The 66,632-nt window shown below is 41.1% G+C and overlaps 2 protein-coding genes and 1 long non-coding RNA gene across 4 annotated transcripts; all 3 read right to left on the reverse strand.

The window, feature by feature from the left end:
• Positions 1 to 42,305: 42,305 nt before the first annotated feature.
• COPRS (coordinator of PRMT5 and differentiation stimulator) lies at positions 42,306 to 44,583 on the reverse strand. Its single transcript, XM_057368799.1, has 3 exons — positions 44,390 to 44,583; positions 43,656 to 43,895; positions 42,306 to 42,982 (listed from the first exon to the last, which is right to left on the reverse strand). The coding sequence occupies exons 1-3, from the start codon at positions 44,472 to 44,474 to the stop codon at positions 42,813 to 42,815; spliced, it is 495 nt and encodes a 164-aa protein (XP_057224782.1). The 5' UTR covers positions 44,475 to 44,583; the 3' UTR covers positions 42,306 to 42,812.
• A 2,088-nt stretch (positions 44,584 to 46,671) lies between these two features.
• Positions 46,672 to 56,776, reverse strand: UTP6 (UTP6 small subunit processome component). Its single transcript, XM_057368825.1, has 19 exons — positions 56,621 to 56,776; positions 56,445 to 56,529; positions 55,774 to 55,815; positions 55,597 to 55,689; positions 55,405 to 55,452; positions 54,540 to 54,603; positions 53,990 to 54,108; positions 53,482 to 53,559; positions 52,985 to 53,066; positions 52,129 to 52,210; positions 51,349 to 51,530; positions 50,662 to 50,741; positions 49,895 to 49,972; positions 49,578 to 49,757; positions 48,821 to 48,901; positions 47,992 to 48,101; positions 47,846 to 47,912; positions 47,489 to 47,561; positions 46,672 to 46,954 (listed from the first exon to the last, which is right to left on the reverse strand). Exons 1-19 carry the CDS (start codon positions 56,710 to 56,712, stop codon positions 46,797 to 46,799), a joined length of 1,794 nt encoding a protein of 597 aa, XP_057224808.1. The 5' UTR covers positions 56,713 to 56,776; the 3' UTR covers positions 46,672 to 46,796.
• A 352-nt stretch (positions 56,777 to 57,128) lies between these two features.
• On the reverse strand, positions 57,129 to 60,022 carry LOC130575120 (uncharacterized). Of its 2 annotated transcripts, none has more exons than XR_008965517.1 (4): positions 59,958 to 60,022; positions 58,629 to 58,691; positions 57,971 to 58,054; positions 57,129 to 57,683 (listed from the first exon to the last, which is right to left on the reverse strand). It is a non-coding gene; the product is annotated as an uncharacterized LOC130575120 (long non-coding RNA). The 2 variants fall into 2 exon arrangements; XR_008965516.1 differs by having other exon boundaries at positions 57,129 to 57,709.
• Positions 60,023 to 66,632: the final 6,610 nt, after the last annotated feature.

The raw sequence follows: 66,632 nt of genomic DNA on the forward strand, positions 1-66,632 counted from the left end.
ATCTGGAACTAGGAACAGAAGTTGCCTAAGAAGGTCGGAGCCAGCTGCTTGTCATTCTGCAGCATGCCCACGAGAACTCAAATCCAGAGAGTAATGACTGTTAGTCTCGAGAGAAAAATCTCACTCTAACAAAATGTATTGGCTTAAGAAGAGTAAAGGATGAAGCTCTACAGCCTGTGCCACACAGGAGCTCAGATAAGATGATATAATGACACAGAGTGACCATAAAATCTATGATCTTATCAGTCCAACTTGCTCAGGTCTCTTAATCGGTAGTAAGTCCAACTTGCACAACTTTCCTTGTTCAAGCACACAGAAAAACAAGGTGGTATGTATTAAGCCTTGCTCATGCCAATAAAAATGTACTACAGGAATGAATGCATTTATTAAATCTCAGCAGTGGTGCCAATGGTTTTGGCTCAACTACAGTTTCCTGGCCTTGGACACAGGGTCACAAATCTCTAAGACTGTTGAATCTTGCCCTGCAGTTAAGTCTGAGCTGGAGCTGGCTGCCACAGGGGAGAGAAAGCAAAGCCTAGGCAGCCCTAAAACATAATATTTTCAGCATTCAAACAGAACAATTTAAACATTTGCAAGAGCAGGGGAAAGGCTGGCTTCAAGATGTTTTGGATCAGCTCTTTGCCCTGACATGCAGTTGGATGCAGAGAAGGGCCAGCCAGAGCCCCCTGCCTGGGAGACCCTGGCACAGCCAGGAAGGGGAGGCTATTCCCAAAAGCACACAGCAGAGCATCTRTGATCCAAGCCCTTGGAGAATGGCAAGTGCAGGATTACCTGCAAGAGAAGAGGAAACCCATTTCTACTGGGCTGGAAACCAAATGCACAAAAGTGAGATTATTTACTGTTTACCAGAACCAGTAATTTCTTGATGTAACTGAAAAAAAAGCTGCAAATACAGTCCTTTCAGTATTTTATTCAGAAAATTACCATGGAAGGATGGCAACAAGTCCTTACTACCTAGAAAACAGCAAATGTGGGCATAAATAGGTATCAYWATCATGCATCATTCCCAGCCATGAYTGTCTCATAACTGTAAAAGTCTTGSCTTCCCCCTGCATGCCTGAGCTCTCCTTTGCCCAGGACAGGATGTATTTCTGCATTTCACTGCATATCCAGTGCCTAGAGAGATGGGAGGCAGATAACTCACTAGAGACTACTCATGCTCAGATYCAACAGAAACACATTTAGCATTTGCCCATGGCCAAACAAGCTGGGTCACGGTCAACCTGAGCATTCTGAATGTGTTCATAGGTGTATCCCACACAATCACAGTGCTGGCACATCTTTGAAAGTGACTCACCCAAGTTCTTAGAAACACTCAGGGAAAGACGATCAAAATTATCTTCCTAAGGTCCAAACACTTTAAATTGTACTTTTAAAAAGTCAATACCTAATGACTCATGTACATGAGACATCTCACTGGGTCATATCCAATGAAACAGGCAGGCACAGAGAGAATGTCCTGGCAAACCTGGCCTGAAGCATCTCCTCTGAAAATGGGTCTAGGTGTCTTAAATCGCTAAGCTGTTACCAAGAAGGAATGCAAATACTTCATTAGATTCTGAGGCAAAAAAGGACTTTATGGCTGAACAATTCRTGAGTTTATGCAGAGGCATTTGGGGAGACACAGCACATGCTYTAAGTATAATTCACCAAATGAGATTTACTGAGGCTCCTGCTCCACTTTYAAACCAATCCTCTTTACTAGCTGAAGTCACTAACCTGATCAGATGGAGCCACCTCATCAGCCAAAGGACAGAATTAGCCAATTTTACTAGAAATCTTTCAGATTCAGGTTTCATTTACACCTCTCTGTTAGTTCAAAATCAGGGGCCTTTCTCGCATCTGAACATACTCTGGCCACAGAAACAACAAGTCTTACATTTCTGCACGAAGCATAACAGCTTTTTCACTTCACAAGAAAAATCCATAGCTATTGAACATTTCTTCGTGTGTTGAAATCCCTGCTGTTACTGCTGGAATTTAACCTATCAGAGTTGGCATTGAAGGAGACCATCAGCAGTCTGTGGTTAAATCCTCAAGGGGAGGCAAGGACCTGAACACCTGTGAAAGCCTGGATTTATACGTTTCAGCACAATCTCTCTCTGCCCATAGTACTATAACATAAACATGAGCTGTGTGGAAAAGCCCTGGATAGCCACCCTGTACTTTTTTCATAACACAGCTTTCTCCTTTTGTCCCCCCTGCCTTCATGGGAGTTTGTCAAGGGAAATTCCAAGCACAGCGCATTATTAGCTGGGGGAAAAGAAAAATCAAAATTAAGAAAAGCACATGTTATTAGGCTAGGATGTGATGTCATTAGTGATATGACGCATCATTAAATATACTTGACCCAGCTAATGAATTGCAGGCTAGTTTTACAGACATGGATAATCTTGACAAAACTAAATGGTTCACAAATCACTGGCATTAATTCTTAGAGCGTCAGTGAGTTTCCACATGAAACAGGGAAAAAAAGATGTTGCAAGAAAATCAGCAGGATGATTTAGGAGCCTKCTGTCTTGATTGATTTTCAAGCAGAGTTTTGCAATTAGGCAAGAGGATGCCCTGTTCCATGCAGACTWAGTGTGCAGACTCAGTGGTTGAGAAATAACACGTCAAAGAAACAGAGGTTCAGCTCACTGTGTGCAGATGGGASAGAGCTCACACTGCTGCTCCCTCCAAGACAAACCAACAACATTCACATCACGCACACGGGGAGCTCCTCCTGTGGTCCTGAGCACTTGCCTGACCCCAATTTCCACAGCATCTAATCCCCACTTTGCCTTGCAATACACTCTAGATGCATTGATCCCCATGATAGTGCTGCTGGGTGGAAAATACTTTCATAGCATTTTGCAGAAATAAAAGGGAGGCATCAAGAGATTAATTAACTCACCAAAAGTCACGGAAGAAACCTGTGGATAGCAGGGAACTGAACAGAGGCTTTTCACACTTCAGATCACTGTCGAGAGTTTGTACTTCGGAGTTATTTCTTGAAAAATGTCTTGGCTATAGCTGTTAAATTCTCTCCTTATCATAACAACTGATTTGTTTGTAGAGAGATGATGCACATGTGTAAAGATGTGCCCATAAACCATGATGAGGTTATTTCATTTTCAAACAGACACTCCAAACATTCCAGAGTTAAAAATAAAAGTAGAGTTTAGCTCTACAGGGCATGTTTTCTGTTCCAGACAAGGTTAGTTCTGCTCTTGTTTTAAGAAAGTAATAATTTATTTTTTTTACCATTCATATACCAGGTGTTTCTTAAGGGTGTGTTTGGCCCCAGATCAGCTCTGGATCAAGCAGCGGCACAACACATCCTTGCTGGCAAATGAATCCCTGCACATTKGGGAGCTGCAGACTGGATGAACCATAAATCTCCTTCAGTGTGAGTGCCTGGACTCTTCTCCAGTTCTGTTACAAAGCAGATAACAAGTGGGGTCACTGAAAAGTACAGAATAAAAGTTTGTATGGGGCTGGAATATGTCAAGCTTTACACTGAGACATTAAGATTTGTTCTTCCAGTGCACTTGGGCTCTTTTCAAAGCATCAGCTAAAAGACAAAGCAAGAAAAAGGCTCAGCAAGTGCCTTCAGGCAGGTAAAGCTGCAAGGCTGGGTGGGCAGAGGGACACAGGATATTCCATGTTATTATTCCATGTTATTATTCCATGTTACAGCCACAAACACCGACAAGCTCCCAGGGCTGTCAGCAGTTGGGCACAACCATTCCCAGCTGTTGTGCGCCCCATCCTCCTCACCAGTGTCTTTTGCACTTCTCAAGGAAGGACCCACACAAGCTCAAAATAATGCGAAAAACAGCTCAGAAAGAAAAGGCAGGAGTGATACTGATGATTCCCAGCTCTACCATCCCACTCTGTTTCAGATCCCGAATAAGGATCCCAAGAACAGACCAGAACCATCTCTAACCCAGGGAGTATTTCAAAACCTCATTGCAATCCACGCAAATCTTCAGAAAAAGAGAAATCTGCTTTACATTGCCATACCTTTTTTAACAAAGCTAGTTGAAACAAACTGGATGCGTTTCTTAGTATGTTATCTGCCCAATGTACCAGTACTATTTATTGCTTTTCAAGGCACRTAGTGGGTATTATATCAAATGCCTCCACAAGGCATTGTGAAAAGAGCTTTTCTTTCCACATCTGAAACTCCCTGCACAGGGCAGGTCTTTGGAAAAGAAAACATCAGTGAGAAGCAAAATACTTGTCAGAGGGAAGAGAATCACACACTCAGACTTTACTAAACCAGCTTTTATCAGAGCAAACTTTTTTCTACAAAGAAATATTCATGGCTCTGGGAAAGGAAACACACTTATCAGATCAGTGCTGTTTGCATAGGAAATGAAAAAGGGTGACTGTTTATAACTTTAAGTGTTTTTAATGAACTTAACTGCTGTATTTTAGTCTGGGAGGAAGAGTAAAAGTGCTTAGGAAAACAAGCAGTACAACCAAGATTATGAGATCAGGTCGCTCCCCTGGAACCACTCTGTGGAGCTGGGATTCTTTCAGCAGCTTTGCCAGTCCTGTTTTGTGGCATGTGGGATAATTGCAGCCTGGCAGAGAAGGAGCATGCCTTTTGCCAAGAGTGTAAGCGAGCTGCTAGTACCTGTGTCAGCTCCCTGTGGGATTCAGTAAAACTCATGACTGAACCACCAAGCACTTGCCACCAGCCTGTTCACTCTGGGGTTTCTCACATGACAATCTCTGAAGATAGCAAAGCATGTTCCCATTTCTGCTTCTGTGGCTAAAACTGGGCTGTGCTGCAGGTAACAGTGCAGATGAATGCAAGTTTGAAACCACTTAAAGACAGCGAGTTAGAACAAGAATCTGGGAGTGTAACAATTTCATTAATCATCTTCATTATCTTGGCACACATCAGGAACTTATTAGCAAAACTTAAGAGCTAAGCAAAGGGGTATGAATACTCAGAAACCTGCAATTAAAAGAGGACAACACACACCCAAAGGAAGATCAAATGAACGCTAATCTGTTAAAAAAGGAAAGAATAATACAGAATATTGGGGAATAGGTCCTTATCAGGTATGCACCACACAGATTCTTCTGCTTCTACAGAGTCCAAACAAGTTTCACTGCATCCCCACAGATACAGGGCTGGMGTGGAATGCTTTGGGAATCAGGTACACAAACAGGCAGTGACTGACCAGACTGACCATAAGGGAGTGTGACCCGGGCAGAATAAACCACAGAGAGAGCAGCTGGGCCCACCTGTAGTGGCCTTGCTGTCAAATCTGGGATTTCAGCAGGTTTCCAGATTGCCAGCAAGTCCTTAAACACTTACTGGCCTCTATAATAAATGCCCTTACAGATCACAAGGGAAGTCCAGCCCCTGCCTCTCCTCAGTGTGACTGACAGCTGGAAATGGGTTCAAGAAACCTCCAACAGGATTTTCTGGAAAGAGGTTCCTAGACGTGTTAGGAAACAGATCTCTCACATATACATAAAATCCTGCAAATTTGGACAAGGTAGAAAAACAACCACTTGGGGACTTCCATCTGKTTTTTTTCAAGATGCAGTTTAAAATACTGTTCTTGCTAAATTTCACAAGTGGAGAAAAAGTCACAGTATAAGCCTGGGTTTAGCACAAGGAAACCAAGGCCTGTCTGGGTTTAYATGGAAAAACTGACACTTGATGGAAGATTGACCCCTGAAGAGTCCCAAGGTATTTCAATGGCAGACACTGAACTCTGGGCAGCCCATTTTGTTGTGAAAACACCAGGCAACAATTTTGGCTGAGCTATGCTGATACAAGCTAYGGAGTCTGGCATTTCTAAACATTGCAAAAACTTCCTCTGAATGCCAAGTGACTGGGATTGCAAGGACTTTTGAAAGCCCATAACAAAAGGACCCCTTTACCTTCCACATGGCAGTACCACTAGAGAATGAAAGGTGCCTCCCCACAACACACTGGAGTAAAAGTAGGATGAGGATATTCCCAGCAACACAAGCTGAGACACAATGCAGTCTCATACTGGGATTTCAAGCACAGRCCATTATCTGTCTTTTGGGAAACAACAGGCAGGGTTCCCATTCAGTTCAAAATGGGGAGAGCAGGCACCCCTMAAAATGTGTTCCTTAACCACAACTGCTGAAAATTGCACTTTGTAGAAAAAACTTCAGGATGCCGATTGGGCTGTTTCTGATTAAGATGGATTCAAACCTCCAGAGTGAAAATAAAATAGCAGAGGACATCTAAATCAGYTYGTACATAAAGACAATTAAAAAGAAMRACAACTCCCATTGTGCCTCCTCCTCCAAGCACCCAACAAGTGAAATGCTTAAACAGTTCAGATCTAACCTCATATTTAAACTCATACCAGTTTATACCACCTTGGGGGTATATAAAATAGCCTAAATATGAGTATAAATAATTATGTGYAATCAAGAATTCAGGCTCCCTTTGCCTGAGGTGGAAAAAAACCCATGCTCATTCCAAATCCAAATTCATTTTGGAAATGAATTTTCATGACTGATCAACGTATCTGCTAATCAACATATCTACAGTCTAGCCTCATAGCATGAATGCCAAGAACAGACGGTACTGATGACAAAAGATGATACAMTTTGCATGTTCGTTGAATTTATCAGAGTATGACGGATACCCTGTGCCCTGGGCAGATAACTAAATGTGATTGATTTGGGTTGGAATGGACCAAGCTGAAATCCATTTCAGCAATGTTTTTTCCGCAAAGGAATAGCCGAGAGCAGTGACCAAGCCCCTAATACAATCTTTTCATTCACTGCAGAGTTTCAAGGTGGTTCTGCTCAGTCAGAGAGCCACAGGACCACCTGCTCTGCCTGCAAACAGCAAGTCATGACTGTGATGTGAACTCTGAAGATGCAGTTGCAGCACATCCTTTGGTGATGATCACAAACCCTCTCACCACTGGCTCTGACCTCTGACAGACCCTGCCATGACAAGGCCACCTGACATACTTCAGTCTCAGCTCCTGGAATCTCTTTGCCTCCCATGYTGGAATAAAACTGGGGTTGTTTCAGAACCCAGACCTTCACTGCAGCACTAGCCCTGATTTCCCTCAATCCCAGATCTTAGCTTTATGCAGCCTCACTGAAGAAAAAAAAAATTAAAATCCAAACACAAAACAACATATCAAGAGTGACCTAYTTAGTTACTGTAGGTTTGGATCCTTCACATTCTTGGCACTCAGCATTCACAACTGCATACATGAAAACCAGCTCACAGAAACAGGGATTATTTTTCCCATGGCGCTTCAAAATAAGATAAAGACTGAATACAGCCTGGAAATTCTGGATGAACCCATCTACCCACAGTCTTGAGGCTGTAAACAGCACTGTTGCTACCAAAGAGGAAAATTATTGTTTAAAGGGGAGAAAGAGCCCAAGCGTGGTGATCTGCTCTGTGTGACTGTATCTGCATCCAGTACAAGATTGCAGAAGTAAATGAACACCTACTAATTATTTAAATCTAGAAATGGAAAGGCAGCATCTACTGGCCTAATTCCCATGTCTGTCCATTCCCTGGAAATACTATACTGTGAACTTCAGCACCAGTAACTCTCRCAGCAAACTGAATGCTAAGGTACATGATCTGTAACGGGTGCTCAAATTTGGCTCTGRCCACTTGGCTTGTTATGGCAAGTACTGAGACGTGACAAACCTYCTTTTCTGGCCCTTCATTCCCATCCACTGACCTCAGATCTTGTAACACATTTGCTATGTAAAGTCACCTGTTATTCAGCAGCAAGGATTAATGGCTGCAGCAAAAACCTGTGGGCCCCAATGTCAGACCTGAGAGCAGAGGCACCAAGCTGGGAAACTAAAAATTTCTACTTCAGTTTACAATAGAGATAATTTAAACAATCACCCTGGATTTGAAAATCCCCAGTGGACAGGAGGAACAAGCTCAGCACATCCACCACCACACCAAACTGCTGGCCACTAGCAGCACATCAAGGCAGCTGCAYACACGCCCATTAAACTGGTAATTCTGAGAAAGAAAAGCTCTCTCARACAATCCTGGCTCTGCACAGAATCTGCCGTTGGCTTCTCTAGCTGAGCACGCTGCTGCATATCCACTTGGCACAGCCAAAGGAAAGTGCACTTTATCCTGCATCCGTCAGCATCGGTGACAAGCAGATTCCACATAAGGGCATGAAACAGCACATATCAGGGACAAGGTACTCCTAAGAAATGTGAGAGATTTAAACAAGAATTTCCATCTTTGTGCTTCAGCCCTGGGAGAATGGACTTGAGGCGCTGCTCAGGAAGAGGAAAGAGTTTTCCAGAACTGTCAAAGAAACTTCTACAGAGGGGCAGCAAGCTTTCCTCTCTTTGCACAGTTTCYAACACACTTTGAGCTGCTGTGAGCAGTGTTGGGCCTTCTGCAGCTCATCTGAGCTCTCATTCACATCAGAAATCCCTGCAAAGAAATGCAAGCTGACCTTTACCCAAAGGAAGAATCTCAAATAAAACAGCAGACCTCAAGCTGAAGAGGAAGTTTTCAGAAGTCAAGGTCATGTACAGATTGAGCAAACTGGACAGCAAGGGCCTGGGTTCTGGGACAGTGCTWGGGTTGTGCTCCTGAGCCCTGCTGCCAAAATGTAGGGTCTGAAGCAGCCCAGCCTGGGAAAAAGGTCTCCCAACACTGCTCTGAGAATCAAATCCATGTTGCTGTGAAGTCCTTAATTATGTCATACAGAAATCTCTTCTCTTTGAAACAGCAGATAATTACTAAAATAGTACAGAAGTCAATAGCTACTTTTCCATGGCTCACTTTTCCCTTTACATGATAGGCAAAAAAAAAAAAACAAACAAACCCAACCAACCAAAAAAAAAACCCCAAAACAAAAAAAAAAAAACCACAAAACCCTTACTGACTAAATTCACATATTTGCAAAGGCATGTGTGTTTGTGCACATACATGAAAGCTGCTGCCTGCTTTTCCTTTCAATTCCCAGGCAATTCCACAAGTTCTTAAATCCCCTTTGGCTAATCAGTTCAGACTATATATGGGCAGCCCATTTCTGGAGTAACAGATGCTCCTAATTTAACCCTCAACATCACGCCTAGAAATTGTCCCGTTTGGATGCCAGAGTCCCTAATTTGGAGTGGTGCCTGTCGGAACAGGACTGGTCACGGAGTGAGCTTTAGAGTCGCTCTGCCATTCAGAACAATGGGAACTATTAAAAAGGAAAAATAAAAYAATCAAGCCAGAATCAGTGCTCAGTAACACACGCTGCAGGGAGAGGGCAAAGCTGCAACAACTCAGCAAGAGCTGAAATTCAGGCAGGGGAGAAGAATTGAAAATAGTTTATTAGTGAATCAGAGACGTAGAAGGAGAGACTGTGAGCAATGGAACAGCACGTGAGGGAGGAGCTCTGCTGGAAAATAAATGCACACATTATCACGGACAGAAAATAGAAGAAGTCTGAAATAGGACTAGTCCAAAACAAATATTTCTGTGAATAGAAACATTTTTAAATCATTTTCTTCCTACTGAGTCCACAGGGTTCTTTTTGTATTTGCACTATGTGACAGTTCTAGCAAATAATGTTGTAAGTAGGAATGTTGTAAACAAGAGCATATTAATCATATGTTGGCATATACGCAAAGAATTCACATACAAAAGCATTTTCACTGAAATCCTARACTTTCCCTCATCCAATCCAAAAACAGAAACAAAATCACATGTGTAAAGTGAAACGGCAGATTATTTGAATTTTAAATACAGCATTGCCAACTCCAGCCATTCAGATGCCATCCAGGAAAACCTCTGCTTTCTAYTTTTCTCATAGAAGATGATACTGATGAATTGAAAGAGCACACTCACTAAACAGTGAGGCACAGACAAATGTGGTCAAAAACTTTTCTTTTTCCAGAAATTATTTTCCAGTTTCTCCCAACAAAACCTTCTGCCACCCCAGCAAGGTAGGTGGAGAAAAGAAAAATTAATTTGCCTAAAAAGAYACGCTATAAATGTGATTTTAAAAAGGCAAATGAGTTTACAACAGCTGGAGCCCAGTTACTGGAAAGCAAATGAAAATCTAGTATGAGATATTCCTTGAGACACGAAGAAAATGTTTTTGAAGCAATTTGCTGGTTATTCTACACAGCAATTGAAATGAAAACATTMATTTGCTTTACAAGGAATCACTGAATTATGCACTAGTTTCCAGATATCAAGGTGCAGTAATTAAAGATTTTACACCTGCAGCAATTCCAWCTTGGAAAGGTTCACTTCAACTGAGAGCGGGTGCATTTCTCAGCTTATTCTAAAACAAAATCTGATCCAGAGGAGGCCTTTTTCAGGACAAAGTCTRATTAACAAAGACACAAAACCCAGCAATGTTCTGTCTAAACCTTTACTCAGATGTGGCTCTTTTTGGAGTTCTCTGTCACTCAGGTCCAGTCCCAGCTGAGGCTCTCTGCAGTCACCCTGATCTCTTTGGGATACACAAACTAAGAGAAGCTAAATACAGCTGGACCTCCCCTGTGCAGACTGCTTTTGAAACCCCTTGAAAAGGAGCAATTTTAATGTATTTATTAATTTATTAATTAAGTGTGTTTTGATTTCCTCCAATGATTTGGTTCCACATTTAACAGAAGTAATGGAGACTTGAAAATATTAAGTGAGTCATACACTGCAGGTTTTATTTGCTTCTGCATTTTTATATATAAATAGTAAAAAAAGCAATTTTTAGTATTTATTTCTCAACACAGATAAGGGGGGTTACCATGGCTACCAGTCTCCAGTAACATGGTTTAAAAGGACAAAAAAAAGGAAACCAGACTGGAGCTTGAAATAATCAGGTTGCTCTGCCCAATGCGCACACCATGCGTGTTATGATAGGAACAGGGGACTGAAATCAGACAGGCTGGAAAAACACAACACKGAAAACAAAAACAAGGAAAAGGAGTCAAAAAGGTATGCGAGCCATGCACGCAACTTCAGATTCAATATATTTTCAAGTGCACAGAACAACTCAGTAAGRCGTAAGCAGCTCTGGTTTGAAGTAAACACAGTAAAGCCTCTGAAATAAATTTAAAGAAAACTGCTTCCTAAGGAGGTTAATGCAGCTCTATGGGCAGTCCAGCCCCTGGGATGAATGACCATTTCAATGTCCAGGTACAAAAATCAAACACTGCCCAGCTCCTGAGCTACCACAGACCTGCTGTGAGTGATACGGAAAACTTCTCATCATGTCTGTGCCCTTCTTTTTCCCCTTCCAAGGAAAAACATGGATAAACCCCACTTCCCACTGCTGTAAGCAAATGCTGGAAGTTCTCGCTATTGCTGTGCAATGAAGACCACAAGCATGACTCKGTTCTTCCAGAGTTTTTTCACCCTTCTGTTTTTATTACAGGGAAYAGTTTAACAGTCTTCAGAAATGGAAATCTGACACTTCACACACTTGAGTTTCTGGTGTACTGAAGACTTCAGACAGATGTTTGAACTGTTTTATTGATACAGTACAAAGGACTCTTTGCATACCASACTTTCACCAAGAACAGGCAAAGATGTATTCTTATATTTCAAAAGCTGAGCAAAGGACGTGTTAAATAAAGGCCTGAAAAGAATGTGTGAGGGTGATTCATTTTATATTGACACAYACGCTGTTCACAAAACTGTAGATTCATCTAAACAGTGTCATATATTTGGAGGAGGAAAAAGTTACTTGGCTGCACAGGATGATGCACTTTCCAGTTCACTGTCATATGAACAAGCTGAGTGTAGCAATAATTTGTTGAGAAAAAGAGGTAATTTATGGTGATACGACTGGGACTTTAAATCGTAAATATAGCTGTGGGACTTAGATTTTTCAAAATTATCTTTCTTCCTCTCCSTCTCTCAGCTCCACTAATACCATCCTTATATTCCCTTACTAGTGATGTCAAGCACTGAGAACACATTGGCCCATCCAGAAATAGGCCCCATTCAGTTTGTCTGAACACTGCTCAGTGGCAGTGAGGAAGGCCCAGTCCTTTCACAAGATCCGCCTCCTAATTTGTCCCATTCTGAATTTTCTCATTACTTTAAATCACATGAACAAAAAACAAGATGCCCCCTTGGCAATGCCAGCAGCATCAGCAAATTTTAACAATAGTTTGTYTGTGTGCTTTTCAACCTCCTTATGGCCTCTGGGTGTTTGACTCAAGAGTTTGATATTTGTTGGAAATTCTGTCGTGCCAGAATAATATTCTTTATGGAAGGGTTAGAAGTACAAACTRTTTCCAAAAGCAACACAAAAATATCTCTCTGAAGGTGAGGAGACAGGTTTTTTCAAATATTTAAATTTTAAATGGTCCTAATTATACAAGCAAAATATATTTTTCTGTCCYTCACTATTTTATCCCCACATGCCCCTCAGGCACAGCCCAGTGAACTGCAGCAGCATTGCAGCCTATGCAATGAAGCAATTTTTCCTCCTGCTCCTGAAGCAGTGCCTTGTGCAGCAATGTGACAGTTCAAAGTGTGCATGGTATTTGAATGAAATATCATGATAGCTCGTTAAAGAGGATGGCAGCGGAACTGTGGATTCTCTCCTGTTCCCGAGTTATGTATACAAATGAATGCTCACTTTCCTTTGCAAGGTACAAGCAGAGTTCAGCTGAGACAGATGTCTGCTGCATCAATTGTGCTAACAACCACCTCTGACAGGCAGCCCCAGGATGAGGCTCTGATTACCACAGCTAGACCCAGCTTATGGGTCACCRGGGAATTATGATTAGACCATATACATTTTTCTTAGAGGGCAGGAAAACAGGATAGGATGAGTAAGTTCTGGCTCACTTGAAGCTTTTTTTTTCTTTACTCAGGATGGAGATGCTCAAGTTCCTAATGAGTAATACTTTGTGAATGGCTTAATATGGATGGAAGAAGGGGGAGGGGGAAAAACCAGCAAACAAGAAAAGCAGGTAATGCAGACTCACAGACTGCATTCTGCAAAGCTTTCAGGAAAACAGCATGGGGATTGGCTTTGGCAGAATGAGACACACAGACAAAGCACCTGAACAGCCCACAACTCAACCAGAAAGGATGCAGAGATGTGCAAAYACTCCACATGAAAGTTTTCAGAATCCAAGTCCTGGTAGTTGGCAACCCTGTTCTTCCAGTTCCCTGTGCTGCTCTGGAGAGCTTTTCCAAGAAGGGCACTTGCAGAAACAAGAACTTGGATTGCCCGRGCTGCAAGACTGAGCTCACAGGGAACCACCCTCCTAACTGCTGTTTCTCTGCAGATCTGCAGCGAGGCTCATGAACAGTGCACAGTGAGGGACTCTGCTCCTCTGCAGTGTCAGTCAGTACCTGGGTACTTTTGGCCTCACTCCTRATGAGCCACCCAAACTCAGGAATAAACTCCAAAGTCAGAAGTGACAGATAAAGACCTTCACTTCTKGAGTCTGCTTAAAAAGGRGGACACAATCCCTGYTGCAGTCCTCTCAGGCACTTCTCTRCCTARAAAGGACTTTGAGACTTTCCTTAGCTGAAGAAACYGCAGAGTTCAATTATCATCTTGTAAGCATCATAGGGGGCTCAAAAGGACAAACATATGCTTTGGTTTATTCCTTGCTGTACTAACAGCTTCATGTGGGACCTTAGCAACTCACCAGCCTTGCCTGGGCCTCACTGCCCAACTCACATTTTAAAAAGTCTGTGATATCTACACAGACAGGCAAGATCAAATGATCCAGAAYTTTGCCATTTTAAAGTTCCCCAACTCTGTTTCATATCAACAAAAGAATTTGGTTCAGCATTTCTACTGGAATAAATAGTTCATTGTTGTTTCAAACAAAATAGTGGAAAAAGAGAGAAAAATTAAGAGAGTAAGACGACCCTTAATTTAAATATGAGATGTACAAATGCTAAAATCTGGCACAAGRGACAGGATTTAACCCTTTGCCCAAGGAGGTAGGAAAAGCCTTCATAACCTAAAGAAAGTGGCCTGACAGGAGACAATACCAGCAAAGGTGCCTGAGGCCAGTTGTGTCTTTTAGAAGCCCCTTGGTCATCTATTCTTCCATCCCCAACAAAGGAAAAACTTGAAGGGGAAAGTTCAGTTATTCACCAGATTTACTGAAACAGATGTAACCAAACTGAAGATAAATCACCACTGTCCTTATCACACAGATCAAAAAAAAGGCATTTGACAGCCTGGAGGGGTTTACTGTGGGATACCTTGAAGCACTCTGCCCTGCCAAGGAGAAACAGGAATATTCTCCAGGCTTTCTGTAGAGGTGCAGCTCATGCAGTTCCACCAGGCTGGAGCACTGCTGAGGCGATCTCATGCCAGCCTGGCACTGCCCCATGGCTCCCCAAGAGACAAACAGCTGGCACCACACACCTGCCCTGCTCTGCTGGGCTCTTCCATTCCTTACAGGACAGTTCTAGACCTTGCCCATGTACTAATCTAGTACTTCATTTGCTCATTCAGCTTGCTRAATTTGTGCTAACCATCCCATTGATGTCGTAGGACTTAAAATAGATTTAATGCAGTGGCATTATTAAAAAAAAAAGTAGCAAGACTAGCATTTCATAGCCATTCAGCTTCTCTTTAAATCAACCCAATGAGTCAATTAAATTAATAATAAAGAGTAAAGGAGAGTTTGATATACCACACTACTCTGCAGAACACACTTAGCTGCAAACAGAATAGAAACGATCATAGAAAATAATGCAGAGAACATGCAGGAAGGGAAAGAGCAAAGGAAGGGATGAGAGGTGTAMATTTTCAGGGTTTTGGTTTTTATAACCTGCCATTTTTCAGTCAGGCCACACTAGGATGAAGAGTGCTCCAATCACCCACTTCGTGTGCAATCCAATCATTTGTGGAATAATCACTTTCTGGCTTTATTTGGACTGAACTTTCCTGATGCATATCCTCACTACTATCCTCATCCTTCACTTTCCTGCTGAGTCTGTCCCCTCCTCTGAGGCACCTGTGACCGTTGGCTTCTAGAGCCCACATCAGAAAACAGAAAAACCTCCACAAACTTTTGCACAATACTTGATGAACACTAGAAAAAAGTCTTGATTCACTGAATTCTCAAAAGTTGTCAACATTTTGCTTAGAAATTACATGCTTTAGAATATAGCYAACTGTTTTTCTGGGCATAAATTTTTAAAAAATGAAGTATAGTTCAGTCTAATACAGCTCACCTTACAAGCTGAATTTAAGACTGAAAATAAATAGTTGTTTGGAATAGCCTGAATAAAGTTATGACTTTTTTTTGTATAATAGGATTTTTCTAAATTAAATATTAATAACAATATGGTTAACCAGTTCAAAAAAAGAAATGAAAGCCACTAAAAATTTCTTCTTATTAGGATTTATGGCTTTCCCAATTTTTATCCTAATTATTGTAGAATCTCACATTCATATTGGGGCTTTATTACTAAATGTTACCAAATTCAAAAATATATTCCCTGTTAAAACCTGTACTTCAATACAGTACCACAAAAAGCCACCAGTACAATGAGAAGGGACACCACCAATATTAACAATCTTCTCCTCTCCCAAGTTCATTCATTTCCAGTGTTACTGAGGAGCAATTCCTGAGAGCATCCTTCTGGGTTAAGGTATACAGTTCACTGATTTATGTRTAAACTCATTTAAAAGAAATTGAACCTACCTACATAAAAAAAGGTTATAAAATAGCAATTCCCAAAGACTTTTTATTCTGTTAATCCAATAATGCATTTTCCTTTTATTTTTTTGCTTTACTTGATGTTTCTTCCACCCATATTTTAAGGCAATTTCATGACAAGTAAATCCAGGCAATAAATTTTTCTGCTGGGTCCRATCTGTGAATTATCAAATCTAATGACACACTGACACAGCGCGTTCTTCCTGCCACGAAAAATTTATCACATGCAACTCGAGCACCTCCRAGCAGGAAGAGTCCACCACTCCTGATTTATGCGGCTCGAAAGGAAACGGACACATTTTCAAGTTGCAAAGCTGCGATTCCATTTTGTCTTTTGCTGGGCGTGTTTGATCAGATCAGAGCTTGCAAACCAAGCTCTCTATTGCGGTCTACATCTGAGAGGGGAGAGAGTTGTTTTTGTGGGAATGATCTAGCTCGGGAAAAATGCCGAGGTTAGCACACCCTTGTGTAAAACACATTGCCGGCATTACTTGGCACCGCTGCCTGCAGGTCAAGCTTCTGCTCATGTCAGCAGTCTTGGCTCTTTTGGWGGAAGCTTGGCAGGATGACGGAAAAAAAAAAAAAATCATACATCCCTACTCAATGAGTCCTCCCCTCTTCTCCTCACCCTCTGCACACTGGCAGAAGCACCAGTAAAGTTGGATGGTTCTGCTCACCTGGGCTAGGGGGTGATCTAATGATCATCAGCCCAATTTAATCATGGTTTTCCTCCTAGGAATAAAAGATGTATTCCAAGTTTCCTTGACCTCTTTCAAAAAGTTGTAAGGAATGGGAGAGAATTAAATAACTAAAGTCCTACTTATCACAGGAAAAACAAGGACAGAGGGAGACCCATTAAAATGACTTGGTTAAGTGGCTGATTAGATTTGAAAATAAATCCTATTAATACGCTGTGACCACACACAAATCTGCTTGGATACACTGGTACACATCAGTGCAAATTCAGCACACCTGAACAGTGACATATGCACAGGTTGTGACATCACCTCTTCCAAACAATGCTCACTATCCCACCAGCTGGAGAAACTGCATCCCAGAAGGAAAGGCTGACGGGTGGGACCAGGCACCATGTCCCACCTCAGGGGACACAGGAAAGGAAAGAAAAACCAACATAGGAGCAAGATTCAGGAAAGGAGACAGCTCCAGCAAACCACAAAATTGTCCTGAGGTTTCAGACTGCAGTGAAGAAGTGTTTGACGCCACAGAAAACAAGGATTCACATTCTCCTGTCCCATAAACCAGACTCCTGACTGAAAACAACATTCCCAGCATAGGCAGAGCTGGGACCGGGCACAGAGCTGAGTTCTCCTTCTACCCACGGGAGGGCAGGGCTGCTCTCACACAGTACACATATGACACAAGCATATTTTAAACTCAAGAAGTCTGTAACTTCAGTACCAAATACCCCTTACATAGTTTCAAACAGCTTTAGTTAGAGGAAACAAAGCTTGTCTCTTTACAGAGATGTCAGACAGCTGGAGGAAGAAAAACACAACACGGTTCTGAAAAGAGAGCTGCGAAAGAGAATTCAGTTGAGCTCTATAAACTGCAGCTGCAGTCCCATAGCCAGGACCAGGAAATTCCAAAACCAGATGACTGAGGTGGCAATGAGATGGCAGGAAGAGCATTTACCCAGGAGAGGAAGAAAAAACTATTTACACAGTGGTGCTAGGATTCTTCTTCAGCACAATCAGAAGGGCTTTAGTAAAAAGAAAGAACAAGTACAGAATTCCCCAAGTCAGGATGATACACAGCAAACAGAATTGCAGAAAATGCAATTTATCTTTGCTGTAAAAGGAATGAAGTGACTGATACTTGTTTGCATAAAGATAGAACTATGAATCCTTGCACACAAACCTTCAAAATAATGATCGAACATAGATGAAGTATTTATTTTCATTCTTCACTAGGTGCGCATGTTGCTACTTTAAAGGAATCAGAGCCTAAAYGGAGGTCTCAGTAACCACACTGATTTCATATTACTCCTGTCACTGATGAAACGGAGACTTTAACTACAAACCACGTGTACACTGCTTCTCATCTTTACAAATAAAATGTGCTATCTCTTTTGACTTAAAGATTTTACCATTTTTTACTMCACATAGAATAAAAATGTTAACCTATTTATTCACATTATCAGATCCAGCAATTCCAACCCAGACAAGAAAAYAAAATGAAAGGCACCATGCAGGCCAGTGCACAAATACAGAGCATGAATCTTCCTCCCTCAAAAAAAGAATGTCCTTTTTATAGGGCCGTTACATTTGTTTATATTATTTTCATAGAGCAGATCCAAGTTCTGCATTTGGCACACATTACTCAGCAGCCAACAGAAGAATTAAATCAATCAATACAGCTGGCAGTGTGGAGGCCCAAACAGCTGGCCAGAGCAGTTGTGTGTGCAAGCATCTACTGCGTGCTCTGTTAAACCATGCACACACGCAAATGCACATACAGTAGGAAGGTTTAAATTAAACCATGTCAGTTTAAAATACCTCAGGTACTAAACTGCACCCAATACTCCAGTGTGGAGCATTTCAAGGAAGCAAAATAGTTATTTGGCAGCTCTAGATTTTGTTCTTTGGGACTTTCCACCTGCCAGGCCATAAGGGTAGCTCTGAGYGCCACCTACACGCTGCATGGGAATGAATGGAAAGTTGCTCACTTCACACCTCTGCCACCGTTTTGGAAAAGCAGACCAGAGCTGCCAACTGCTATGCTGGGAATTAAAACGAAATAGGAAAGAGTTGAAGGAATTAAGAGCCAGTTTGCACTGACACTGAGTGTGCTGCTCTGGGACCATTTTGATAACCTCAGCCAGGTTTTCCTCAGGTCCCTGATGCTGCTGAAATGGTCACTGCTAATTTCAGGCCATCAGAGATGGATGGCACCTTGTTATCCCATGTACCAACTCTCTGTCTTGTCAGCATGATGGTTCAGGACACCATAAAAAAGAAGAAGTAATGTTTAAGCAAGCCCCTTTCCCCTCCAAGCCCACTGGACAAGACACCACCCAGAGACCAATGAAGTCAGTGACAGGCAATGCTAAACCACTCCTGGAGAAAACTGAGCTTGAGCCAATACCCACAGAGGACATGGTGAAACCTTCTTCTTCAGTAGGTGTTGGATGAGAGTTATCACTCGTCACTCATTACTACATTAAATGGAGAGGGATAARCATTCCAGAACTGTGGCCCTTGGGGATATGATGCTTTACATGGAGTCAGAAGGTTTAACATTAGAGCCCTGATTTAACACTGTTTTCACAGACAGGTGCTAACCAGGAGCAAACCTATTGAAGTCAGTGAACTTCCTGCAGTGTAAAACCTGCACAACTGAGAGAGGAGACAAGGTCAGCACCAAATGGGGATAGCAGAGGCAGGGATTCTRAAAACTGCCTGTGGAAATATATTCACACATATTTTGCACACATCATTGCTAGGATTAATTTCTTGTGCATGCATGAAGTTCTCAAGATGTGAGCTTGAACTTGCTAAGTCCAGCAGTGTAAGAACAGACTCAGAGAGCAGATCTTCAGCTGGAGTAAATCAACATAACCCTATTGAAACCAAAAGAACTACATTGATTTGTAGCACCAAAATATCTGGCCTGGACATTCAAAAACTGTATATGGAAAACAAACCCATCAAAAAACAAAACCAAGAGGAAAAACGCTGCAGGGAATGAGCTTCTCTATCCTACAAGGCAACTTTGGTTTTTATTTCCCTGAAGATGTACTTACTCATCCCAGTCCTCTGGGAGTTGCTCACAAAGCTTTCTTACATTGCTGTCCATTTAGTGTCAGGTTTCACTCCCACCAGCCATTCAGTTTAGGGGCTCCCTTGCTGATTAAGTGACCTAGAGTAATTCTGTAATAGTCCAGATGCTAGACACTGCCTCTCTAGGCAACTATTTGAGGCCTRGTAATTTGAAACCTTTTATTTAAATCCCCATCATCTACCAAAACATAACATTTGAGATCTAACTTACTGTGCTTTCAAATTACTGAAAGCAGCAGGTGGGCTCTAAGGAAGCAATTTTTTATAAACATGATGTTGCCAAAATAATGGTGGCTGTTTAATCCTGTGGTGGTTAATGGCCAGTGTGCTGGAGAAGAGCACAGGACTATTTATGAATTCCCAATATGGTTTTTCTAACAGAATTCTGRCCTCCAAGAAGAGTAACGTGATATATGGAGCAGGCGACGCCGATTATGCCCCAACTCTTCTTGTAAAGCCTGAAGGAAAGATTTGAGGCTATTCATAACCCAGRGCTGTTTAACAGCCTAATCTTCAGATTGGAAACACCTTGAATCCCTGGGGTCAATTCARCTTTTCATCCTTTCAGCKTACAATAGGGGCATTGAGATTGGGAAGCATTTGTGAGGATGAAAGCTGCAAACAGCACAGGAAGCTGTGGACCAGAGGATACAAATCAAGAAGCTTTATGTACAGATACCCACAGCCTGGGGCACATATGGGTGTTGTCCCAAACCCTGACACCTGTCCTAAAATATTCTGAGAACTGTTTTCTGTTAATGTATTTGAACCTTCAGCTTCTTTCCTGCAGTCTCTATATGTGATGCTGGGCAGCTCTGTATGTGCTGCTCCTCTCCAAACTGAAGATTTTTGACCTCACTAGTGATTCTGAGAGTCCCCCTGCAAAGACACTGGGGACTGACCAGCACTCACTAAAAGAACTGTGACATATTTAAGAAGTTTCAGGCCTCAGTGAACATTTCTAACATTCTCACATTATAATAATAATGCTAAATGCAACATGCAGTAGCCAAAAACTCAYCAACACTTCCATCCCTAACACTTTTGGACAGGTAGGAAAAGAAAACAGACCGTATCTCTGTGTCTCTGTTCTGCAACTGAAAATGGAAATGTAACCAAAAAAACAGTAATGGATGTTGATTCATACAGCAAATCAAATCAAATCAATAGCATTGGCTATTTATTACTGGGAAGGTTCTGTTTTGGGGGGTTTCAGTGAATATCAGAGCAACAAGTCTGAGCTGATAATCAGTACAAATCTGTACTGATAATGTCCAGGGGACAGCATAGGCCCTGTTTAGGAATCCTGGATTCAGGACTGACCCAGTACCTCCTAGTGTGCATAGCAAAAAACCCAAATGTGCACAAGAGGAAACCCCACAAAGAGAACAAGAAAAAGCTTGAAAGTGATGTCCCTTCTAAATGAACTGGAAAGAAAATGCACTTACCKCTTTGACAGCAAATCACAAGGTAATTGTTTCTTCCCACAGACATTATTGTAACATAGACAAAAATTGGTCACCATTAAACAAAGTTTACTCAGTGGCATTTTTACTGTTCTGCTGATGGGCCAGTTAAGAAAACACTGAATAAATTATGAAACAATAGAAGGAAGATGGCTCTTTATAAGCTGCGTTCGATATAACAATTTTAAAAGGCTATAACACAAGCTTATTGAATTTGGCAGGGCTTGTAAATCCTAACTTCCATTACTGTGCTGCAACTTTAAAGAAGTATTCTTCACTTTGTCATTGGAAATTTTAAGTGGTCCAATGCAAAATGATTACTCACTCACATGCTTGAGTGTTTCCATGCACAGACCACAGGTCAAACATCTGGTTAAATGCAGCACTCAGTACCACAACCTGTCCTGTTCATGCATGTGTGTGACACTGGTTTCAGTTGTACCAGGTATAGATATCTATATACATATAGCTTTGTATAACTTCAGAAAGCACAAACTGTGTTTTCACTGTGACTGATAAATGACAAAGATAGGGACAAGGATGAGGAATCTATTTTTAAATCTATAYAAAGCTTTCCAGAGTTCTGTAGTTCAGATCTACCTTGAACAAAATATAAAAAGAGGCCCCATTTAAAAAGAGGAAACAGAATATCCAAAAAACAGTCAAACCTGTTTCTCCAGAGACAAAAAYAGTTAAACTAAAAACCTGAAGCTCAACACTCGTGCTTGTGTGAGAGCACACTAAGTCAACTGACACTGAAGGTTTGCAGCAGATCAGTGATGTTGTGATGACTCCTGGGCTGGACTGGCTTCTGAACACCAGCCTYCAGTTAAGAGCTTTCTTTCAATACACGCACTAATATTTGGACAGCTCCAATAGAGCAGGATTTACTGCTCAGCTCCTACAGCCCCCTCCCTCTCTAGGATGAGTGCTTTCGAAATACTGATGATTTTATAAGCCTCCTTTTCTTGGTGAGGCACAGAGAGAGTAACAGCTTTGCTCAAAGTCAAGTGAAGTGAGAGAAAGTGATATTCTTCCAGGTCACACTGAAAAATCAAGACAGCCTAAGAGCTGCATTCAGACCATGAATCTCAGCTCTGATCCAGGAGTGTTGAAGMTGATGCAAGGCTCTCTGCTGACTTTAATGGGCAACAGACCAGGGCTCTTTGGCCTTAACCCACGGGTTAATCCTTGGCACAAGCCTGAAGATAAGTAATTGCAGAGCAACCACACTTCTTACAAAGCAGCACATCACGACAACAGCCAAATTTGCTTCACGTGGACTGCGAACGTGCAGTGCACAGAAAAGAACAATTCTCATTGTTATCACATCATTTTAACCCTTATAAGTTTGACATTGCAGTCTGCTGCTTTGAAAAACACACCCTGTCACACCCTTTGGTATTTTAGGGTCAGATCTGCCCAGGATCCATAAGCTCTGTTGTTGCTCGGGTTTAATAGACAAGACCAAACGAAGGACACTTGGTCCCTATCACTTTGTTCACATAAATGTACTGAAACAYTTTTGAAACTCAGGTAGAGCAACGAGGACTGCAAGTTTTTACATGAAACCAGAGTAAATGAAGGGAAAAACTGTAAAAAGGGAGATTTTGCTCTAAGCTTTCATTTTGTTTATTTCAAAACAAATATTCCCTATGAAGAGCACTGAATTCCTACACATTTGAAAGTCCAGCTGTATTTTGGTTTAAGGTAATCACATTAGCCCAGACACTGACTGGATCCTAACAAAACCTTTTTTTTTTAAATGTGCTCTAAATAACGTATTTTGAAATGTTGTTAGACTAAATGCAAACAGAACTTGAGCCCTGACGCGCTCCACACATTTTAAAAAAAAAGGATTCCTAGAAGTTGCACTTTATGGGACATATCACACACTGCTGACGTCCTTGGATGCTCTGCCAGAGCCAAGATTAACAGCCCATTTGAAAGCCTGAAAATGTTTAAAAACTGAAAGGCTCGTGCTGATGGCTGAGCTCCCTCATGTTCCACTGAGATCAATGAATTTGAAAGCATTTGGCATCTTACATGATGGGTGAGCTCTGCTCTAGCTACCAAATCTTGATTAGTCCAAAATAGAAGAACTTTGAACACGGTCTTGGAAGAACACAGAGGAAAATGTGAGCTGTCATGGAAGAGCAGTAAATCTCCTCCCTGTCAGCCACAGTGAATCTTTTTCTCTCTCATCAGCTTTCCCTTCCCCCCATGACCCCAAGGAGAAAAAAAAGGTAAAAATAAAAAAAAAAGAAAATCGATTTTAATGGACAAGCCTGGACCACCTGACAGTGTGTTTCTGCCCAACTATGTCCAACCTCCTGGGAATTTCAACAAACATCATAAACAAAACCAGGTGGGAAACTGGTTTCATTTATTTTCATTTTACAAAGAAGTTCAGACTGAAATTGAGTTGTTTACAAAATTACAGGACCTTTAGGGGCTAGAAGAAAAAACTATGTCAATCTGAGATCCACAGTCCACATCTCACTAAAAGCAAGAGTATATTTATGTAACGTGCCCAGAATTAGCAATAAATAAAGAAACTCTGTTAAGATGCAGAGGCAAAAATCCTAGTTTACACAGCTGCACCMAGCCAAAGCATTTTATAATACTATGCAGTATCTGAAAAAGCTGAATTGCAGCCTCCTGTGAGGGTGAGTTTTGCAGCATTTTACAGCAGGATGTGAGGGTCAACAATACACAGTTGTAACTGCAAAATCATTTAGGAAGAGGYGGAAGTAAGAAGGTGGAGTTTAGCCTGAATAGAGGGAAACTTTGAACATCAGTTCAAGTGATTTGAAATAAATGTTTCATCTCAGTGCAAAGATGGAGAGTAGCATTTGCATTATGTGAAGSAGGGCTTCARCTGAAAACAGGAACATCAGCTACCYGGSCAGCCTAAGTATTCCTCAGAAATCTCTCTCCAAAGAACGTCTTGAAATAACGAAACTCTGGGTAGGAGATACAGGATGCAAACTTCCATGTCAGAGGTTGAGCTCCATCTGTGGCAGCTCAGCACCAACACCAGCTGCTGGGTCAGAGCACACCCGAGCACAGGCAGGRCTCCAGGAGCTTCACGTGAGGCTCCACAACCACCCCAAGTTCTTTGCTTATAAATGAGCGAATCCTGAACTGTAGAGCCCTTAACCACAGGGCAGAGACATCAGTGGGTTTCCATTTTCTTGACATGACAGTAAGTGCATGTCAAAGAGAAAATGGCAACACTTCCTTCATCAAAGCGAGCAGCAAGTTTTCACCAGCCGAAAACACAGATTAAGACTTAACTCTGATGAAGCTGCTGTCAGACCAGCATGATTGAAAAAAGATTCACATCCTTGCAGAAGTAGACTAGAAAATGTCATTTGAGAGGAAAAATAGTTTKCCGGCACAAGCTCATCTGTGTGCAGCTCCTCTGCCATTTTTCATGCAGATTCAGAAAATGCAATTTCATAAGAAAAGGAAAAATTACCACTTCRTAAGAGCTGAAAATTCAAAACAGCCCCTTTGCATCATTTAGCTGAGCAAAGGAGCTTAAAAATACATTAAATTTAAATTTACTTTAATATCCTGTCAGATTGCTGGGGTGGTACAGACAGTCTTCCACGCAATTCAGAATCAAATCACACTGCAAGTTGCAGAGAGTCCTGAATACCCTATTTTATTAGCACAGAGAAAAGCAACACTCAATACCAAATAGCTTTCCCCTGAGCTCTTCAGACAGCRATGTGTTAGTGCAGATCCTATGCAGCTGCACATATTCACCAATGTCTTTGTGCTGTTCCATTTTCAGGAGATAATGGACAGACTGGGCAGAAAATGGACAGATTTCCAAAGTCAAAAAGCGACCACTGCACCCAAGAGTACAGGTGTTGATGGATTGAGGTAATGTTGGGYTCTGTGTTGCCCCATATCAGGCAACTCAGGGATAAAAGGGGCAATATTTGTCTGAACAGCTCCACCCCCCACTCCCTACTGCACTACTCCCTGCACAACTCCAGTGTTATTTCTCCTTTCATGGCAATGAATTAATCTCAGAGTTTCAGTCACAGGAAACATTCTCCATAAAGACAGCACGAGTGTATCAATTCCAAATGTTTGCAGGTCACATAATGGAGATAAAAGCAGAAAAGAAGAAAGATTGGAGTAAGAGTCAAGAAGAAAGTGCAGTGAGTGGCTCAAGGTGTCACCGGCGTGTGTGAGCACTAAAAGCCTTCCCCCAGCACTGCCAGGCTCTGACTGGTTCCTCCAGGGTCAGCTTGGTGGCCATGCAGCCACCAGAGCAAGAGGAATTTTAAATGTAAAAGCAGCACTGCATTAAGAAGTGACCTTGGCCCCCTGCCACAGCCCCAGCTTTGCCAGAAGCTGCCTTCCTCAATCACGTAGCACCTCTCAGCCAGATTACCTGCAGGCAGCTGTGACTGCTCCCTCCCACAAAGCTGGAAACAGACCTAAGACACAGGAAGCTGACAGAAAATAATAATATAAAAAAACCCAGCCCATTTGCACCAATATCACCAGGAATAGGTAGCACCAAATAAATTACTTTGTTCTGTAYGCTTTGAAAGATGAGGAAAGGGACAAGAGCAGTAGACTGAGGGCTGTGTTGGAAGAAAGGCAGATGGACTGTTCTGTCTTAATACACAAAATATTTTCAGTTGATCTCTGCTTTGGTGKGAATGTTCTGAAATGAGACATAAAATAAACTTCACAAAGATTACCTGGTTTCCCTGGGCCTCAGTTCTCTGCCTACAGCTCCCTAAGCAGCAGGGTATGATACACATGCTGAAAGTCACAATGCATTTCTAGCCAAACATACAGGGCCTTCATAACTCCCAGAGAAACTACACTCAGCAGCTCCTCCCTCTGAGATTTTTAATAGATATGCCAAGGGTTCATGCAGATCCCAGGAAGTACTCTGATAATTTTCATCAATGATAATTTTCAGCTCTGATAATTTTCAGCCAGTTATTTCCTGTGAAGTATTCTGGGTACATGCTTAGATTTTAACTTGAAAAGGAAGAGATTTTTCACACAGTGGTTTGTAACAATTTATGCCAGTTGAATTTCTAATCCTGGATACTGCCTCCTTTTTTTATTATTTTGGTTTTARGAGTATGCATGTTCTAACTAAARAAAACCCCAAAMCCCAAACAAAATAAAAACCCACCAAAACCAAATCCACTCYCATCCCCATAATCTCCAGGCAAACAAATTGAAAGAAGAAAACAGACACCACCCCAGGTGTGTGTTTAAGGCCTCAGTCTGCAAGTCTTCAATAAATCTGTCCWCAAAGTTCTGGCAGCAAGTTATCTCACACCAGAGGTGTTATGAGGGAAGGAGCATAGCTTCAAAAAATAAATCATTAAGGAGTTGGGGTGGATTGTTATACAACTGAAGAGCACATGATGTATCTGGCATCCAGTGACACCTTAGAATGAGATTGCAGAGATATTTGCTACTGCAATAAAAAACCACCACTTATTCAATAGAGGCTCCTTCTGCCATCTTTTCACATTTCTGGCCTTTTTCTTTTTTTTTTTTTTTTTTAAATATATTTTGAGTGGGGCATTTGCATGCAGAGAATGTCCAGATGTCACCCATGCAAGTTCCCATCACGCTAACACTCCTCTTGGATCCTGGTGTTTATTTACATCTTCAGAGAACAAAAAGTTAATTTATAAACAGTTTCAAAGCTATATCTCCAGAGTGCTGCTTATTTTTGTCTGCAGTTTTGACAGTGRTCTGAAGACCAAGTTGGTCAATGCCATTAACGGGAATAATCAGTGATTTAAGATCCAAGGATCTCATGGTACTTTACAGAAAATAGTAAAATGGATAACATCCATAAGAGATAAGTGTCAATATTATAGCCTTTTTTTACAGTGGGGTAGAAATTAACATTGGATAATAGAATTACCGAAAACATCACCAGAGCAAGGCAGGAATAAAATGAAAATTTGATCCTCATTTCCCAGCAGTGTTTGAGCAGTGCTGCTTCCCCTGCTGTGCAATTACTGCAGAATCCTGCTCATCTTCACTGTTGCAGAAACTGAGGAGAGCTGCTCAGAAGCAGAGCTCATAAGAGATAAATAGGMAGGCATTTCTGGTGAAAATTCAAAATGCCAACAAACAAAAAAAAAAGGCCCTTTGGCAGAAGAGATATTTTCATTTGAAAACACTGTGGTGTAAAGGGAGCTGTRGGCTGGGCCCATGGAAGCTGACCATCTGCTGCTGAATGGCTGCATTCTTACCCTGCCACAGCTTTTCTTGCTTGAGCTTGCAGGACCAGAGTCTTCAGAAATGGGAGACAGCACAAAAATAGGCATTCTGGGGAGTCCAGACACAGAACATAACATGTAATATCTTGGGAGCAATATGACATTTCATAAAGGAAGCACACTCTGTTTCTGAAAGAAGTACTTCAGATCTCAGAAATAAGGATTTTATTTAAAAAAAAAGCGTTTTGCAGAAAGCAAAATTTTTTACCCCCCAAAAAGATGATGATTGYGAGGAAATATAACTTTATTTCCCTGAGAGTATTGTTTTCACCTTTTAAGCATCATTCTGAGTATTTAAGCTGATGCTTGGGAACAAAAATGAAACCTCTACACYTTTAAAAAGCCATCATTTTTATGTAACATATAAGGATAACAGAGTTCACTGTTTTTCTCATGAATTCTATTCCTTTTTCTCCCCCAGCCTTTCCAGCACCCGGGGTCCCTTTGACTGTTGTGTCCATGTCCTGCAATGTTTCACGTCTAAACTAAACCCTGGGCACAATGACAGCACAATGAAGCCTTGATCAAGCACTCTGAGCCCTACTGTAAATACATGAGATGGGAAGATCTCATCCTATCTGCCCTCTATAAGCTCTGGATCAAGTCCAGGACAAAGAGAAGTTTATTAATGCACACACATTCCTACTGGCCTTTGAGCTCTTTGGCAAAAATTGTTTTAAACAGGCCCCTGTAGAGACCGAATGAACAGTATTCAAATATTTACATCGAACAACAGAGTTAATTACACTTCAAGACATTAGTAAGATTCACTCTGCTGCAACCTCAGCAACATACTCCAGCAGAGCAGCAACATAAACCATTTTCYGCAATCGAGGCGGGCAGCTTTCCATCTGGGTTTCAGCTAAGGCAGGAATGTTTCTGTCGACAATAGAACCTCACTAATCAGCACTTCACTAATCCACACATTTTATTAACTTCGCCAAAAAACTCACAGCCTCTCCCTGCCCCTCAGCAAAGATTTAATAGCAGAGACCTCAAGCAAAGTCTTCTGTTCCCAAAACACATTTTTTAGGCAAATGTTACGTGCATTTGAGTCAGACATTACAAAGCAGTTTGATAAATAATTTGAGCAAAACTAGTTATCACAGACAGAGCCAAATCTTATGCATATCTGGAGAAGAAAACCCAAGGCAACTTGAAGTTGAATCTACACAAGAACATTTTATCAGAAACRCTTAATCCTTAGTATCTCTCAGGATTTGGCCTTCTGTGAACAAAAATAACATGCTCAAATGAAATTTACTTCCTTCTAAGTTAACACTGCATTTGCCCACTTATTTACTGGCTCACAAATTCAGTAACTTTCAAAGAAGTCTCCCTCCAGCCACTTCTGACACTTCATTCCTCCTTTCACAGAGCGGTCTGCATCCTATAGACGTGAGCCAACAGGAACAGCAAAGCCAACACAAACATTAAGYGATACTCTGGAATGAAAAGCTCTGTCCATCCCAGTGTCTTACCTCTGTGTTTGGATCTCTTTGTACCTCTCTGCCCCCACCATTAGCACTGAAAATCTGCAGCTATGGCAGCTTCATTTTTCAAGCCTACCAGAGATTATCCACATGCCACCTTAAAAATCAAACTGACAGCACAACATTTGTTATCCTTCCACTTCCGAGGGCATTGTTAAACAARTGTGGAGATAACCAAATAGACTAACTTGCTGTGTTTTTTTTTCTTCCTCATCAATTATCCTTGTTATTGATAAAGAATATGAATAACACAATGTATAAATTATGTACATGCATGTAGAGTGGAAAATAWGGGAAATTTATATACAGAAAAACAGTAAATTGGATGGCATTTATACTGATCCATTCCTACAATTTTGTATGGAATATCTAACAACACACAGAAAAGAAYGTAATTTAAATTCTACAAATGTTATTTCCTTTGTTGTGATTTCTGACAGAAAGGGAAGCCTCAGCTAACAGTGGACTCTACTCAGAGGAGCGGAGGAAGCTGTGGTCTCACATGTTCAGTCCAAAAGCTACAGAAATCCCTGCTCTGTGAAACATCCTCTGTACTGCCCCAACATAGAGCAGCTCCTACACGAGCTCCCTTAGAGAGCACAGCTTTGATTAGCACTGGTGGTCAAAGAGAAGATGCAGGTAGATGCAGCCAGAGAAGGAACCATTAGTTTGACCATCCCCATCTGGCTCTGGGCTCCTCAAAATCTTATTTMCTCAGCCTAGCAAAGCTTGGATGGATACATGAAAAGCATGGTTCCCACACAGCCCTGAGCCCTGGCAGCATTCCTAGTTGAAGATGAATTCTGCTGGATTTACAGTGAATAGTGCTACAAACCTCAGGAATATAATAGTTTATGTCTGTTAATGATCTRAAGAGTTTATTATATAGATCTAAATTAAATCACACTCTTAGAGTAAAGAAGTATAGAAGAAACTGTGATAAGCCATAACTCTGAGACCAATAAAATAACCAATGTACCAAGCAGTAGCACTGTTGTCTGACTGCACATCCACTCACTATCATCATCTATACTCCAAGTCAGGATTTCTGTTCAATCCTTGTGATTAGCTCAGTAGGTCAAAATTGGAAAATACCACATTGCATTTGAAGAGTTTMATGTCCTTGAGAGTTAAAGCGATGTTGGGATGTTTAGACTTTCAGCCTCTGCTTGAATGACACTGGAAAGACAGGCTCTGTGCATCACTAGAGGCAAGATCCACACACCCACCTGTATGTCATTCTCAGCTTCCCACTGATGTTTACAGGAGGGTATTTTGATTTATTCAGAGATGCCCTGCAAAACACCCACCTCATCAGAACAGGGATGATACTGCAGCAGGCACTGATTCTGCACATCTTTATCAGTTACCCCTAAACCTTGTGTTGTCTTTATTTTGGAAAACTGCTCTGCTCATTGCCTCTTCATATGAACTGTATATAATAATAGCATCCATTTTGACCTTTTGTAGCATATACTACCCACAAATGAAAAATCAGACATACACAACTCTCACATGAGATGAAAATTTTGTCAGTATTCCAGTGAAATTAATTGTCCCATACACACAAAGCACTTGGCATAATGAGGAACTGAACAGAGAACAAATTCTCCTGCCTAATCCCAAGTATTCCTTTCGGAAGGCAAATCCTTCAAAGGCAGACAAGGAACAGAGGTACTTGATAACAACCCTTCTCAAATTTTTTGACGCAGCAAGAAATAGAAATCCCTCTTAAAATTTTGCTTAAACAGCTCCTAAGTTCAGGTATCTGATCTTACCCTGATATGTGGGCTCTTCTTCTATGCTCCTTACTGGGTAAAACTCCACTTTGCTGCCTTGAATCTACACTGTCACAAATAACCTCATTAGGTAAATTCTCTGTTTTAAGAACCACAGAAACTTTGATCAGAGCAATCTGAGATCAGTAAATCTCACCATGATCAGCTGAAATCACACGGCTTTGCCAAAGTGTAACCTTAGCTGAAAATGAGGAATAGATGTGACAAAGTCTTCTCTCCTAAGGCAACCTGCCTGGCATCCAATGTAACAGGAAATCTACCCTGAACTATTGTATATTGTATAACTGGGAATCCATCACTGGCATGACTCTTTCATTCAACTTCAGTGTACACAGCGTGATGCATATGGCAGAAACTCCCTCTATTACASAGTACTAACAGCCCAGTGTAAATTATATTGAGGAGAAGATTTAAATAAAAATACATCTACAGATGACTTGAAATAGTCACCCARCATTTGAGAAATTTGCAAACTCCCTTTTCGCTCTGAAAAGCTAATGAAACCATATTTCCCACTTTATTATTRAAGTCCATTTGCCCTCACTACTCCAAAGTACATTGTAAATTTTCAGGTAAGTTTAGGCAGAGGCAAGCCGCCAAAGGCATATTCTGTGTGCAGTCAAACATGCTCTAAGCACACAAACACCCACCTGTAAACATGCACTGGGTTTATATAAACACACATACACATATAAATTCACTTTATAAACACAGGCAGACCACACCTCAATCTTCCAGYCTGCACAGAGCTCCAACTCCCACACCACTGGGAATCTCAAGATATGTTCAAACTTGAAGTCAGTCCTGGGCGTGCTTTGACCTCTGAATTTTTGGGCCTAAGACAGAGCTGAACCTACACAGAAAGGTTTCACAGATCAATCCCCAAATCACCTCCTATATTTGAAAGAACCAATTTCAATTTACCAATAATAGCAGGCAAAATAATTACAGCATTAATGTGAATATAAATTAACAAATTTTGGAATAAAATTGTTTCATAGTTGTTACTTTTATAAAGGGATTTAATAAAACCAAAAATCAGGAGAGCCCAAGCATAACTAATAAAATCAGTGTGAGCAGACCATGATAAAATTCATGAGGTCTTTGTCTCCACCTACTGTATGGAGGAATAATAATTGTAACTCCCAGAAGGATACAGAGGAAGTTAATTGATACCTTTCTCCATATAAAATCCCAACATCTATTCCCACAGATCACAGGACTTCAACCTTTACCAGTTTTTACAACAGCTGCTGCTACAAATCTAACATGGAGAGACAATCAGGATGACTTATTTTATTTAGAACTGAGATGCCCATAATTACTGTTTTGGTTTTATGGTTCACTCTTCCTTTAGAACAATAAGTTTTAAAATATAAGAAACTGTTTAAAATAACTTATGTAAGCRTAAGAGGGGATCTGGGAACTTCCTGAACAGGAATGAAAATTAAAAGCCTTCATAACATTTACTTCAATCTTTTTTAATGACCAACAATTATATTTAAAAAAAAAAAAACAAACCTGCAGAATTGCAGTCCAAACCTGCACAGGCCTGTGAACACTCTCAGGTGTAAAGGCAAAATGAATTAAACAAAACATTCTTAATTAAAACTGTCAATCTGTCAAAATCTGGAAAAGATTACAGAGGACTCTGATCTCTGGTTGCCCTATACTTTGCACTTCCTAATTTGACAAAATAAAATGTAGGTTATGAATTTTTTCTAAAGACAGCTCTTTCCTGCTATTCTGGCACTAATCCAACCAGTTTTTTTCTTTCCCACTGTCACTAAATTTCTGTACAATCAAAAGCTAAAATAAAGCTTTTCATTGCTATGGACTTGGGGAGACTCGTGCCAGACTCTGCTTGAACAGAAACTGGGGGAGCCCCAGGAGTCCATTAAAAACTTGATTGAAAATGTCAGGCTGATGGCAGAGAAACAGCCAGCCTGCACAGCAAGGGGCACAGATGCACCCCAGGCAATTTGGTGTTTTTATTTATACAATCCACATGATGTTTCCAACCCTCAGAATGTGTTCAGAAGCAGATTCAAAAGTGCCAGAAAATTGAACTTTCAAACATATTGGTATTGGTGAACAAGCTCTTTCAGAAATACACCCTGGATGGACCAATGTATGTACTTGGAAAGGTGCATATTATGGGAAGCATTTTGTTTTTGCAACAATCTATCTAGAGTGCATGCTGTTGATCTGTGAGAGCTTTCAGCTATTTTCAAAWCTGCTTGCAGAATTTAAATAAGCAGTACCCTGCTCATTTAATACAAAAAAGAGGATACGGCTACTGTGGTAATTTCAAAAATTAATCCCTTTCTTCTCTGTGCACAAMATTATACAGTTTTCTTGCTCCAACTTAAGAGTATGCAAAGTGAATCTAGCCTCTTACAGAGCAGATGGACCTAAGAACAGCAAAGGGTTAAAACAAGTATCTTCCATTCAACTCCTAAACCTTGGGAAGGTTGGTACAGCAACCAMCCAGATATTTCACCTGTAATAAATAAGTAGTTTGATATAAGGACTAGAAGATCTAATGGACATATCAGAACTGAACCAGAAGTCATAGTCAGTGTTACTTCATCCTTTGGTTTTCACTTTCACTTCAGGCACTCCTCAATCCTGCTCAAATCAAAATAAATCAGGCCATGAGTGCTACATTAGAGACCCACACTCTTCTCCTCCTCCTCTGTGGATGCAGCACTGCACATCCCTCCAGCTGGATCAGCCACATCTGAGAGGGCACACAGGAAGGGAATGGGGAATCGTGTCACCAGAAATGCYGTAACTTACCCAGATGTGCACACTCCCAGCAAACTGAATGCTTTCATGTATCCTGACAGATTGTTTTCCTGAGGGACAAAGCTTTGCAGCTCTAAAGCAAACAGACTTAATTCAGCACATAGTTTCCCTCCATTACTTATTTACACAGACTCAAATGTACACATTAAAGCCATAAGCAGAAGTTCCACGTGGGATAAAAAATGTTTGGCAATATGCAGAAAATGTATGGCCACAACAAGAGAGTCAACTTTACATAATAACCATAGAGGGCACGATGGAAACGCCTCAACACAGGCTCTTTTGTCCTGCATATAAAGGGAACAATCCCTGACAGAAGTAAGCAGTGTCAGAAGCACTTGATCTCTGACCTTGGCTGGGCAGATGTGCTGTTGGCATGGGGCAGATTCCAGGACAACAGAGCAAAAAAATCCCTCTGTTTTATTTCCCTTACTTCACTCTGTATTGTTTTTACAACCTTRCTAATATTATCATTTACTGAGTTCCATGAGGAAAGCTGCACAGGTATTGTCTAACAGGATCKCACCACGGGGCTTATGTCCATCCCTCCACATTACACGTAACAGGTTGCATTTTCCAAAAACCCCTGTATTGGCCACAATGACGTGGTGGCAGCACCTGCAGCTTTAGAGGAAATGAGCCTTTATGGGACAATRATGGCAGAGCTTGACCATAAAATTCATTCCTCCCTTACCTTTCTCATTCACTACTCAAAGAAGTACTTTACAGCAAAAATATTCAAAAGTGCAAAACCCATTTCAAGAAAAACTGGGCATCAGCCACTCATATAAACACACACAAGACACCCACAATAGCATTTGTTAGAGTTTTACCCACATTCAGTGGGCTGCTGTGAGTCCCAGTGTCCTCCCAGCCAAGGGATGGTCACTTCTGCTCTACAGTGCAGAACCAAAGAATATGATTTAATGAGATTTAATTCAAAGATACGARTATATTTTTTGGGAACAGCTGTATTTCTGGGTTTTTGATTCTTTGTGGCAACAAGTTTCACCAACTAATGCATGCAAATTAAAAGCACTTCTGAAAGTTCTATTTGATTATACTTAAAGAAGGGGGRAAAAGGGATTCTTCTTTGAAGTGAAATGCACTGCAGCCCTGGAAMTAAGGAAGTTTTGGTAACCATGGCAACAGTGTAATTTTTTTTTTCAATACACATTTTAATAGATATTTAATTTGTCAAGTTGCAGACTKGCATTCAAACCAYTATTTTCCAGCAGACCTATGCTTTTCAATACATGAAGCTATTCACWTTTACTAGCAGTGGCCTCTCAGGTGCTTTACAACACAGCTCTCTTTCAAATATAATTTTCRTATCAGTCTTGACAAAAAAAAATTGCTAAGTGGTTTCTACTTCTGCTGTTATTGTCCTTGACAACTTCATTTTTTTATAAACCAAGTGAAGTGTTTGCAAATGTTCATTTTTTTTAGAAGACAGAACAGGCAATGTTCTGTGGTGACTAACTCATAAGTTGTTAAGAGCAGCTAAAATACTTCGTCTTCCAGATACTGTTCAAAATCCAAGTTATTTTAGAAGTATGCACCTGTATGGATAAAAAGTTAATGAATAAACCTGGCACTGAGCTATGGTACAATGTTATAGCAGAATGAAATCCACCTGCAAAATGCTTTCTTAAATTCACTTCTGAAGATAAGACTGCTAAGCAAGAAAAACAYGCTATTTATTACGAGTGAATTTGATGAAGCACTTAGGTAGTAGAATAAGTTTCCAGGCCTAAGAATAAACTGCATTCTTCTGTGGTATACTGCAGACTGTAAAAAGCTTGAAAGCAAGCAACTATTTCACAAATCCAGAACTTTCTCCAGGTTAATTATGATCAATCTTAAATATGACAGAGTCCACTGAAAACCACATCTCTGACAGATCTTAAAAATCAGCATAGAGAACACAAAGTCAGAAGGAATTTGGGATATGTGCCATCACAGTTCTGGGCTCTCATGGTATGCCAAAACTGCTACAATTTACATGATTTTTCCTACTTTTCTAGTGGAGTAATGGTTCAGGCTACCCTACTTCGGGAGGGACCATGGACATGAGGGCACACCATTGCCAGTAGTGCAGGTACCACATTTTGTCACTTAATATCACTGAGAGACCTCCTGAAAAATGAGACAATTGTTGTAGCATCAATTTTGTGACAGTAAACAGGCAACCAAACGGATGAGAGAAAATATGTAGGAAAAAAATTCACAAAATAAGAATCTGTAAACARTATCATTAAAACACAGTTAATAGAAGTGTTAATGAAAACAGAAATTAGTCTAATTAAACAATCCCTACAGCATCTGATAGCAAAGCAGATTGGTATACTCATCATTTTACCAAAGCAACAAGACAACCGTTAAAACTACTGAGCTGTTAAAAATATTAGCCCTGCCATCCTAAGTGTGAAAACAGAATCCAGATAAAATGGATGTTAAATCCTCAATCATACTTATTTGCTTAAAGCAGAATCTACCTCGCTACCCACAAGTACCTATTCCTAGATTGCAGTCCCCATGAAAAGATGCAATGATATCCCTTGGGTGGAAATTCAGAATAGCCAAGAATAAAGAAATTTCTTTGTTATTATTAGAACATGGAGGATATTTGATAAGACATGGAGAAAGCAGCTGTTGCCTACATCATTAAAATAGCATTGAACCGTCAAGCAGAACCTGCATGGATTAATCATGGGAAGAWGGGCTAAAAATAAATATTCCTCTCACATCAGTGCCATGTCGAAGGTAAAATGGCAAATAAAGAAAAAAAGACACACAGTACTCTGAACTAGAGAAGGGAAAGCTCCCAGCTCAATTAGGCGAGGCTTCAATTAAAGAGGAAGCAATCAAGTGAAACTTGAAGCACACTCCCACAGTACAAATGAGCAGTTACTGCACCCTCTGTGTTCTCCCGTATTTACCTCCTCTCAGCGTCCTCCCACACTCCCTGCTGATACAGTCCTCGAGCTGTTACACAGGGTGGACGCTGCCTAACAGAGAACATTTTTCCTTCCTTTACCTGGTACCAGTTGCTGKATTTTAGTACTACAGCTAGAAACAGAAGCAGAAGCAGACACTAAAAAATGATGGTACAAAAGCAGGTACAAAAATGGGTAAAAAATTAAAAGAATCCTTCCAAAATGGAAAATTCAAGCAGATAGTGAAACACAAACCATAGAGATAAACCCTGAAACCAGAGAAATCCTATTGCCAAGCCTGGAGGACAGAACTGTGGTGGAAGCTAGCATTAAAGCCACCGAAATATCCAATAGCAAGGTAAACTGAATGGGAATAACTAACCCAAACTTGACAGGATATGTAGCAGAAGAGGCCATTTCCCAAATACCTGGAGTCTCCATTATGGAACACTTAAGTCCATTAGCAGGACACTGAACTTTGCCCTTTTGTCTGGAAGCAGTCACAATCACAAAGGCTGGGTGTTACCAATTTCCCCAGTCCTCTAACACTGACCAGCCACTCTGCTACATGCTGGACAAATGTTCACATCTACCCCCTTGCTKRGGGAGAAAAATTATATTAAAGRTAAATGACAGTAAYGTAARCTGTGACAGACATGGCTCATTTGARGAGTCAGWATCTCCTTTAATCAGAGTTRCACACTGTGGASGGAYRGAAGRTGCCTTGTGCAGCCTGAGAAACRYTTCCTGAGAAACCCTTCTCCTTGCTGCAGGTATCAGGTGCCAGTTTTAGGCAGTCACTCCTCTGCACAACAGAAACCCTACTGCACTTAATGGGACAGATGATGAAACTCCCCGTTCTTTCATCTGAAAATTTACCTCTGTACATAATTAGAAGCACAATCATTAGAGCTCCAAATTGCTGTCAGGAACCAGACACACAAAGTATTCCTACAGGGCTACAAGGCACTTCACAGACCACATCAGAAAGCCTGTCCTTAAACCRAATCCAAGATCTGTCTGAAGAATAGTTTACCCGCTTCTTTCCAAAGGACCAAATTAAACTAATCCACTTACAAACACAAGTRCAGATAATAGAACTAAATGTAGTTCTTATCTAGCAGACAGGCAGTCTCAGCCTGAGAAATATTTATCTGTCTTGATATTGTCTGACCAATCCCACTGAAAAGACCAGACGTCTGGCAAGCTGCAGAGTTAGAGGACCAATCAAACAAATCAAGCYTGAATGATGCAGATAAGCTACAACTAAACAAAACAGAAGGTAAAAGGTGTTTCAACCTGGAAAATAATGACCTGTTTGAAGAACATGGAACTGAAGGTACTGATAAAAATAACACTGAGAGCAAGGAGGGTCTGGTATTCCCACCAGACCAAATCCAGTAGGGTCAGTACACAAGACAGTGCTGATTGCTGAGTCAGCATGTGGCTATTTGCAGGCTCTACCTCAGTGCATTCATTTCAGATTACTTGTCCTGCYTCAGTTTTTGATATAAGGAGTTAAYCACAGCTGAAACAGAACTTGCACRCTTCCCTTACATGTCCTTCCTGTACTAAGGAGCATGCAGCAACTGAGATTCCTGTACCAAATCATTTTGATTTGTTGCCCATGCTTCTGGCAAAACTATCAGTTTCTTGTCTCACCTTGCTATTCTAATTCTACCACACTACTGTCAGCCACACTGTGAAGACCTGCTCAGCCAGAAGACTTTTCCTTGCTATCTGGATCTCCAGTTGCATAGTAGGAGGTTGTAATGTCTGCTGTGGGGTATAGGTYCTGTTCCATCTCMCTGTCACACCWGTTTACTTCGCCAGAAACATCTGARCATGTAACATGGGAYAGGGAGTTACACAATTCCCAACCAACTGTAGCCAGMCAGGACTATATTACAATGTGGCATATTTACTCTGGTGTCTGGATGAAGATTACAGGTGAAATTATATTACTTTATCTGAGATAAAATAATTTTCGTATTTTCCAGATTGTGTTAAGCAACTGAAGGAACTCCTCAATGAGAACRGGAAGGTTTTGGAGTAGTCCTGAGGTAGATGTAGAAATACTAAATAACTTGTTTACTGCTGGAACAGGAGGCAAAGTAGCTACACTGATTAAAATTGCAAAGCAGCACAATGAGAACTTGGCATCCTGTGCTACCCCACATGTCACAGAAAATGTGTTCCTCAATATAAGTTTTACAAAGGACCAATAGCTCAGAAAGGACTGAGAAATATTTCCCTTTGAGGGAAATACAACAATAAATTGAGACTTCAGGCTCACAAATATATACAATTTATGTATACAACTCACTCGTAAATTCCTGCACCAAACAATGAAAAGTGTTTCCAGGTCTTAAATGCATTAAGTTGCAGGAGGATCAGAAAAAGTTTGATTAAAAAAATTCAGGCCAAAGAATCAAGACTTGCTGAGTCACCAAAGTTAACTTTCCAAGGCAAATTTCAGCTACATGTCCTGAAACTAGCCATCACCAATGTGGAAAAAAAACACACCCAAAACAACCTRCTAAAAAATAAACAGACACTGAGCCACATTCACTGGTTTTGCTCTGTGAAAATCAATAGAGCTAAAGTGAATGTAAAGACAGTCCATTGTATTAAGAGCTAAATTCCAYAGCAATAATGAAACACTGAACCTGGGTTTGATTGAGAGATGACACATTGCATTGCACAGGGGGACATACAGGGACAGAGGTTCTGCCTGGGTAATGAGCTGCCAAAGTTTGTACCAGCTGAAGATCTATTCCAAATGTTTAAAGGAAGTGGTTTCATTACTAAATCCAATTATTGGGATTGTGTGCTTTGCAGCTTTTTTCACTAGGTTCCAGTTTCTCCTGCCAAGCTAGGAAGCTATGTTATGAGCAGCTGGTACTCCAGGACTAACAACTCCACCACAAATTTATCCTCTAATACTCAGGCTTCCGATGTCTCTGTTTGCAATACAGAACCACAAGTTCCTGGCCCATGCCTACAGAGACTTACCCAGCTTCACAAAACAAGCTTTGTTACAAAAGGATTTACATTGGTGTCCTTGGAAGCAACAGATGGTCAGGATGAGTTGCTGCCATCAGCATTTTTCCTTGAGTCTGAAATTATTTGCATAGTCCCCCCAACAGCAGAGGCGTTTTCTCAGTTTAAAAATGAAAGCACATCAGTTAAAAGATGGCACAAAACAAGTGAAGCAGGAGTGTCTTTTAAAGACACTAAAATGGGCTGGATTTTGTGCTTATATAAAAGCAAAAAATACTATCTCAATCTGATGTATGAATTAAGTGTTCTACCTTATCAACAGGAAATATGAACACATTTCCTACAATTATTTCCTCTTGCAAATCACTCCCTGTAGGTCTCAAAGGAAACAACAGATGCACCCAAAACAAGTTTTCCTTTCTTTGCTGACYGTTCAAAGAAAATGCAAAACTTGTTTTTGTTTCTTAGCACCTCACTATCTAGACAAAACTTCTTGCTCAGCAAATCTGAAGTACTTTACTGGATGCAGTCATTATCTTTACCTATCAAGTGGGGTATTGAGAAGAAAAGCAAGGACAGCTTCAAAGTTGTACCCGGGCCTTGTAAGGCACTGCTAAGCCACCCCCACAACACAAACCCAGCAAACCTATTAACCTGAAACAGGGTCTCAGTACTTTGAATGGCATCTTACACCATGGGTATAGAAAGGGGAAATTTTGTTAAAGATGTATGAGCGTTTAACTGAGAAAGCATTCGCACTTGTGGAAAGTTTTCCATCTGATTCAGGTACTGCCATTTATGTTTCTTGTGTAYGTCCAAGATCCATGATCTTGGTCCTGTGATAGGCACTCGGTTCCCTCCAACAATTTGAGCTGAAGGGTTGGCTGTTGGTATGCATTGCTGGCTCATGTGTTACCTTATGTTGTTTTTAATTGCAACTATTCCTGCCTAGAATGACATGCTTGTATCAACACAAAACAGGCTTGGTGCAAGACTCACAATGGAATTTGAAACACTCTGTAGCGCAAAAACATTGGAATACATGAGCTTGGTTTCAAATCCTTCCAGGCAGATGCTTTCTGAGAAGCCTGCATCTGGTTTTCTAATCCCCCTGAAGTCTGAGTGTTCAGATCAAGCTTTACATCAAGTCCCTGCCCTAACAAGCAGGGCCAAGTTGAACAAAGTTGTATTTGCCAACATATCCCCACAGAGAATGGTGCACGTCTGCTGCAAAAKGCTGGTTTTCCAAAGCTGGAGGGGGTAGTGTCAATTTTAATCTTAAATGGAAGCTGAAAACAAATCTTTAAGGTTTACAGTCATTTAAAATACAAACAGCTTTGCAAGGCAGCCATTCAGTACAATTTCTCCTCAAATAATAAGGCCTTTGAGACAGAAAAGACTAATTGCAATTAAAGGTACAGGGCAAAAAAGCACTTTGATTTATAAAGTGCATGGAAAATGGCTTGAAGATTCAGGACTGATGGAATTTTAGAACTGTACAGGAAGAAAAATCATCCTAATCGGTGTTATAAAGACTTTTTGGTTACCCTTTTAGAACAATTCCACAAAAGATGGGTTTGCTTCCACAGAATTCTATTAGTTTCATCTTTATTGAATACGGTGGGATATCTCCCACAAGCATAGTAAAAAAAAATATATTAAGCCTGAAGTCAAGTGATGTTCTTGTCTCAGCCATGGGAGAAATTTTTCAGTCCAGTAAGTATAACTTCAGAGTGAAATAAAAAAAAATGAGAAACTAATCAGGGCCATGAATCAGCCTCACTGGGGAACGGGGCTATGCAGAACTCTGATCTAAATTGCTATCAGCGTTAGAAATCCAGCCCGGGGAGTTCACAGCGCTGAGCACACGCCAAGCAGGGCAGACAATTTTCTGCTGCCCTCTGCAGGGAAGCTGTGGGTCTTGTTACCCACAGCTGGACCTGCACAGGGATGAACTCACCGAAGAACCGGGTAGTTTTCAGAGGAATTTTTACAATTTACTGGTTTATTGTTACTTGAACAGTAATCTGCACTCAAATTATATTTCTAAATAGTGTATTTATAAATGCAAATCAACCCTTTTACTCGAGATGATGAGCCAGTTATTAGCATAACTGAGCAAGTTTTGATGRAAATATTAATCTGTAGATTACTCTATCATATGGGAATAAAAGACCAGACCCTCTCTGCAAACTCAACACTAGTCTTCCACCCTGCTTTGACTGCTAGGTACCAAACATAACCAGGAATTGAAAGAAAAGCAAAGAAAAGCTCTTGTCTTCCAAGCTCTTGTCCTCCCRTGCTCTCTAGGAAAATATTAAGGAAATATTACTGTGTCATTCACTTCCGCCTTCTAAATTAGTGCATGAATTATTTTGGTCTCATACACTGGATGACTGAAGAAAAAAAAAAACCAAAAATCACCCCCTTGTACTGTGCTCCAGTTCAGTCAGTGTCTAAAGCCATTAAAACTTTTTCAGATAAAAATGATTAATGAAACATGAGCATTTTGAAGACTATCATTACTCAGGTSACCAGCCACTCAATCTACTTATATRCTTCATTTGARGAAAATTTCCTTTAACTTCAGAGCAATGGTGAGAAGGATATGATTCTAGTTCCAGCTATTCTCTTAGGGACTCCGGGCACGTATTTTGTGCTCCCATCTCCTCATTTGCCACCACACAAACAGCAGAGCAGTATCAGGAGCCTTAATTCACTACTGTCTGCAGGACACAGATTATCTACTGCAATATATGTAAGCAGAGATATTTTCTTTGTCATTACACATCTGATGTTGCATGAGAATGTAATAAAGACAACTGTGGGACTGCAGGGTAATATGCCCACATACAAATTGGTCTGATGTGGAGAAATCTTTGTTGGGAGGCAGCCTTAAGCCTGGATGGAGCAGGCCCCACTATATATCAACACATATTTACAAAATGTATGTTACGTATTTGTAATTCCTTTATACTGAAATATGTAAAAATAAACACAAAACAACTCGTTCTGTACTTGCCACAGCTAATTTTGTTAAATAGCAGTATCAGAATCACAAACASACATTATAACTACATGGAAATACAACAGAGAAGCTTCAAGAAAGAGTTATTAAAGCTATCCAGACTAATCTGACAGCATCAAATGGAAAGGAAAAAAAACTACAAGTTACACAGAAACACAGGGATCAGCATGTCAAAACTGACAAAGCCTGGCAAACAAACTGAAGTTCAGAAATTAAATACTTCTCAATCAATTAGTAACATAGATTTATACAATACAAACAAAAGCTCCAGAAATGCACTGACTCCTKACACCCAGCACCTGCACTCTTGTCTCCAGGGCAAGGGTGATCAGTTTATGAACAGCTCAGAAACAGTCTAAGCAAAACTTCGGAGATGGTGTTGCATTTCTGGCCTCAGGCCCAACTCTGCAAAAAAGCCACGGGACTTGACACAGCTCAATCAGTGAAGAATATAATCCAACWCAGAAGCCAAACTTATTTCTGACCAGGGTCAACCTCAGTCATCAGCATCATCAAACTGGCCCTTCTCAACTGTTCTAACTCGTGGTGGAAAAACAACACAAGGTGTGTGGCGACACATTGGGTTGTAAAACCAATCCTCTTCCCACACATATGAGCCCAAAAGATTATTTTCCTCAAAGCTTCCACAGCAGAAATCATCAGCATCTAAAGAAGATAAAATAAAAGGTTTAAACCRTGGGAGATACTTAGAAAAGTAGTGGTATAGTGAAGTTTATTATGGAAGTCTTTATGTAGCACATTATTATGGAGACTACTTTTGTCCATGGGACTGATCATGTGCACTACCATTTAGGAGGATCAAGCTTCAAAGAGCCCAAACAACGTCAAACAAACAAAAAAAGCCACCCAAAAAAACTACAGTAAAAGCAACAAACCATACTCAGAGACTAATTCTCCGTTCCAAGAATTCCATGCTCTAGAGAGGGATTACAGTGAACAATCTTGAATTTTCTTGAAGAATTTTTACACAAAAAAAGTTACATTCCTGCACTCCATGTACCTTCCTCTTTTGCTTCAGAATAACAAAGATACACCACTGGGAACTTGCTTCACCAGAAAAACTCAATATAAACAGAATTCTCCTCTTTACCATGCCAATCCCTAAGAATTGTATTGCTCAAGCAAGAGTTTCATCTTAACTCCAACCACCACCTTTGAATTCTGTATTTGACAACAAAATTGTTCACATACCCATGAGGTCAACACAACACATTGCTTCCCAAAATAGAACATGGAGTTATTTAAACACATTCTCCTGCAAAAGGGCAGCCATCTACTATCCAAAATTCAAATGAAACACATGTAAATGTGTACTCACCATAAGGACTACGTGTAGACTCCTCCAATTCTTTATCCCAGTCCTCCGCCTCATACCCAGAAGCATCTTGCTGCCCTGGAGACTCAGAGACTTCATCCCACAAATCCATGACACCGTATGTATTGCACCAGTCATCATCAGGAGAGCCACTGACATCCCCTTCATTGGGAGAAGTAGAGGCAGATTCATGTGCTTCAGACTTGCCATCAGGAACATTGGGAATACTCTTCGGTGAGCATTCTAAACCCAACAGAAAGCACCAACAGATACACTCAGAAATTAAACCAGAACCATTAAATGCTCAGCAAACACTAATTCAGAGAGGTACACAAATGTACTTTGTGATGATTAATCTTATTAAAATATATGCCGTTTCCTATATATGTAATATCACTACAGAGCGGCTTCACATTTTACATGCTGGGGATGAGGGGACCATAACACCAGCCCAAATCAGGATTTTCCACAGACTGGTGTTGGAAAATCACTCTTTAAACTAGGGCAAAGGACCCAGCAATCTTGTTTCACCATATTCACCCACAGGTATTAAAAAATAAAATAAAATAAAATAAAAAGGTAAGTTCTGGTTTAAAAAAATTCAAGTACACCTAGGCATACACCAATAAACTACATTATTAAAGAGGCATTTCCCATATAACACCAAAAGGTTTTAAGTATAGTWCTCAAGTAAAGCACAAGTTTCAATATTCACCGTCTGCTTTGTTTKGTCCTACCTTCTGTGGGCTGCGAGCTTATAGCTTCTTCCTCATTTATAAGCTCTTTCCCCTCAGAGGTTGCGGCCTTATTGGCAACAGCCATCACCTGCGAGGCAATTTWAAATAATTAGTAACACCTGTCATTGGTCACGAAACCTCTACCATMTTTGAGTGCTCCCGAGCGCCTCCTTTTGTTCCCTTGATGAATTACAGGTTTAGAAACAAACAGGCTTTTCAGTTCTGAAGGCAAATAGAGAGGGATGGCCAAATCTGGTGCTGCCATCGGTCACCCCTGGCATTATCAAACACAGAATAGCTCAGCTCTTCACTCACCCCCCACAAACGCGGCCCAAATGTGCCCCTCTGAGATAAGCGGCAGGGGTAATGAACACAAAAGGAGTGGAAAAGGTACTAAAGCTGAATCAACCGTTCCACAAGCCGAGGAGAAAGGAGCGGGCCGGACCCTCCAGCTGCCCTGAGGGGCTGCACCAAGATGGACGGAGAGCAGAAAGAAACCCTCAGCTGCTCTGAGGGGCGCACAGGGAGAGGGAAGGCGAATTCTCCTCACGCTTCCACTGGAACGAGAAGGAACCGGCGGCGGCCGCGGTCGGTGACCGAGGGCAGGGCGCGGACTCCGGACGAGCCCTCACGGCGGCCCCGCCGCTCCCCGGGACCCCCGAACCTCCGGAGCCGAGCGCGGGCCTGGCCTGAGGGCACCACCGACAGCCCCGGGCAGTGTCAGCCGGCCGGGCTGTGCCCAAGGACTGGGTGTGACACCGGGGTCAGGGGCTGGTAAAGACTGGGGACTTGCTCCCGCTCCAAGCTCCGTGCCCGCAACGCGCCCGCCCACAGCGCCCACCGTGCACAGCCCCGGAATCACCGCACCCATTSGGCGGGAAAGACCTCCGACATCATGAGCCAACACTGCCATGCGGYGCAGACTGCACCCGGGAGAAATGCAGGCGTAAGAGCGCTGACAAAGCACATTTTCACTCATGAAGTTGTAAAGTATCAATACCTCTCAAGGCTGGGTGGAGCTTTCCCCTCGACAAAACTTAATTTCCTTCCGGCCTCGTGGTAGCAGCATGCTCAGAGCATGAGGAGACAGGAAGCACCTTGGCTGTGGTAGGTGTCGAGCCTATGTGCTCTCAGAAAATGTTTATTCCTCGAGAGAATGGAAAAGTTCTGCGAGGAACCAGAACAGCTGAAGGAAAAGGGGCCACTTTCTGAAATAGTAGAGTTACTAGCTTTGTTGGACGTTAAAAATTCCAAACTTTGTACTTAAAAGCCTTTAATTGTGCAATGGAAGAAGGAAGAAGTGATTCAGGGGAGGGACTAACAGCAGGGAAGGAGGGTGTAAGTGATAACCAGTAAGGAAATCTCTGTCAGAGAACTAGTGGGGATATAGAAGATGGCCTGGCTAAAAGCTTGGGAAACAAAAAAAAGCAAGATGTACTTCAGATCTGGTCACAGGAGCAATCTTGCCATGCTGCTGCTCCAAACTTTGTTTCCTGCTAGTTAAGTTACTGGAATTGATTGCTTGAGAGGAGCAGCAGTTTCTGAGTGCAAAATCAAGAAACATTGCCCAGTTTGTTATTTTGTCACCCTGCAATTACTGGGAAATGGCACAAAAGAACATTTGCTGCATATTCCTGTATCTTCCCTGTATTTCTGTTGGTCCAAGGGTGGCATTTATGTTGATTGCTCAGGTTTGTGTTGATTGCTCAGGTTTGTGGCTCTGTGAACAGCCAAGGACACCACTCTTTCAAAAAACATTACCCGCTTTTTAGGCATGGTGGACAAGAAGTTGAAGTGTAGATCAGAACTTTCTGCTCCCCCCTCAGGGACATTGCTAACAGATCTCAGCTTCCCTCTACCCTTCCCCGCTCTCAGGATGCARACACCAATGCAAGGGGGCTGCAGAGGCTGTTTCTTTTTTTGTTCTGAGGATTATGGATGATTGCAAGGCCAGGAAACAACAAATTCTGCATTTTTACTGATTTTTGATTGCCTGATGAAAACTGTCCAACTTTCCATTATTTAACTTCCTAAAATAAAAAGATCACCCACAGGTGTAGTTTCCAGGGGTTTAGTTTGGTTTTTTTTACATTCAGGTGCTGTAATATTAGCTTTCAAGAGTGTAAAAACAYCCTTCATGTTGCACTGGATCTAACTGAATGTTTAAGCCAGATGGAGTTTGCTCTCAGAAGTCTTTATGGAAACACCCTCAGAGATTTATTTTCTCTGACTGTGCACTTGAACCTGCCCCTGGCAGAATCAACACTAGAAATGACTGCAACGGAGATGATTTTTTTTGTCACATAAAATGTGAAGAAGGTAAATTTTAATAAAATCCAGGAATATATTTACCTTTGTACAAAGAATTTAAAAAATGCAGAGTTATGTTCTAATTATGTATAGTTTTTCATAAATGTCCAGTTTGCAATAAAGTGTATTTAGAAATAAAATCTTCCACCAGGTCTCCCTGCAACATCTTCATAGCTCGCCAGTGAATGCTCCCACAGTTTTCTGGTTTGCCTTGGGGATGATTTAGCTCCTCCTTGATATAATCCAGCCAGAGGTCTTTAAAATAAAAATGGAAGTTATGGTTAGATTTTGGTTAGGTATTACTTAACAAACATACAAGCCTAACTAGAAATTCTCTTGTTAATGGAGCAAGGTTTACTTTGTGAAATCTGATGTGAGGAGCAAAACCCTAGGTTCTGTTCCCAGCTGGAACAGTGATGTCTTCAGAAATAATGCAACAGTAATTGTACTTTCTTGAAGGGAATATTTCAGAAATCTGGATTATAAATATATAGCTCCATACTGTTCATAAATCCAAATTAAAAGTGATACACATCTCTTAGGCCAGCCAGTGTCAGAACCTGAYTTGCTCCCAGTTGTGCTGAAGCCATTCCACTGCCAATGACCCTGGGCTGAMAGGGGAGGGTCCCTGCAGTGTCCTGCACTTAATGGCACAGAAGAAATAAGCTCCACTCTGCATGACAGCAAGCACAAGGGCAGAACAAACAGCTACCTTTTGAAATGGATGGAAATAAAAGAGGCAGCACTGAATGAATGAATAAATAAAAAAAATTACTGGAATCCCCTTACCAGTATTTGTTGAACCAAATTCCCTCAAGGCACGTTCATAGTATTCTCTCAGATGAAGCATTTTGCAGGATTCCTAACAAAGGAAGGTATTAAAAGGCCATTTATTTTGTACAGAAGTGAATCTGCAGCGTGATTAGATTCTGACAAAGGAAGAGAGTCATGGCAATTACATGCACACACTGCTGAAGATTAGTTACCATGGAACTTGGGTTTGTATCACATCCTGTGAATCAACTRCAGAGGACAAACATGAACTGATCAGACTAACACCACTATTCTGTTTCCTTCCTATTTAAATYCCGAGTTAGAACTGTATTTTACAAATACAAGGCACTACTTGGATAGTCAACAACTTACTTGCTCCTTTTCTATTTGGATCATTTTCCTGAAGAAGTCCAGTGAAAATGGACGATTTTCACACAGGCTGAAATAAAATAGGTAATTTTAAATTTCAGGATTTTTAACACATACCCTAGAACAATCAGGTTTGAAGGYTTTGTTACCTGGTAAAGAGTTTTTTAACTTTCTTGTAACCACCRTTTCTGTAAGTCCAGTCAAGATACATTTCTTTCATAGTCACAGATTCAGCAGGAGTTGTGGCATGTAAGGATCTCTGCAAGTTTAAAAGGGAAAAAAATCCAAAACAAAAAATGAACCCATCACATAACCTACAATTAAATGGTCCAATAAATGCTTCTCCCCAGTCAAGCATTTGACAACAAGATCTCCTAGGTCTAAAATACTTTTCTCCTATGATATACCATATAGCTGGAACTGGCACTTCCATAAAATCCTCCATGCAGAGGATTTCACAATGCTTTACAAACACCTGGATTCAACCTTCTACCTGAAATAYGTGTTTTATGTTGTAAATGGGAGGRAAAAAACACAACACAACATGCCAGGCAAACAGRAAATGTTTTGCCCTATGCTGTTGAGGAAATTCATAGCGAGATTGAAGTCCCYATTCTGATCTTGAGTTTTCTGTAACAAGACTGATATTTTCACACAGATAGGAAAATTCTCTTTTCCATGTTCAGATAGCTRTCTGAAAACAGAGCAAAAATTCTAGACCAGAAAGTAGGAGTCCATCATTTGTGCTTACAAATATCCATATGCCTTAGAAGTACTGGGAATGACATTTGTGCCTGTAAGTCTATGTCCAAATGGTTTTGACACAATTTTAAGTTTTTAAGTTTTGCTTAAAATTCGTTGATATCAACACCTCCACAAAGGAATTGCAGTGTAAAGCATTTGTTGCATGTTCCATGAACACACATTGTTCCATTTTATTTACACAGACATAAAAGCAGATTTTGATTAGCCAAGTACCTGGTAAAGAGCTTCTGTGTCTTCCTTGCTGTTTGTSCCCTCACTCCATTCCACCCAGAGGGTCCACAATGGCAAAGTGCCCTGCAAGGTCAGCAAACACATCAAATGGTTGAAATACAGTGACTGATTTACAGAAAGCAGCACAACCATCAGGTTTCCTGCCACAAAAAATACCCTTTGGACACAGCTCTTGCAAAGACAGCTTTGAACTGCATACTGAAATCACTTCTCATTTCACTTCTCACTTACAGGACAAATTATCCTTAGCTGGACAGYTGTGTTGCCAAGGATGAGAAGTAAGTTCTGCATCACTGAGCACTGCAGTGCACAAAGGTGACTTCCAAGAAGAAGGAAAGGAACAGACATCATCCTGTTTCCTCCCTCCTTGTGCCAAGGGTTTGAAATGGAAAGGAGTAGGAGAGCACACAGCTAATTCAAGGCTTGAAATACCACAAAGGCAAATGGTGTATTGSGACAGTGAAGAAAGGGAAACCCATTTTTCAGTTGAGACACAAATATCAGCAGAAAAATATGCAGAATGTCACCTGTAAGCATTCAGACTTTAAACGTGCAAATTTTAAGTGAATTTACAATTCCCTAATACTTGGTAATTCAATTTGCATGTGAAATGTCAAGTCCTTATTTTTGACCTTAAAAATATTAGGGACTTGAAATGCCCTCTAAAAACAAACAAAAAAAAAAACCAAAAGAACCAAGCATCAGAAGCTTCTGRCCCAAGATGAAAGCATGCACAAACCTTAGATTTCACATGTTTAATGGCTTCTTCAAAACATGGAGTGACATCGTCCCTCTCCAGCTGGATCAGCACCTGCAGCCTCATCTGCCACRTTTCCACGGACTGGCTGAAGTGCCTGGTAGCAGCTTCTGCCACCTCCACAGCCTTCTCAGAGAGGCTGGAGTCCAGCAACAGCTGAACCTAAAACCCAGCAGATATAACTTTGTTAAAAAGCAGGGCTTTGAACCAATRTTGTCCATCTTTGTGTCAAAATGGCAAGGACAGGCATACAAACCATGCAGGAAAGCCTCAGGATTTATTTCCTCATCAATTCTTACCCACTGCTGATAGAGAGCTTCTGGCAGCATACTTGTCTCATGGGCTTTGCTGAACACACTCAGTGTCCTCTCCAGCCTCTAGAACCAACAGAGAAGGAAAAAGAAAACAAGCATTATTCCTGTATGTACCAGATCTCAGGATTTCAAGAAGCCCASTGGATTGTGTATCAACATGTCAGTGAATATCTAATTGCACATTACGTGTCTAAAGCTTTGGGTACCTGCAAATGTTCCAAGATAAAGTGGAAATCTGAGCAAAGAACAACACTGCAATGTTCTTTTAGTGTAGTGCAAGGGAACCAAACTGCACAGGATAATCAGTTAATTCACCAAGTCATACCCAAGCAGAGATGCATACTTAAACTGCCCACGTGCCAGAGTGATTTGCAGGATTAATTTTAATTCATACTTTCTTTGAACAAGCACAAGTTTAAAGGACTCCTCAGTGAACTTTAAAGATTCCCTCCAACSCAAACCATTCTATGACTCCATGATTAACTCCATGATTCCAGTTTTAGCTTCCATCCAAAAAGGTCCCTGTAGTTTACTGACAAGGCTGGTTTATGCCCAGGTTAATCATGTTCAGGCAGGCTACGTGTGAGCCTGGCAGTAAAAGTGATCCCCCAGATGGAGACTAAATTATTTTTAATGATTGCCACAAGTAAGTGTTTTTGATAAAATTCAAAATATTTTTGCTTATCTGAGGAATTACAGAAGTTAATAAAATAGGAATGATTTGTTCGTATGATTTCCTAATAAGCTTTTACCTTTTGCTTTAATTCTTCACTGTTGGTTTTTCTGTTGTATCTCTCTAAGCAGCAAGTGATGTAACATTTCCACATGTCCTCTGTAGAAGCAAAGGCATTTCCACATTTTACAGGACACAACAGTAAGCACAARTATTTGTCTTTATGAAATACAAAGATACAAATAACACAAAATGTTAATGCCAACTTTGTTTTAAAATGTTCTATTACAAAAGAGGCCCTAGATTTATACCATTAACATTTTTACATGGCTCCCCAGTCCAAGCTGCAGGCAGTAATTCTTTGTAAAAGAGCATCAAGCTCTTAATTCAGCTGAGGCTTTTAAAGATCCCTTCTAACCCAAACTATTTTATGGCTTTAAAGGCTACAGCAGTTTGAGACCACTCCACAAACAGCTGCTAAACAACCTCCTTTCAGAGGAAGGACAATGCCAGATGTTGAAGCTAGATCCACTCCACTGGCAACTCAAGACCATTGCTCACTCCCAGCTAACCAGCAATACAGTCACTCTTTCAATTAAGCAGCAGAAAATAACCCAAATAACACATAAAATAGATCCCAAAATGTCGCATCTAAAAACTGCTTGCCTTCTCTTACTTATGGTAGAGCCTGCCTTCAACTTCTTCAAGACTTTTACAGACTGCTTAGGTACCAGAAAAAACTTRAAATGCAGGCAGAACATTTCACCTGTTGGGACTGCTCTGACAGCTTCATCAAAGACTGCACAGCACCGTTCCTCTCTCTGGGCCATTTCAGATACTTTCTTCTGTTTTGTGGTGTTTTCTGTGGGCTGCAGGGACCCCAGCTCCAGCTCCCGCCGGGCCATGTAATCCCATGTCAGGGGATCATCAGCGTATTTGGTCTGCAAACTAAACACAACATGTTTGTAACAGCCCACAACCACCACTCTTCATCTGCAGGTGTGTTTAAGAGGGTTGTTAAATTGGTATAGAAATGTACTTTATTGCTAAGTAAATACCAGAGAAAAAATCATTTTCCTTTCCACAAGAGGAAGAAAAAACATTCGCTTGAAAAAAAAAATTATTCTCCAGAAATAACATGACCCAGACAGGCAACTGTCAAAAGAGATCCTTCTCATGAGAGGAACAACTGGAGAAACAAAAGATGCAAAAAGCCCACAAAAGTATGCAAGGAAAATCCACAGTTCCCTCAGTGAATTTACAGAAACTAACTGCAGTAGTTATCACTGACAACTGTATTTTATCTACATCTTCTTAGCTTTTTCAAACCCTTTCTGAAGTCAGATACAATTATTCTTTTCTCAAGATCATGCTTGCCTCGTCTTTAGTTTTTCTTAAAGGACTTCACATAAGCCTTAACACTACTTCCCTAGAGGAACAGCCTTTAGTTCTTAAAATCCAGTAATCCACTATAAATCAGAGAAATAATGTTTCTTAAAAAACAAACCAAAATAAAATAAAAATACAATACAAAGCCACAACTCACCTTTCAAGAATTTCCTTTTGCAAATCTTGGGTAAAATCAAAGAGCTTTGCAATAGAGAGCACAGCCAGCTGGAACTCAACACCTACATTTCAWGAGGAGAAAAAACTATCAAGTGGAGTATTTGCTAAAGAATTCCTCAACATATTATATCAATTGCACACTTTGCATTTCTGTAGCTTGGTTCCACACTTGCAAATTTAATCAGMACCTCCTCTCCTCCCTCACTTGACTGCACCATGCAAACATAAAATGCTCCACACTCAGGACAGATCTCTCTCCAAAGCTCCACAAAATAGAGGTCCAGGAATTGTGTCCATCTTGTATCTCCACAACTTACTTTGGAAAATGCCACATGCCATGATTTGACMTGTTTCCCAAAGACATCTGCTACTAGTTTGCAGTTATTTTACCCAATTCTCTCAATAAAATGCTTTTTTTTAACCAAGCCTGCCTAGTTTAGAATGGTTTGTTATCAGTCTGAATTCTTACTTCTTTGCCACTAGTGGTAGCTGATTAGTTGTTATCTAATGTTCAGCAAAATAAAAAAGGTGTGTAACTCTGAGCTGTCCTTCATTTTTCTTTTTTAAACAATYAAGTTTTGAGACTGTACCCAGCACTGGGCCTCTTCAGCCCTAAAGTTGGAAGATGTGTTGGCCTGCAGGAAAGATGTGAAATCAGAACTATCAGCACCATTAATTGACATTCTGGCATTATTTAGRTTCTACTGAAGAAATGGGGCATTTGAAAATGGATCTTTGTGTGTGCATGGAAGTGAGGTCTATCAGCAGTACCTACTGCAGAAATTGTTAAAGCTGACAATTTTCCTAATGAGTAAGTACAAGAAATATTCACTCACCTTTAATTTTCTGAGAAGCYTCCCTGTAGACGATGCGAGCCATTTCCCCATTGAGAATTTCTTCAGAGTAATTGAATTCCCCCTGAAATATCAAGCATATTGTTGAAGAAATTATAGTCCTTTCTCAGCTATCATTTTTGCCAACAGGGAAAAGAAAATCAGAATATATTAATGTTTTTCTTCATGAAAGTCTATTTTTATGTAGTTTGCACAACTACAAAAAAATACCATAGGAAGGTCAACGATTCCTTTCTGGAAATTACTATTAATTTTCAGACTGGGGAATGTAATAAAAGATTTACAAATGCAGAGAAAACATAAATGTATGAAATATTTAAGCTGAGTATCAGCAAACACTTGAAAAGCTCCCCACGTGCAGGACATGAACAAATACTTTCTCTAAGCCATGGTCAAATAAATTATTAATCCAAAACTGTGAATTTCAACATGGAATACACAAGTAGGCAGTATCTCTTAAGTAAGTTTAGCTGACCTACCAAATCCATCTTWGCTTGTTCAAATTCTTTCTTCTCTTTCCTCTGTTTTTCAGCATGCATAAGCTCCATTCTGAAATACTGCAAGAGTGACAACAAAATGAAATTACTGCAGGGATAAATCATAAAAATGTAAGTCCACAAACAGAGTAAAACAAGCTCTCAGGAGCTACAAATCAGGATTTTGCCACATCACACATATGTCCTACAGCCTTGGTTTTCAAAGGTTTGTGCAACTACCTCTACTGCCCAGTGCCCAGAAATTTCCCACARGTAGCAGTGATCTTTTTTCAGTCATTCTTTAAACCTTAACTTGCCCTCAAAGAAAACCAAGCTCCTCAACAAAGATTGGGGATGCCAGACTAACTATGTCCTAGCAGACCTTAACAGTACTTTAGAAAGGAGTTTTGGAGTTGTTTTCCTGCTAATGAAAAAACAAGATCTGGGAAATGTGCTGAACTGATTTGCTCTAATGGATCAAATAAGTCATAGAAGAAAAACAGGAACTCACTTCTTGATAAAGTTTAGGGCACTCTGGATGGAAGCGCAAAGCACGAAGGAACAAGTGCCTGGCACTTTCTGATGACAGTCGTGTCTCCATTTCCCACTTTGCTGCCATAATCCATAGTGCTGCAACAGGTGACACAAATACATTTATTTAACCTCTCAACATGAGCTCAGCATTGGAATAAGACTGATTATCTCCTATGTAAAACCATAAAGCAGCCGGGCAGACCCAGCAGGTTTAATCTGGTTTAGCTACAGATCTRATGATGTCTTCAGAGCCCACAGCAATCACAAGCGTTCAACATCTCACTTCTGATACATCTATGTAGTCCCCTGTCTGCCTGGGAACTGGTCATTCTGACCTACTTCACATCCCCTTACCACTGCTCAGCACAACCCCTGTTAGAGCCCTTCTCTCTGAAGCAGCAGCAAGGCAAAAAACAGAGTAGGAATTTTTACCCCAACAGCTTGAACGGAGATCCACAAGAATTTAAACCAACACCATTCAATCTGTGCTGAGGCATTTATGCAGCACTCACCRTTGTGTTATTTACCTGGTTTATTGGAATGAATGGCCAACATGGTAGAGAACACCTTGCTGAGTTGATGTTTTGAATTCTGTAAAACAAGTAGTTTTGTTTCACCCACTCTAGTACTGAATTCAACCCCCGGCATCAACATTTCATTAAAATAGACTAGAAGTTGTGGTATAATTGCTCTGGAAAGGATGCTTCTCTGCTACTTTAGCTTCAGTACAAAATGTATTTGCTCAATAGTGACCAGCATTTAAATGTCACCAGATTAGAGTAGCATGGCTAACTCAAATTTTCTGAACCACACAGCCAACACAAACGTTACCCAAGTCCCAAACTCATGCCCTCTTTTGAGGTAGAGACTGTATTTTCCTTTGGYCACCTCCACTACCATGCAAAGTCACCTTATTCAGTACAGAAATGATAATACCTGAATGCTGGTAATTATGTGAAGCCTTGCACAGATAAATTTACCAAGTACAGAACTGCCACAATTAGACTTTTCACCATAGCATTTGAAGTCCAAATGCACCAAGAAATATTTGGAACAAAATCACAATTCACAGACAGGTGAGGCATTCACTCTAGAGAAGGTATAACCGATATTCTGGCTCTCACAAACCTACTGGTACTCCAGATTTAATGCAGTCAGCCTTATCTTTGCCCCTGTGAGCAYCAGATTTTATACTAATTCATTCTGAGTCAAACTCTACACTTACATACASTGAAAATCCCAAGCAGCTCCAACAATATGATCAAAATTATTTCRGTGTTATAGCATGTGGCAGTAAAGTGTGTACCCCTGACTTTAAATCGAGTTTCAGGTYTGTGAATAAGCACCTATGCAGTATCTCAGCCTGGGTAAGATCAKGTTTTGAAAACTTACCCACTGCTTGCAAAATGCAACATGAGAAAGCCAGAGCTGGACATCATCCTGTTGGAAATGAAAAGAGGAAGAGAATCAACCTCACAATGTACAAAATCAYTTGTACTCTGACAATCAACCAACACACTCTGGGTACAATGACCTGGCATGCAGAAAAAAAAGTATTCTGAATCTCAGTACAAATAAACTTACTTTCCATTTTCCTGTAGCTCGGTTGAACAGGCTGTGGACTCTTTGCAGAATAGAGTGTTCAATTTCATCCTTCTTAAATGAGTATCCAATGCGCTACGAAGGAAAAAAACATTCAGTTTATTGCAACAGAAAATTTGGCACCAAGTATTTTGCACTCTTAATAACTGTCAAACTTACTGCTCTTCTYTTCTTGATCAGTTCCAGCAGATTAACTTCATACTAGAATGGGAAGAAAAAAAAACATTTAAAAGCAAGTGATGAGGCACATAAAAATAAGGCAAGAAAGTACGGATCAAGTTTGTTATAGATGATCAGGTGGACTAGAAACATTACAGGTAAGAACCATAAGCAGTAATTTTTGGTTGAGTCTAAGATTCCTAGCCCTGCACAACACCCAAAATCTCACCCTGTGCTTTAGAGCATTGTCCAAACACTCCTTGAGCTCTGTCAGGCTCCAGGCTGTGACCATTCCCTGGGAAGCCGGTTCAGTGCCCAATCACTCTTTTAGGAACTTTTTCATAATACCCAACTTATTAATTCCACCTAACTACAATTTGCACAGCACATCAGGGAGCTGGGAGCTCTACATCCCTGGAGAGACAAGAAACTACAGAAAATGGTCACAACACGAGAAAAGTCTGTCTGATCCCAAACTCAAACACCAACTCCTGGCCACGCTTCATGCTCTGGTACCAACAACAGCTCACAGGAGAACACCAGGGACCAGATGGGGAGGGGTCTCCGTTTTCTGAATTGTTTCTAACGTGGGTCACTACAAAACTCCTTGGGTCTGACTGAGCTGGATCTGCATCGAGAAATGCCTTGTTCTGCTGCTCGATAAAGCCTACCTGGATGTAATTAATGAAATCCTCCTTCCGTAGCGCTCTCCGCTGGATTTTGTACTCCAGAGCCGAGGYTTTCCTCAGGACGGCCCTGCGGGAACGGGAGATCAGCACCCGGAGCGCTCCCGGCCGCACCACGTGCGCTCACCGCCCGCCCCGGCCCCGGCCCCGGCCCCGCTCACCGGATCTCTTTGCGTGTGAAGAGCCCGACCCGCTCCAGCTGCTCGAGCTCCGGGATGCGATCCTCCAGCCGCTGCTCGATGCGCTCCGCCATGGCCCCCGGGGCTCCGCTGTGCCCGGCCCGATCTGACCCGGCACCGCCGCCGCTTCCGCCCGCTGCCCGCGCCTTTCCGCGGCCGCCGCGCCGCTCTGCCGCCCCCTGCCCGCCTGGCGGGCTCAGAACCGCACCGTCTGAACCGAATCGTTCGGGYTGGAAGGGAGCTGGAGATSGCCCAGTCCGCCCCCTGCCCGCCTGGCGGGCTCAGAACCGCACCGTCTGAACCGAATCGTTCGGGTTGGAAGGGAGCTGGAGATGGCCCAGTCCGCCCCCTGCCCGCCTGGCGGGCTCAGAACCGCACCGTCTGAACCGAATCGTTCGGGYTGGAAGGGAGCTGGAGATSGCCCAGTCCGCCCCCTGCCCGCCTGGCGGGCTCAGAACCGCACCGTCTGAACSGAATCRYTCGGGYTGGAAGGGAGCTGGAGATSGCCCAGTCCGCCCCCTGCCCAGGCAGGGTCACCTGGAGCAGGGAACACACGGGTGGGTTTGGGATGTCTCCAGAGAGGGAGACTCCACGACTTTCCTGGGCGGCTGTTCGAGGGCTCTGCCACTCTCCATGGAAAGACSTTCTTCCTCATGTCGAGATGGAACTTTTCGTGTTTTAGTTTATGGCGATTGCTCCTCATCCTGTCAAAAAGAGTTTGGCACCATCTTCTTGGCACCAGCCTTGGAGAAAAACACAATAGTGTCGACCAGGCTGAGTGATCGGACAGCAGCCTAGAGCCTACTCCAGCACTTTGCTTCCTSATGGGATTCCTCCAGGACAAGTAGCATCTCTCACATGGCACCTTCCTTCTTTACAYCTTCCAAATTTCTAAGAAAAAATCCTCTACTGTGTGGGTGGTGAGGCCCGGCACTGATTGCCCAGAGAAGATGTGGATTCCTCATGCTTGGAAGTGTTCAAAGCCAATTGAACGGGGTTTGGAGTAACCTGGGATAGTGGAAGGTGTCCCTGCCATCGCTCCTCCCTGGGGGAAAAGGCAGGAGTTTGTCTCTGAATAAAATGGTAGAAGGGGAAGAGGCAGTAGTAGCATTGACACACTGAATTGCTGAGCAAGAGTGTGATTGGATTTACTGCACTGGATTGTTTCATTTCATTTGAATATTTTTGCATCTGAGTGCATGATTTTATACTATAAAAGCATTCTGTACTTGGATCAAATCTGTCATGGTGCACATAAATCCCAACATGTAAATGAGAACACCACATGCAGTGTAGGAGTTATGAATTGAAAAGGTAAATGTCAGCCATTACCTGGAAACTTCTGGAAAATTCTATCTTCTTGCTSTCCTCTCTCTTTAACCATTCAGCTCCTCTTTGGCTGCAAACCAGCAATAACTGCGATAGAGAACACCAACATAAACAACTGAGTCTTCTGAAACTTTGTTTCATTGYTCTGTCAATTGAAAATTGTTCTGTGATCAGCCTACAGTGTTCTGCCACCTGCAGCCAGTCAGGAWCTGTGAAACTCAAAACCCTCCACCAAACCATCCATGACTATTTTAATGTAGATGGTAGAGAAGTGTGTGTGCCCTCAGGGGCCACAGCAACCTTCACCTCAAATGTGCCTCCAGAATTCAGTCCCATGCACAGATCCACCAACAGGTCTGAGTTCCCCACACATTGATAACAATGGGTGTCCAACAAGGCCTCAGAAAGCATTAAATTTCTTGCTGGCACTTGTCAAAACCCCACAATATCATCCCATAGAAGCACATAGGCACAGCACAAACCACTCTGCAGGACCCATCACTGTGGGACTCAAAGGATCAAAGAATGGTGTGCACCAAAACAATAGACTCCCCAAGTTTCCAGTTTAGGGGCCTAGTACTTCCCACTCAAAACACACAGAGTGAGTAACAATAAGATTTAAAATACTGAACTTTGCTGATGACCTCACAGGATTACTTACCAAAAAAATAGATCAAAACCTGATTGAAAACATTTTCTGTTCCCTTTAGATACCCCTTCTTTCCTGTAGATGGAACAAGCACAAAAATAAAAATGCCTTTCCTTTTCTTCCCCCAGCAAAACAATCCTTAGAACAATTAACATAACGGACTGTCARAAGTGCTCATACCAAAGTGACAAACGCCGTGAGTGGCAGGCAAGCCCAGCCCGACCCACCAGAACACTGCATGCTGGATTTGTCATGCAAATCAAAATGGAACCTGACATGCTCTTTGTTCATTTCCCTTTCATAAAATCTACTTTAAATGCCTCCCATGTGCCTTGTTTTGGAAGCTGACATTCCAAATGCATCAGTGCAAATTAAGGGAGGGATCCATTACCAATAAAGACGTTGCGATAYAGAGAGTTTCAACAAATCTTATTGGAAAAACTGGAGAAACAAATGCTGCAGCTGGCACCTGTAGGGTCCCACAATTTGCTGCTTTTATGAAGTCTCTTTAGCAAAACTCCATCAGTGGATMCTTGCAGGAGAAGTTCTGGCAAACTGTCACAGCTTAATATTTATAGATTATATCTGCAAGCAATGGATACCTTGTGAATTAGGAATAACMACAGTGGTTTTCCTTTAAGTTTTGTCTGTATTAAAATATTTAAAGGTTAATGTGCATAAGGCAAATATTTAAATTACAAATTGATCTATATCTATCTTTTTTACTGCTGCTATTTTACTACCTGAGTGCARAAACAATTAMAGCTTTTTAGAAGATGCCCCCGSATGTACAGTATTTTACAATTAACAWGTACTTTATGAAGATGTCTTTTAAACAATGAGAGTGATGTTATGACCTCATGAAAAGAATTGGGAAGCTTCCACTAACTTCAGCTGAGCCAGTGGTTCTTCCCTTCAGGACATATTTTTAACAAAGCCCTCAAAGCATTTACTGAGCTTGTGGGACTTTGGTTTGAAAATATATGAGCACATCTGTTAATAAAACAGTTTGGAATTTACTCTSAAAAATAGACTAACCCAAACTTTGGACTAAATTAACTTCCCTAGTTTTGTAATTAAAATAATTTACATGATGATTTGGTTTCACCTCTGCCAAAACCAGCAGTCAATCAGCATAAATAGCGGTTTCATTTCTGCAATTCCACTCTTGAGCATCCAAAAATTTAAATTTAAGACTTCGCAGTTGGTCAGTTGGACTGTTCCATACCAGCATTAATCCTGGTACATGTCCTAGACACATGTTATTTTTTTCCATTCTGATAGAAAAATGCTTCTCTTTGTCAAGGCATTGCTTTACTCCTGCAGCTTGCTGGCACTTACCCTGTGACTTTAGATCTGAATCCCTCCTGGAATTTCATTCACTCATTCTTCTCTTTTTTCAACTGTAAGTGCGAAAAAAAAACCAAAATGAACAAATAGAAACATTTTCAATTAATGCCTYAACAGAACTATTACCTGATACTTTACATATCATCTCTTTAAAAAGGCAAAACTTTTACTTTCTTCTCTGCATTGGCTCTGAACTTGAATTTTTATGAATCCAATTTTTCCTCCTACTCATTTTGAGGCATTCTGTTTTGCCCCAAGATCTGAACATCTATACATAGGGAATTTCCAGTGAAGGGGAATGATGCCTCTGGAATTGTTTCCTTTCCAGTTCACATCTGGCACTCAGTACAAGATCCATCTGCTTATTCAGGGTCTCCAGAGGCTTGCACAGTAGTGGCTATGAGTGTGCCTTTTAATTTGATTTTGTCATTTGGCTGKTTGGTGAGGAGCTGACAGTCTGTCTAAATGCAGCAGGGCAGTTACAACTAGTCAGTCATCATGTCCTAGYTGCCAATTCATAACCCAGTGGAATGCCAGTCACATTTCAACAATTTAAAACTRTATCAGTCATCTCCCCTACATACTCCCAAATTGTCAACACCACAAAATATATTGCTTAATTATCTTTAATTTATTTCTTGTCTGTTGCTGGAGGTCTGGAGAGCAGTCATGCTAAGCTTAATTTACCTCACTAACCTGTCTAAGTTTGAAGGGTTAGTGAAATTGTGGCAYGGCCCTGGGTGACCTAACGATCTCATAAGTAACAATTTAGATAAAGCTGGAACTTCCCCTGCGGAAAGCTTTATATCTTTTAAAAGCAAAGATGTCAGTACTGGCATCAATGATACTGGTGCAACAAAAAGTATAAACTATACCACTTATAGATTTATTTCTTTTTCCAAAAACTGGGATTAGGATTGGTCACAATTTGCCTCCTGCTGTGTTTCTCACATCCTTCTACAGAGATGTTTTTAGCGTGGTAAAAGTACTTTGACCACAGTCATGACAACAACCAATAAAACAACTTCTGTAGAATGGATAATTCAGATTATTGTGTGCAGAATCATATCCTCTCAAGCAGCATTCCAAAAACAAGATAAACTCTTGTAAAAGCCTTCTGAAGCAACCTCTGGCATACGAAACCCCAGATAACATGATAAGACTCCTATGAAACACTCAGATAAGTTTCCCCATGTGTGAATTTTCTATATCTGTGCTAACTGGGAAACACCAGGAGAACAGTCTCTGCCCTGATCTTATCCTTCTAGCAACTGATGAAGATAAAATTCCAAATTCTCACTTTATTAATCTGTACTTCATTTARCCACAAAAGAAAGAATTGGTCCCTGTTAAAACTTATCCCTTACTTRAAGCTGAAATTAATTAGCTAACTAATTCAGTTGAGGTTTTATTTTACTGTCTATTGACATGTTCTTTGATCCTCCTGTATTTTTCTTTTTGAGTGATTGAAGATTTCATTCTTGCACTGTCAACAGATCTTTTGTTCAGAAACTTCTATTTACATCTGTAACTGACTTAATTCTCACATCTTCTCAGCAGTTTCTCTTTGATCTCAGCATTTCTGAGTTTAATCATTAAGTTTGCATCTGAAGTTTTTCAGTTGCCATATCTCTCACAGTTTCCGGGACTGAACTAAGAGAACAGAAATCCTGAAAGTTCACTTAGAATCATCTTTTTATAGTTTTGCGTAGTACACATATTGCACCTCTGAAATTACAGTATGAACTAGAATGTTTCCTACTCTATTTCCATGTATAAAGAATTTAAACTTCAAGATTTGGCATAGATTTTTTTTTTCTGTGTAGTTAGTATATTTCTGGCTCTACAGTTTAATCATCTTAAAGGTTGTCCTGCCTTTCTAGAGCAAATTAATCTATTGGGCCAGGCTTTTCACAATGCTTTGAAGCAAGTATTTTTAGTCCACTATCTCAACTGTAATGACAAACATTAATGCTAAAAAGCCACCAAGCAAAACTAAATAATTAACTGAAAATCAGGAAAAAAATGTCACTGTAGAAGAGCCATGAAGAATGTAGTAAAACATCACAAAGAAAACTCCAAGGAACAAGTCCTGAACATGCATTTTTAAAAGCAATACTGACTATTAATTATCACTGACTGTTCACCACGTGAAAGCAGAAGGAAGGTGACTCCCTGGTGCAAAACATCCTGTGCCTTCCCTTTTCACTCCCTGCAATAACTCAAGACACAAGCTGTGCATTGTGGGTGCATTAAGGTTCCCTGAGGGCCAAGTTCCTTGAGTGCTGYGCTCCTGGAATACATTTGAGCAGCTCTGTACAAAAGCAGTCCCCAGCCAAACACGTGAATGAGAATCACAAGTGGCTGCTCTGTCAATCTCTCACACACACACGGCATTCATGGCTTCACATCGGAACACTTGGGTTGCTGTGCAGGATCCTGACTCTTCCCTTTGCTGTGCTCCACAGTGCTTCCCTTACAGGAAAGCTTCTCTTCTCTTTTCTCAGTTCCCTGCTTGTAAAAGCAGGGCAGCACTGTACACTAATATGCAGAAAAGCAAACTGAAACTGAGAGCTTCCACCCCAACAGCAATATGATCCTGCCATCCCGAATACACCCTGTACCCCACCTGCTCCTGGGCTGTTACTCACAGCTGGAACTGCTCCATGATGTCACCCAGAAAGCTGGAATTGCTCCCTTTCTCCAGGTGCAATATTATGTAGCCTCTGTTTACAAGAGTCTGGGAAAACATAAGTGGGAGTTGACTTGTTTTCCAAGTAGGTAGGGAAGAGTAGCTTATCTAACAAATTCCGTGGGCAGTTACTGCTGGTCTACATCAAAACAGACTGAAAATAAAGAATATGAACTGAAAAATGAATTATAACTGTTGCAGAGGAAGTTAACTCAGCACCTAGTGAAGTTTATTTGTGTAAGTGAAAGGGGTCCGGTTTTGGAGTACAGTGACACAGATGGGACCTTGTCATCTACATGAGGTGTTTTTGTTTGTCTCGGTTCTAGAGCATTTGTGTRTCCTCACTTCTCTTGTGGAAAACCTGGTTTTGGGGGCTGGASAGGGCGTGAGAAGAACCTGGATGCATGAAAACAACAAGAAGCAAAGTTTGGGTATAACCAGAAAGTGGAGTGTGTGAAGTCCTTTCCCTACTGGATGCTCTTGAATCCTACTGAATGTGCTYGTTAGCTCAAGGCCAAAATAAAGAAACACAGGTATCCAGAMCAGTCRCTGAGAATTTGTAATTCTCARCAAGACCCTGAACACCCAACTCCCRTGYCTTAYCTRTGTGGTATAACAAYKCTYCCTAACAAATACCGACCCTGGCTTTCATGATGGTCCAAATCTSGAACCAATCCTTAACAAAGATTGATCAAAAGTTTACATTCAGGTGGTAAACAYTACTCTTTTGTTCCAAAGTTATATGGAAGATTAATTTCTCAGAAGGTAAACTGATCTCTAGTAGAATTTAGTTAGTTACTAACAATCTATATGGACAGATCCATGTTTAAAGGTGTGAGGAAAACAGTATAAATATACTGACAGAACCTTCACTTAGACAGAGCTCCAAGTATACAAGTATTTATTTCCCCTTAAAAAAAATATTTTTTTTGTGAATATTCCGGTGCTATGTCACAGTAATTTGGAGGACTGGAAGCGGAAAAGTTTAATGTGGCTGTAGGGGTACTACAGGCAACCAACAAAGTCATGTAACTATGAAACAAAGCAAAAATCCATAAAGTGCTATAAAATATGCATGTTCTTTTACATATATATCTGAAGGGGTGAAAATCGCTGCAGTTCATCCATTAAAGATGACAGGAATGCTGGGCATGCACAGGCTGCAAAGAGCCGTAGGAAAAAAGAGATTTACAAGTAGCAYATGCTTTCAATCTGCAGGAAACGAATCTGATCTTTTGGATATCAAATGCAAATCCCACTAACAGGATGTGAAAACAAGAATGGATTGACCATCTCAAGAGCTAAAATTTGACATAGCATGAAAGCCCCTCTGCCACCTACTTCTAATTTCATTTCAGGGTTTTGTTCCAACAGCAGTCCTGGTTTGCAATTGACTGCTTCTTCCCTTTATCATCTTAAACTTATTAAACTGCCCCATTCTGTTAGGATACTTTTTATCTTTATGGCAAAAAGATACAGTATCATAATCTTCTACAGTTTTAATTTTATGTGTTTATATCTATTTTAGTAAATACACTCTATTTCACTACATCTTTTTTAGACTACTTTATTAGAAAACACATTTTCCGTGTCATTTTATAAATACGGCGAACATTCTGTTACCTGATGTAGATGCACATAAGAAAAACGTTTTAATTATTTTTTAATAAATGCATCTGTAAAATTTATAGGGGTTTCATGCTATAGCTTATTTCTTCTGAAGAAACTGTTACAATTTCCATCTTTCGAAAAAGAGAGTATTTATTTTCTTGCTTCTARCTGTGCAAAGTTACTTGCTATTTTGTGCCCTGTGCTCTTTCTACCCATCCATTCTATGAAGCTCCAAATTTAGARTGAATCATAGARTMACAGAATGGTTTRRGTTGAAGGGACCTTGAAGATCYTCTCCTTCCAACCCATGCCATGGGCAAGGACACSTTCCACTAGACCAGGTTGCCCAGAGCCCTATCCAGCCTGGCCTTGAACACTTCCAGGAATGGCAAATGGTATTTCAGAGTTTTTGAGCTGCCTGTATYTCATCAATACTCTCTACTCTTTAAGGATAAATGAACAACCCAGGGCAGCAGATCTAAACAACTTGAAAAATGAAGAAAGTCTTTACCAACTAAGGAAAACGGGCTCAAGCTACCAAAGCTCTCCTGTTTTGGCAGCCAGAGGGCTCAGACACACACATGTGGTGTTGGACTGTTCTGTCTCATTCAAGGCACGAGTTGCAGCCCTGGTTCCTCTGCTCACAAGCAGATCCAACTCAATGCCAGAGATTAATTGCTGAATTATCTTTTTTACTCCTGCTTGGAAGGTTGCCCTCTGTCTCCTTTCAGTTCTGAAATTTAAAAGCAGCAAAGGCTTGGAAGCAGTTGGGAGGAAACAGGAATAAATTAGGCAATAAACAACTTCCAAGGACTGAATCACTGAACTGTGCTTATACAATATTGAAGAGCCTTTCTCACACATACTTGAATATTGATACATTTTGTCACTTGKAACAGGTGCCTCTGACCTCAAACTCAACCTCTGACAGCTAAAGATGCTCATAATTTGGGRTACTCCTGCTGTTTAGCCTGTGAGTCCAGCCTGGCAAACACCAAACATCAGAAGCATCACCAGAAGCTCCAGAGCAAAGAAATTAAATGTCAGTTCCTCAGAAATGTTGAGTGCATCAAATACCTCTGCTGCTAGGAGTGAAAGACTGGCATAAAATTAAATATTCAGCAACAAGTGGCTGTAGAGAAACTAAATAGGAAAGAGAAGATAAAGAAACTGGAATACTAAGCAGAGACAATTATGATAAGCAGGATAAAGCACGTTAACAGTATTTTAGAAATATCACTCTTTGTTTAGAGGAGGAAAATACAACGCAGGTAAAGTGGTGACAACAATGAGTTGATAAAAATGTAAGAAAAGTAAGGTTGAAGCAAAATACTGAAAAGCTTGCAGGTAACGTATATATGTCTGATAAGGGAAGGAGGGGAAAAGGGAAGAAAAGATCTTTCCAGAGTACACATGAAAGATAAATGGTGCAGCAGAAAAAGCAAAAAGAGGGGGTGGTAGTTAATAAAGACTTACCTGAACGTTTGGGGTGTATATATTGTCTTTAAATATAACAAGGTTAATTATGGACAATTGAGACATCATATTAGAATCCACTATGTCGATAATGTAAGGCACCTTTACAGCATAACTGATTTTGATATATTGTTTTAATATGTATCACAAAGTTCATTTTCTTTAACACTAGAAATGAAAAGATAAATGGAGATGGTGATGTGCCAGCACCACAGCTGTATCTGGTATCAGAATTCAAGGCTGTATTTCAAACACAGACGATTCTTACCCTACCCTGTACAATTACCCCGGAGAAGTTTTGCAAAGGAAAGCAAACAGAATGGAACGGCTGGCGAAGCCTTTTGTGTATGAGCTGCCGCAGTGCTGATAAGGACGTGATTAAATGGAGCCGCTGTTGAATTTCCCCGTGGCGCAGTTGGACTCTGGCGTTTTCTCACACGCGAGGTGCTGCCCTCAAGGCCGGCCCAGCTGTCAGGGCTCCGGCCGCAGCAACAGCGGCACAACCTGCGCTTCCCTGGGCACCAGAAAAAGGTCAGAATAAACCCACACACACTTTACCTCAGAATTCAATCTCCCTGCTCCTATGAGCAACTCCTTGTGACATCCTCTGAGAAGACCTCATGGTTAGCTAAGGTTAAAGCTACGGGATAGCAGCAGGATCTCATGGCCGACACAGTATAACCACTTCTATTACAAAATCAGTATCAATTGATACCCGAGCTTCTATTTGGGCAAATTTAGCTATTGAGCTCTGCGGGAATCAGAGCAGCCCCTCAGGCGAGAGGGGCATCAGCCACCTGTGCGGCCGCGGGGGAAGCGGGAGATGGCATGGAAAGCCCGGGCGGTACACGCAGAGCCGGGGGGGCACGGAGAGAAGGGGGTCGGGG

Source organism: Malurus melanocephalus, unplaced genomic scaffold (assembly GCF_030028575.1).
Source record: "Malurus melanocephalus ecotype Western Australia unplaced genomic scaffold, MMel_1.1 scaffold_98, whole genome shotgun sequence".
NCBI lineage: Eukaryota > Metazoa > Chordata > Aves > Passeriformes > Maluridae > Malurus > Malurus melanocephalus.

Bases quoted from the DNA above. Each gene is read 5' to 3' on its own strand.
- COPRS (XM_057368799.1), bottom strand. From the start codon at position 44,474: ATGGCTGTTGCCAATAAGGCCGCAACCTCTGAGGGGAAAGAGCTTATA. The intron at 42,983-43,655 runs GTGAGTACACAT...TATCTTCTTTAG, and splicing joins GTCTACACGTAGTCCTTATG to ATGCTGATGATTTCTGCTGT.